Source organism: Bidens hawaiensis, unplaced genomic scaffold (assembly GCF_021521415.1).
Source record: "Bidens hawaiensis isolate Kalapana, Puna unplaced genomic scaffold, B.hawaiensis_p1.1 tig00017943_1, whole genome shotgun sequence".
NCBI lineage: Eukaryota > Viridiplantae > Streptophyta > Magnoliopsida > Asterales > Asteraceae > Bidens > Bidens hawaiensis.
The window spans coordinates 151,991-222,430 of NW_027492708.1; the positions used below are offsets into that span (position 1 = coordinate 151,991).

The 70,440-nt window shown below is 37.5% G+C and overlaps 7 protein-coding genes and 2 pseudogenes across 7 annotated transcripts; 1 reads left to right on the forward strand and 8 right to left on the reverse strand.

Moving 5' to 3' along the window:
* Nucleotides 1–410: 410 nt before the first annotated feature.
* On the reverse strand, nt 411–3,394 carry LOC143555011 (transcription factor bHLH62-like). Its single transcript, XM_077044653.1, has 9 exons — nt 2,713–3,394; nt 2,571–2,682; nt 2,326–2,484; nt 2,163–2,228; nt 1,987–2,055; nt 1,466–1,537; nt 945–1,148; nt 787–862; nt 411–709 (listed from the first exon to the last, which is right to left on the reverse strand). Exons 1-9 carry the CDS (start codon nt 3,234–3,236, stop codon nt 687–689), a joined length of 1,305 nt encoding a protein of 434 aa, XP_076900768.1. The 5' UTR covers nt 3,237–3,394; the 3' UTR covers nt 411–686.
* A 20,219-nt stretch (nt 3,395–23,613) lies between these two features.
* On the reverse strand, nt 23,614–25,315 carry LOC143555012 (oil body-associated protein 1A-like). Its single transcript, XM_077044654.1, has 3 exons — nt 25,179–25,315; nt 23,960–24,363; nt 23,614–23,801 (listed from the first exon to the last, which is right to left on the reverse strand). The coding sequence occupies exons 1-3, from the start codon at nt 25,313–25,315 to the stop codon at nt 23,614–23,616; spliced, it is 729 nt and encodes a 242-aa protein (XP_076900769.1).
* A 2,099-nt stretch (nt 25,316–27,414) lies between these two features.
* LOC143555013 (MACPF domain-containing protein At1g14780-like) lies at nt 27,415–31,095 on the forward strand. Its single transcript, XM_077044655.1, has 7 exons — nt 27,415–27,653; nt 28,397–28,635; nt 28,711–28,912; nt 29,000–29,077; nt 29,644–29,827; nt 29,915–30,081; nt 30,354–31,095. The coding sequence occupies exons 1-7, from the start codon at nt 27,417–27,419 to the stop codon at nt 31,080–31,082; spliced, it is 1,836 nt and encodes a 611-aa protein (XP_076900770.1). The 5' UTR covers nt 27,415–27,416; the 3' UTR covers nt 31,083–31,095.
* A 414-nt stretch (nt 31,096–31,509) lies between these two features.
* Nucleotides 31,510–33,946, reverse strand: LOC143555024 (IN2-2 protein-like). The gene is made up of 5 exons (XM_077044665.1): nt 33,727–33,946; nt 33,387–33,593; nt 32,451–32,623; nt 32,272–32,374; nt 31,510–32,008 (listed from the first exon to the last, which is right to left on the reverse strand). The coding sequence occupies exons 1-3, from the start codon at nt 33,937–33,939 to the stop codon at nt 32,483–32,485; spliced, it is 561 nt and encodes a 186-aa protein (XP_076900780.1). The 5' UTR covers nt 33,940–33,946; the 3' UTR covers nt 31,510–32,008; nt 32,272–32,374; nt 32,451–32,482.
* Nucleotides 33,947–35,098: 1,152 nt separating this feature from the next.
* On the reverse strand, nt 35,099–37,048 carry LOC143555025 (auxin-induced protein PCNT115-like). The gene is made up of 5 exons (XM_077044666.1): nt 36,831–37,048; nt 36,543–36,749; nt 35,703–35,875; nt 35,517–35,619; nt 35,099–35,434 (listed from the first exon to the last, which is right to left on the reverse strand). Exons 1-5 carry the CDS (start codon nt 37,041–37,043, stop codon nt 35,099–35,101), a joined length of 1,032 nt encoding a protein of 343 aa, XP_076900781.1. The 5' UTR covers nt 37,044–37,048.
* Nucleotides 37,049–42,850: 5,802 nt separating this feature from the next.
* Nucleotides 42,851–45,439, reverse strand: LOC143555031 (receptor-like protein EIX1; annotated as a pseudogene).
* A 2,591-nt stretch (nt 45,440–48,030) lies between these two features.
* On the reverse strand, nt 48,031–50,008 carry LOC143555023 (putative aldo-keto reductase 2). The gene is made up of 5 exons (XM_077044664.1): nt 49,766–50,008; nt 49,475–49,675; nt 49,212–49,384; nt 48,464–48,566; nt 48,031–48,365 (listed from the first exon to the last, which is right to left on the reverse strand). Exons 1-5 carry the CDS (start codon nt 49,973–49,975, stop codon nt 48,033–48,035), a joined length of 1,020 nt encoding a protein of 339 aa, XP_076900779.1. The 5' UTR covers nt 49,976–50,008; the 3' UTR covers nt 48,031–48,032.
* Nucleotides 50,009–50,190: 182 nt separating this feature from the next.
* LOC143555022 (auxin-induced protein PCNT115-like) lies at nt 50,191–52,167 on the reverse strand. Its single transcript, XM_077044663.1, has 5 exons — nt 51,926–52,167; nt 51,650–51,856; nt 50,916–51,088; nt 50,725–50,827; nt 50,191–50,649 (listed from the first exon to the last, which is right to left on the reverse strand). The coding sequence occupies exons 1-5, from the start codon at nt 52,136–52,138 to the stop codon at nt 50,314–50,316; spliced, it is 1,032 nt and encodes a 343-aa protein (XP_076900778.1). The 5' UTR covers nt 52,139–52,167; the 3' UTR covers nt 50,191–50,313.
* A 7,817-nt stretch (nt 52,168–59,984) lies between these two features.
* LOC143555033 (F-box/kelch-repeat protein At3g06240-like) lies at nt 59,985–61,043 on the reverse strand (annotated as a pseudogene).
* Nucleotides 61,044–70,440: the final 9,397 nt, after the last annotated feature.

Consider the following 70,440-nt stretch of genomic DNA (forward strand, 5'->3'; position numbering starts at 1 on the left):
GTTATATCTCTTTAAGGACGTAGGATTATGGTTAAGGATGTTTTGAGAATGGTAAATTTTAGGACTTTGCTTGTTATTTTCTTCTACTTACATTATATATTGTTGTACTAAACTTTTTGATGCATGTATTTTCTGGTGTCAAAATCTCATCGGAGGCAACCACTCTATCTATTGTTAGGATGGAGCTATGGTTTACCTACATTTCACCATCTCCAAACTTTATCAATAGCAAAGTAAATAATAACTTTGCTATGTGTAAGATTTTTATTGACATGGTTGCTGTTTCTAATATTATGTGTTGGGATACCAGAATGGTTTAGGTAATAAAGTCAAGTAGGCATAAGCAATCAAACAAAGTTCTAAAATGAATCAAGAAAATTGATAATTAAGTTTATCAGAATGGTAAGAAAAATAAGCTGAAGCATACTAAGCTTCTTTTTTAATCTTTCATCAACCCTTACAAGATTTTCCTTACCATGTTACAACCTCTTACTATTAACTAATTTTACAATGGTCCACCACCGCCTGCTGCCGCCACCGGATTCTCGAAATTAATCTAGAATTATACAATCAATTTTTGTAGAAGACATCAATGTATCTTCTATCTCTCTATACAGAATTACAGATGCCAATTTACTTTGGGCCTCATTAATAATCCATCCATCATATATGTGAAGTGATATGTTTCATAGCTCAACTTTCATTTGACCTGCAGAAAGTCCATACATAAATAAAGTTGACTTTTTAATACACATGAAGTCAAACCTTAGAAAACAGTCAACTCACCATGAAAGTCTTGTGGCTGATCCTGGCTTAATGCCATCTTTACAACACTTTGAAGGTCATTTTCCCAAAATGTTGTCTAAATAAATAAAAATTAATCTTGATAAACACCTTGCAATACAATCTTGGAATATATTTTATTGATTGAAAAATCAATTTACCTCACCAAAACCATCAATGTGAGGCGGCTTAATAACTGAGTTGCAGTGCATTACTGCCACCAATGGGTTCATAGAAAATTGATTCTCGGGTCTATCGAGAATCATACCATTTATTTGGGATTGAAATCCATAAGGGAATGACTGTACTGAGGTATTGAAAGGATTCACATTGTCTGGTACAGTAGTAACCTGAGGCCGAAACATCTGAAAATTTGCACAAAACCACACAAAATTACTCTCTAGATTTTAAATAAATACACCCATGAATACTATTTGACGCAAACCAAAATTGATATCTTTTTAAAATGACCCGTTATGACCTGAACCCATTTTGCTTATACCCGTTCTGACCCGAACAAAAATGACACCTTTTTAAAACAGCCCATTTTGACCGGAATTCATTTTTCTTATAACTCATTCTGACCTGAATCCATTTAACTGTTACGGTGTTACCCGCCCCCCCGTTTAGACACATGTTTAAACTTTACACTGATTGGTAAAGGATTCAATAAAAAGCTTACATCTTTAGATAAAAGTGCTTCCATACTTTCATCCATCTGAGGATTAACAGTCGCGAGTTTCATAGACAAGAACTGCAAACGAAGAGAGCCCGAAACAACTTTAGTAACATATCAGCGAATTTCGATTTGTACTATAATAATTAGTGCAAAAGTAAAATTGCACTAATTTTGACGTTATTTTACTAATCACGTGAAAATAACGTTAAAAGTGGCGGAAGGTTAATCAGGCATCATGTGGTGGCGTTGATAGCCGAAAGACAAGGGCACATGCACCAATCAGCCGGTGTCCCGATGATTGAGTGTTATGTGTCTTATGTCCAAGGCTTGATTCAAAACTACTATCGAGCCGGGGGTCTCACCGGAAGCAGCCTCTCTATCCCTATGGGATAGAGGTAAGGCTGTCTACATCTTACCCTCCTCAGACGCTACCATAGCATTGCTATTGGTGGGATATACTGAGTACGATGATGATGATGATGATGATGACAATAATAATTTATTATTGGATCCTTCTTAATTACCTCAACTTGTCTCTGCAGTGACTGTACATAGTTTATAATCTCATCAAGCATAACAGCTTTACCTGTAACCTATAAAATCAAAATCCCACCTCAACTTACAACCTCAAAGTCCAAAATTTTAAATTTTGAGTTCAAAATGTGAAAAAAGATGATAAAGCTTGAAACTTTATGCTTACCTTGTTACAACCAGGAACAAGATCTTGAAGAAACTTCATCCTCTCACTAATTTTCTCTCTTCTGACCTGAATTTGTCAAAAATATAAACAAATATTGTGATTTATGGTTATAAATTTATAATCTTTCTCATTAATCTTGCTAATTTTGTTAAGTATAACTTACTCTTTCAGCAAGACTATGGCTATCAGTAGCTTGACCCCTTCTGGCTCTAACATGAATGTAATCTTTTGGTGGTTCAGTTGACTTTTCATTTGATATTTTTTCTTCATTTGACTTACTTCTTTTTGCATCTGATTCCTCTTTTTCCACTTCTGCCACAAACTGCAAAACATAAAGATTTTCTTGAATCTTGAACAAAAAGCAGCTGATACTTGATACAGATAAACTGATGAAATGACTAAACTAACCTTGTCATCTTTAGTACTAGATTGTGTTTCTTTTCCCTTTCTCTTTCTTCCATTACTATTAGTATTATTAGTACCTTGTCCTTTTACTTCAGTTTCAGATACTGATGATTCCTCCATGGAATCACCCAACTTTTTATATTCTTCTGGGATTCTTGTGAATTGAGATCCAACAGTTTTAAAAGACTGATTACTTGACACCCTTGATAGCTTTCCTTCAATCTTGCCACCAAAAGCTGAAAACTTTGCTGCTCTTTCAACAAATCCAGGATCTGTAGGGAATTGAGCTAGTGGGAATTGGTGATGTTGATTATTAATCTTTGGTGGTGAATTTAAAGGAGTGTTGTAGCAAGAATTGTTGGGACTATTGTTTCCATTATTATTATTATTATTATTATTATTATTATTATTATTGTTGTTGTTGTTGCATATACTTCCTAGTCTACCAATCAATTCCCTGAGAACAATGTTCTCACCGGAACCCGAGATTCGGATTCCGGAGTGGGAATCGGCTAAAGTAGACTCAAAAAGATGTGTTTGGTCCATTGGGTTAATAGAATTTGGGTTAGGAAAACAATTGACTTCATTTTTTTGAATTCCCATTCCAAAGATGGGGTTCCAATTGAGGATTCCAGTTCCTTCATTAGCGAAAGGCTTCTCCTTTTCCATAATTGGAGTGAATTGCCAAATGGGTTGCAATCTTTTTTGCAAATGTTAAAGTGGGTGTTCTGTTTCTTGGGGAATTGAGTTAGACAGATTGAAACTTGAAGGGGATTTGGTGGTGTTCTTTGGTTATTGGAATTCACTCAAGTGTGTGAAAGGTAAAGGGGTCGTGTGTGTGAGAGATGGGGATGTTGTGACTTGTAGTTGTGAGTAGAAGATGGGTAATATAAACTATATAGCAGTATAATTATAACTAATCCTATAGAGAGGGGAGATAGGAAAGTGTAGAGGAAGCAATGATACAAAACATGAAAAATAGAAGGAATGTTCATTTGACCTCAATGGGTCTTCTTTATATGTAACTTGTGTTACATGGACTTAATTTCCATCCTACCCTTACCTTAAAAATTAAAATATAATATTCCAACCCCCCCCCCTTTTATTTTATTTTTTATCTATCTTCCTACCGAGTATAAACGCCAACATCTTTTCCGGTGTAAGGATGTTATGAACGGAATTATTTTAACGATTGATCCTGTTTGTTACTCCCGAACTATCTTTATTGGGTTGCGGATTATGTCGACGACTGTTTGAACCGACAAACTGATTTTGATGATTGAACCGGAATTTATAATGTTTACATATTCAATTCCTTATTTACCTATTTATTTATTCAAACTCTTATTTATTGATTCATTTATATATATATATATATTGTTTATATTTATGACTTCATTCGAATTTTAAAGCATGCATGTCAAGTAAACTAATAAAACTTGTTTAATAATCGAGTTGGTTACGTTAAAACAAGCTGGTAGAAATGGATCGATGAAGAAACACTAACCGGACCCCGGGGCAGATTACGGATAACCTGGGGGTTAGATAAATGTTTCCCACGAGGGGTTAGACCCGGCAAAGATGGTTCTTCTGATAACCTGCAAAACAGACACCGTGAGCTCGTCACTGAGAAGGGGGGGATTGCTCTTGAATATAAATGTATATTAAGAGATTGCTAGAGCAGATATCAGGTATAATATGTAATACGAGATAGTATATGATGATAAGATGATAAGATGATAAGATCATACCATTTGGGGTATTTATAGCCGAATGTAGGTTTCCAAGAAGGTGTAGCCGGCTGAATAGTATTCCTGTTCTACCAACTGTGGCCTACGCACGTGCCATGCTGGTAGTTGGTGGGTAGGCAGCGGCTGACAGTGACCAGGCCTGCTGTGTACTATTCCTTTTCCACCAACTGCCGGCTATGCACGTGGTATGACAGGAGTTGGTGAGTAGGCAGCGGCTAATAGTGACATACAGTACAAGAGCATGCTGCTCGCCATACTGTTGTCAATGAGCTGTCGTATCTGTGGTCAGATCTTTTGCCCATACCTCGTCAGGTACAGTACAGAAGATCTTCCCGTATCGTACGGACTGGCTTATTTGGGCGGGAGTATTCCCCCTCCCGCCTTTGTGCGGGATTGTTCCCGGCTTTGCTCATTCCTTCAGGTGACAACTGAATTATTGAGAGCTAAGTGCCTTGTGCGTGTAGCCTTGCTGCGCGGGTGGCCTTCACTGATGGCTTGTATCCGCAGCTGCGGGAACAGGCAGAGTACTTCACCATTGGGAGGCATTTCCTGCGGGAACAGCTTGCGTACTGCGCGTAAGGACGTCACGTCTCTGAGCATGGTGGGTCCTGCGGATCTAGTTGGTTTCTGCGCAGACGTCTCTCTTCAAGGTGAGTCTTGCGGGTCCAACTGGGCTCTGCTGGGACCTACCTCTTCAAGTCCCCCCAGTCCAATGTTCTTCTCATGAATGTTTAATAAAGTGAGGTGAACTTTTGGACTTAAGCAAAGGGTTTTGAAAAGGGTTTAGTTTTAAGGTTTTCCATGGGGATTCTTCCAGCGGAAGTCCTTATGTCACTTGCAGAAATTCCCGACTTTCCTGCTTGATCTTTGGGTATGATGCGGGTAGGTCTGTAACCTCCTCGCAAGTCAGGAGCGTTGAGTCCCACTTGTGTGGATTCTCCATGAGGTTTTGTTAGTTTTGAACATAGTGATCAATTATGTTAAAACCACCAATTCCATCCTGGAGCTTCAAACAATGTAGTTCTCGACGTTCCCGCTATGCGGGGATGTTATTCCCGTTTCCGCAAGCATTGCCCAGAAGATCCTTCTTGGTTTCAATTCCCTGCGGAGCGCTAGGTATGTGAAGGGTTTTGCCTTGACACTGTACCCGCACTCGTCTTACGGTTACTTTACTTCCAAGGTATTCCTGGCCTCAATTCCCTGCGGGTGCTAGGTATGTGAAGGGTTTTGCCTTGACACTGTACCCGCACCCGTCTTATAGTTACTTGGTTGCCAAGGTATTCCTGGCGTCAATTCCCTGCGGGTGCTAGGTATGTGAAGGGTTTTGCCTTAACACTGTACCCGCACCTGTCTTACAGTTACTTGGTTGCCAAAGGAAAGGGGTATTTTCCCGCTTACTTTTGAATCTTTTTGAATTTTTTGAAATTCGAAGAGTTGGTGAAAGGATAAGAACAGTCCAAACTGCTGAAACGTCGTGCGACGGTTTCTTCTGACTGTGTCAGGACGTGCAGGAAGTTATGGTGACGTGACAGTACCTGGTCATTCCAGACGCTTTTTCAGGCGCGTGGGCGCGATTTTTCGGGCGCGTGGCCGCGAAATTAATGGTACGCGTCCTTTCAACAGCTGTTGCCAGCTTGCTTTTTGCCACGTGTCATAGTTTCATTGCACCTTCGATTTCTCTCTCTTCCGCATTAAATTCATCGCATTAATTGCGATTAGTATATAAAGGGGGAGAGGGTTCTTTGTAATCCACACTTTCACTTTTCTCTTCATCTTCAAAACGATTTCCGGCGAATACTCACCTTTTCAGTCGAGCATTCTCTTGAAATCGTTCTCTTCTTTCCTACCTGCAAGATGTCTTCTCACGATCTCGAGGCTACAGCCCAGGAGGCTGGGGTATACGCCGATGACAAGAGTACTGCTGGCGAGTGCCAGTGTGCTCTGCCTGTCGATCTATATCAGTACATCGTCAGGAAGTTCATGCTCGAGTCTCTCGAGCCTGAGTTTCCTGAACCTCATCAGACGGTGTATGATGCCCCCAGAGGCAAGATCGGGGTATATGCTGCATTCTTTGTCTATGGGAATCTTAGGTTCCCATTGACAAAGTTTGTGTACCGTGTCCTAGAGAGGCACGGTGTACACCTGACCGAGGTGCACCCGATGGCGATCGCGAAGCTTCGCCACTTCGAGTGGGTGTGCCGGATTCTGGGCATTGAGCCCTTCGTCGACCGCCTGATGACCTTCTACTCTTGGAGGTGCATCCAGGGGTGGTAAACCCTGATAACCCGGATCAAGGGTTTGAAGATTTGCGCAACCGAGCGCAGTCTTCGTTCATGGAAGCGGGAGTTCTTTTTCATCTCCGCTCGCGCCATCCCCCTTGCCATGAAATTTAAGAATGGGCAAGCTCTCCCCAGCCTTCACGCCTCCAACTACCAGGAGGCGGAATGGTTTTCAAAGATTTCCCGAGTCCAATCTCCGGTTTACCGGTTTGCGGAGTCCGGGATGGTGATGCTCGGGATGAGCCGGGTGTGGAAGGATGCGGATGCGCAAAAGATCCCGATCGTCCTCGAATACGGTTTGAACTCTGTTCCTTACGGTATGCTCTGTTTACTTTGTTTATATAGGTTTGTCTTCTAACTGCTTTTCTTTTATTTCAGAGGGGAACGACTTGCAGTCGCTCCTGTATCCGCGGGAGGCTGACAGTCCCGCTCGGATGGGTACTCGTGCTCTAGTTGAGAACGAGTTGCCCATCCTTGAACAAACGGCGGATCGATTCGTGGAGGTCTACCCGCTAGGCCACGAGATTCTGAGCGCCAGGCGGCCAGGTAAGGCGTTATTCAACCCTCGGCCCCTCAATGCTGAAACCTCTGCTGGAATTCCTCTAATCTTATGTTCTGATGAGGAATCCGCAGATGGTCCTCCGTTGGTGCGGAAGAAGAAGGCTGCCGGCGGGAAGGGGAAGGAGAAGATGGCCTCCACTGCCGATCCGGTGCCTCGGTCTGACTCAGAGGCCGAGAGCGAGGAGGTGGCGGGGAACCCCGGTGGTGATAAGACCACTGCTCCGGAGGCTGCGACGACTGTCACCTCCGGAGAGCCCAGGATGACAACGGTGAGCGGCGTGAAGAGGCCGGCTCCATCGGGTTCATCCCCGCCTGTCCGCACTTTTAGGCTCAAGAAAACCAGTAAGTACAAACTTTATTTTTAACTTCATAGCTTTCCATCATTAATACTTATCTTCTTTGTGCAGGCGTGGATGTTGACGCATTCCAGGGTGGAGCGGGGAGGAGTACCTCCCCGCCCATGACGGTAGGCTTGGTCAGCCTACCTGAGGCGACGACCCAGGCGGCTGCGCCTACGCCTGCTTCCGCTGGTTCAGTTGCTCACTCCGTTGAGCCAACTGTTCCAGCTGTGATGACATCACCGCCGGCCGTCAGTGTCATATTTACCGCATCTTTCACTGAGCCGGCGGTTACTTTTGCTGCGGACTCCGCAGCGGCGACCGCGGCGGCCTTCACCATGCCTCCTCCGTCATCGGCAACGACGGCCGATCCTTCAGGTATGCATGGGGCTTCTCGCCAACCTCTGCCTCCTTCCCATCTACCTGACCTCTTGGACGGATTTCCCTTGGGTTCAGGTGATGGGTTTGGCGGCTATCGGCCTGTTATTGACCCTACAGGTGCGTAGGGTTCTTTTGGCCTATTTTTTTTTTTTTTTATACCATCTTTTCCTAACTGCTTTTTGTTTTTTGCAGTGTCGGATTCCAATGAAGTGTATGTTCCACGATGGAACATCCGCCGAGGAACAACCCTTCGCACACCTGTGGAGTGCGTGGAGTGGGCTCGTCACGCAGCTCCCAGTGGTGCGTTGGGGGAAGCCATGGCTAGCTACCAGGAGGGTAGGCTAACCAATGAGCTTCGGGTTCTCCTGGCCCGGATGCAGCCGCGCGTCGAGCTGCTTTGTCGTGAAAACGACAAGTTAAAAGCAGCTCGCATTCAAGAAGTAGCTCAGGCGCGGGCTGTCCGGGAGGAGAATAGGAGGCTCTCCGCGGCTGCTGCGGAGAAGGAGAAGGCGTTCAAGGCCCTTGAAGTTGAAGTTCAGGCCCGTCTCGAGGCCCGTTCCAAGGCTGCCCAAGCTGTTAACGAACAGCTTCGGCTGGCTAAGGAAACTGCTAGGAACGCAACTGAAAGGGCCACCAAGGCTGAAGCTGTTGCTGAGCCCCTACGCCTCGAGAATGAAGAACTTAAAGCTAAATTAGAGGCGCTCCAACAGGCTCATGATGCCTTGGCGATGGAGGACGCGAAGAAGCTCCAAAAGATCCTGGACCAGAGGGGCGTGCTTGACCACACTGAGCGGAAGCTAAAGGGCGTTGAAGAGGCTGCTGCAAAGGAAGTGTTGCTTTCCAACCTCAATAAAAGTGACGCCGAACGCGCCTGTAACCAAGCTCAAGCCGCCCTCCAAGAAGCTCTGGTTGCCAAGGAATGGCTTCTTCGAGAAGCGTTGTCTCAGGTAAGCTTTTCATGTCTTTACGCTTTTCTTTGTAAATAGAGAAGGTTTTGATACTTGTATTTTTTCTTTTTTGTAGGTTGTGCATCGGGTCTTCACGGAGACGTCTTATGACGATGCTATGAGCGCAGCCCTCAACGCTTCTCATGAGGATGGGGAAAAGGCCGGCTTCCTGCTTGGTCTAGGGTTCGTTGAGAAAGGCATCCCGCCTTCCAACTTCCCTTTATTTGATGTGGATACTGAAGCTGTATACGACCAAGCAGTGAATCAGTATGCCGCCTTCCCGCATCCGGTGGTGGAGAAGGTAAACGAAGTTGCCGCTGCTGATGATGGGCTAGCTATCCTTAAAGCTTTCCTTGAACCGCCACGCTCTACTGATGGTGCTGGTCCAAGTGGAAGTGGCCCTGAAGCTTGATCCTGAAGATCCCTTCCCACTGTTAGGATAGGTTTAGCTTGTATAGATTTATATTCTTGTAGGCGGGTAGTTACCCGGCCATTCTTGTAATGAATATTATGAAATATAAATCTTTATGCGGGTAAGACCGCTATTTTTACTGGATTCCTTGCTTTATAAACGTTATATGACTTGCATACTTTAGTTTAAATTAGCAATTTTCCAAGTGTTTAGAATAAGTTAACCTTTGAACATGGTAGATAATAGGTTGAAGTTTTGCTTCCTCTTTCGTGATTGTGCGGGTAGGACCGTCACTTGCACTTAGTAGGATGGCTAAACTTTACCTATAACCGACCTGCGTGGAGGTTTTCCTTATCTTTTTAGAAATCTTCTAAGTGTTTAGAATAAGTTAACCTTTGAACGTGGTAGATAATAGGTTGAAGTTTTGCTTCCTCTTTCGTGATTGTGCGGGTAGGACCGTCACTTGCACTTAGTAGGATGGCTAAACTTTACCTACATCTAACCTGCGTAGAGATTTTCCTCATCCTTCTGTTAGAAATTTTCTAAAGTATTTTGAATAAGTTAACCGTTCGACGCGCGGTTGTCAATAGGTTCGGTTTCCTCTCATGATTTGTGCGGTTAAGACCGGCACTTTCATTTAGTTGGATGACCAAAGTTTACCTATGACTGACCTGCGTGAAGGTTTGCCGTTTTTTGGGTTTATGCGGGTTTTGCCGCCTTCCCCACGCAACGACTTTCCATGTAATTATGCGGTGAAAACCGGCATATCAGTGTTGAATAAATTAACCGTTCGACGCGCGGTTGTTAATAGGTTAGTGTTCAGTTTCCTCTATCATGATTCGTGCGGTTAGGACCGGCACTTTCATTTAGTGGGATGACTGAACTTTACCCTTAACTGACCTGCGTGAAGGTTGCAGTTTTTTGGGTTTATGCGGGTTTTGCCGCCTTCCCCACGTAACGACTTTCACACTTATGTATGCGGTGAAAACCGGCATCAGTGTTGAAAGTTCATAAAAGTATAAATGTAAAATCATCAGCGTCGATGTTCTAAGGAGAATCATTTCCATTAGAAGTGGCTCTGGGCCTTTTCTTTACAAATTTGGAATTGATCTACATGCAAACTGTGTAATTGAGCTCCCTTCCATGTTGTTGGGATGGGAGTGCCATCGAGCCGATATGCACCTGGTTCGGGATCTCGTTGTTTACGCAGTATGTAGTCTCCAACATTGAAGCTGTAATTTTATTCGTGTTTTCCCCAACTGGGGTTCTACACGCATCAGCCTGCTCATCGTTCATTGCGCCACGAGGTGCGCGAGCGTCCCATCTCTGACAAATGCTTTGACCATGTCCTTTACGTCTGTGCATTCTTCAGTGTTGTGGCCTTTTGTCCTGTGAAAGTCACAGTATTTGCTCCGATCAGCATTGTGACGATGTCGGATTATTGGAGCCTTTAGCCATGGGAGCTCCTCAGTGGCGAATATCTCGGTGACGCTTTTGGTGGGTGGCGTCCATCTGGAGTTCTGGTTCGACTGTACGTTATCCCTTCCGCCTAACCGATGTTGCAAGCCGGATGAGGTGTCAAAGTTTACCCTTGACTGCCAAATGCCTAGCTTCCGCTTTTTGTTTAGTCGGGCGGTAAGGACGTTGTCTTCTCTTGTTTTCTGGGTGTAGAGGTTTGTGCTCTGGGGGAGATCTCTACACAGTTGCTTCTCCGTTTCCGCAAAGCGTTTAGCTGCTGTCATGATGGCATCCCATGTGGATGGCATGCCATCTTTACCCGTTAAGGTGCGGATGAGCTCTGGGTCGTTCGCGCCGTGGATGAAAGCAGCGCGAACAAGATCTTCGCTAATATTACCCAAACTTAGCTTCTTTGAGTTGAAGCGAGTGATGAAGTTTGGCAAAGATTCATCTTCCTCTCGAATGCATTTTAGGATTGTCCATTGCTCTTTGGTATACTTTCTTTGTTGGCTGAAGTGTTGGCTAAATTTTTGCGGGAAGTCTTCCCAATCGTAGATGTGGTGGACCGGTAGACGATCGAACCACGCTCTAGCTGCCCCAACAAGCGTCATTTGGAACATGTAACACCACGTAGGTTCCGTCCAACTACTGACGGTTGCCCCCGCTATGAACCTGTTCAAATGATCGTCTGGATCAGATATACCATCGTAAGTGCCGATGTTGGACATCTGTTTGGCACTTTTCGGGACGATTGCTTCCGCAATATCCCTTGCAAATTTGGACGTTCCGGCCTTTGCAGCAGTTGGTGTAAATGTTTTCGAGAAGTCACGTGGATTTCCACCTGTGTTTTTTGGTTTGAAGGTTTCTTCAAAATGCCTTCTCGGTTGGGAGTCTGTTTCCTTACGCTTCCCTTTCGCCCTATGACGAGGGTTTGCGTCACTATCGGATTCCTCCGAATCATTGTCCCAGTACTCTCCGAATTCGTCAGCCTGTTGGACGGAACGCAAGCGTTCGTCCAACTCAGCTTGGAATTCTTTTTGACGTGCTTCCGCCCACGCTTTAATTTCATCGAGTGTTTGGCGGGGGAGCCTCGTTCGTTCTCTCTCTAACCGGGTATCGGTGAATCCCAGTGAGCGATTATTTACTGCACTTGCCCCAGCTTGGGTAACTGGGGTAGTGTTCGTAAAATTTACTGCACTTGCCCCGGCTTGGGTAACTGGGGTAGTGTTCGTAAAAACTGTGTAGTCGCCGGTATTCCCCCCAGTAGCTGGGGTTGTGGTTACCGGAGTTTCTTTAACCATCTTTCCAGAAGTTTGAAAAAACTGAAAAGAAATGAAGTTCTAGCTTTTATGCACGGATGGCGCCAATGAAGAAACACTAACCGGACCCCGGGGCAGATTACGGATAACCTGGGGGTTAGATAGATGTTTCCCACGAGGGGTTAGACCCGGCAAAGATGGTTCTTCTGATAACCTGCAAAACAGACACCGTGAGCTCGTCCCTGAGAAGGGGGGGGGGGTTCCTCCTTGTGACCACCCTCCGGCGTGAGAATCAGACTAGATTGCTCTTGAATATAAATGTATATTAAGAGATTGCTAGAGCAGATATCAGGTATAATATGTAATACGAGATAGTATATGATGATAAGATGATAAGATCATACCATTTGGGGTATTTATAGCCGAAGGTAGGTTTCCAAGAAGGTGTAGCCGGCTGAATAGTATTCCTGTTCTACCAACTGTGGCTTATGCACGTGCCATGCTGGTAGTTGGTGGGTAGGCAGCGGCTGACAGTGACCAGGCCTGCTGTGTACTATTCCTTTTCCACCAACTGCCGGCTATGCACGTGGTATGACAGGAGTTGGTGAGTAGGCAGCGGCTAATAGTGACATACAGTACAAGAGCATGCTGCTCGCCATACTGTTGTCAATGAGCTGTCGTATCTGTGGTCAGATCTTTTGCCCATACCTCGTCAGGTACAGTACAGAAGATCTTCCCGTATCGTACGGACTGGCTTATTTGGGCGGGAGTATTCCCCCTCCCGCCTTTGTGCGGGATTGTTCCCGGCTTTGCTCATTCCTTCAGGTGACAACTAAATTATTGAGAGCTAAGTGCCTTGTGCGTGTAGCCTTGCTGCGCGGGTGGCCTTCCCTGATGGCTTGTATCCGCAGCTGCGGGAACAGGCAGAGTACTTCACCATTGGGAGGCATTTCCTGCGGGAACAGCTTGCGTACTGAGCGTAAGGACGTCACGTCTCTGAGCATGGTGGGTCCTGCGGATCCAGTTGGTTTCTGCGCAGACGTCTCTCTTCAAGGTGAGTCTTGCGGGTCCAACTGAGCTCTGCTGGGACCTACCTCTTCAATCGAAGAATAACATTTCACCCTTAGTCACTTACTCGCTTAATGATACGTTAAATTTGGCATCTTTTGACAAAATTTAAACGTATATAGAAAACAAAGTCAATCAATTCCCCTAATGAAAGTTGATGCCGATCATTAGATGTGCAAAGAAACTTCAAATGAGTTTTGTAGAACAATTGGAAAACTTAATTAGCATAGTGTAAAGTTACCGTTTAAAATAATAATAATAATAATAATAATAATAATAATAATAATAATAAAACGAGAAACTTACCGTAGAAATAATCATAATCAAAAAGCAAGTTAAAGAATATTTAAAAGTTGGTAAAGGAGTTAAGCGTCAACTGGCACATAACACTCTGTAATAGTACTGGCACTATTTGTCATAATACGACTCAATCATTAACCCCAGTTCCATAGGGTAAAGTGTCTGCTACTTGCAAATCACATTATTTAAAAAAAATGATTAATAGACTTAAAAGTATAATAATGTGGATTGAATAAAATATCTAATGCTGTATTTCTCTATTTTTTTTCTTGATGATTGTGCAAGAAATTTAATATTTTTAACTTTATGGGCATAAAGGGTCGTACCAACACCCAGACACCCTTTTTACGTTCTGTATAGGACTATACCGTGTGTGTGAGGGGGGGGGGGGTATGCGGGACCCTATACGTCCCATATAACCTTATACGAGGCATATTCATGGGTATTTTTAGCAAAATGGGGCCGTGCCCTTAGAATTCCCATGTATAAAACATCTTAAACCTTTAAATCCAATTTTTTTTATCCTTCTTAATAGTATTTATCCTTTTAAAATTTAGATTTTGATAAACTCAACTAGTGATATAATAAAACATTACAGTTTAGCTTATGTTTGCCAATTTTTTTATCCTGAACCATCAAAAACCTAACCGAGCCATAATTTACCTTTAAATGGGTTAACATGGTTTCGAAATTTACTTATTAAAAAGCTTCATGAGTCGTCTTTTAAATAAACAAACAAGTATCTCAGCACCTCTACCGATTCAGAGGTAACTTTCAATGGAATCATTAAGTGACTACCAAACAACCTTTACAGTCTTGCATGTATAAGTGTTTCATTCTAAATGCAAATAAAACAAAGATAGAGCATTTAAAATGAGACAAACCCGTATAGATAATATGTTTTTTAAACTTTATTTGTCTGCAAATATTTGAAATAATCATTTTATACTTTAAGATTAACAAGAATACATTATATGATACAAAAGGAATATAATTGCTTTTTGATTGTCCAGTTTAAACATACATGTTTTATGTTGAAAGCGGTGTGGGGGAATTGTAATTTTATTGTTCTCTTGTTCTTTTCTTGTTTAAAATAAGATAAAAAAAAATATTAGTGGAGATAGGAAAGATCAAAAGGGATAAAAACAAATCTAAAGGGTTCAAAAACGATAGGGAAAAGGAATCTTGGGATGGAAACTAATGTTAATTTTATATTCATTCTTTTCTTTTAGATTAGTTTAAAATAATAATTTATTTTATATTATTTAAAACTAAAAGATTTTGTTATTCTACTCACAATCAATCAAAACAAATAAAATTACATTAAATACATATTTTAAAAAGAATAAAAGCATCATCTTATTTATAAACTAGGTTAGAACCCGTGTGATACACGGGCTTGTCAAAGTTTAGATTAAATTGTAATTATCAACAAATATACAAAAACATGATCCCGTAAACCTCGAGGAAAATTAGCGAATAAAAGGAATGCAAAAAAGAAATAACATATTACAATATCCGTTCATGCATGTGTTGAACAATATTCGTCATTGAAAAAAGAATTTCTAAACACTAAAAATGGCTATTGAATTTACGTACAACAAATCGTTTACCAACAAAAGAAATTGATGAACCAACCTAATGATCCACTAGAAAAAAAATAAATGAAAGCCAGATAACATAATTATAGGGATCTCCATATAACATAATTATAGGGATCTCACGATAACATAATTATTGGAGTGTTTATCTTTATCCTAATAAAGAATTTTATAAATGATAGGATTAAGAGCATTCACATTAGCATCCGTATATTTTCTTTTAAAATTTATTTCTAATAAACTCTAAAGGAATGGGCTCGGTTCAAGGCGGGCCGGGTTAGGGCATGTTGATTTAAAAACAACAATTGAAGAGATAAAACAACAAAATAATGATTTTTTTTTTAAAAATCACACTTGAAATTCAGGTTAGAATTTTTTTTCTATCGAAGCTGAAAACCAGAACCAAATTCAAGAAGTTTAAAACTGAAACAAAAACCAAATAGAATTTGGGTTGATTAATTACGAAATCCGGATATACCATATTCTGCACAAAAATTTTTGAACCAGGAGAGCAAACATTGATTATGAAGTATAAAGATAATATAAAAAAAATATGATGTGCATAAATAACTTACAAACAATTGATTGAACCTGTATCAAATGTTAAATACTTCAAAGCCAATAAAAACACTTGAATATAATTGAGTATCCACATGATTTGAGGGAGGGGGGGGGGGGGGTTGACATTTAAGCTCAGGCTATATGGGGGTTTTTACATTTGTTATTACCCATGTTGCAATTTGTGCAAATTTAGCTTGTACCAGTTGTTGATGAGACTTACAAACAAAATGAACTAAATTTGCACAAACACTTTAGACCTTAGATATGAAAGTGACAAAGTCAATCATTATAACTTAAATTTAGGTCAAAAGGATAAGTTGACCCGAACTCATTTTTCTAAGAAATCATATTGACCCGAACCAAATTGATGTTTTTTTAAAAACGACCCATTTTGACGGTAACTCATTTTGCTAAGAATCCATATATGAAATCTGCAACTTTGACCCGTTTAGCATGTTGGTCAAACTTATTCCTTATTCTTAATGTTGACCTTCTTTAACATATATTTTTCAACATTATTAAATTATGTTATCATTGCAGCTGATAATCTGATCTGGGTTGTGATAACTTTTAAAGTAGATATCCAAACACCCGCATAGTAGGATTTATTAAATGAACGACAAAAAGTTAAATGAAAAAATAATTACCACGTTACCAGGTGCCGAGGGTCAGCAAGCATGGGGGAAAAGACCTCTAACAATAAGTGATAGGCCCTAATGAAAAATAAATAACATTAAGCTTCTAGTTCAAACCAGTTTACCTCTAAATTGTCAAATAATACATGAATTAGAAACATCATACCTAACTAAATGTCTTATGGTAGATTGTTTACAGTTCCTAGCGTCACTATGGCTACCAGAGATGGCTGAGTTAACTGGATCAGAGATCACTCTAAACATCCAACCAACAACCTATACACAAGTATCTCATAAACGATACCAATAATAAAAATTATATTTAACAACTAAGGAAATAATATTAAACAAAGTTACTATGATTCTTGGCAACACTACGATTCTTGATGACAAATTTCTTTAATTTTTACTGCTGCTACCAGAAACGATTGAGTTAACTCGAGATCAGAGATCACTCCAAGCATCCAACCAGCAGTTTCATCACCGCCTACAACCTATACAACCTATACACACATATCTGATAAGAGATAATAAAAATAATAGTGAAAACAAATAAAAAATAATGTGCATAAGGCGCATGAGTTGGATCTTAGAGATTGACAATCAAGATTCGTACCTAAGAGTGTCACACTCACTATCAACAAAACAAATCATAGTTTTTATTTCAGAAATCAAATTGTATACCTGAAAAAAAATATATATTCATAATACTTACTAATAGTGAAAACCATTTGCTATAAATCTATAGCTATACTATAAAAATTGATTAACAAATATATGTTCAATGTGGGGATGGTAAAGGTTGATGAGCAATTCCATTTCGGTTCACAATTCATCAGATTGCAAAACTCAAAGAACACTATTTAGGAAAACTGACAAACAAAACTTTCTCAAGTATAGCTGATGAACTATAAAAAATAAAATAAAGCTTCGATCAATTCAAATGGGCATAAATTAATGATCGATTAAGGGCACAAATCAAAGATCGATTGGATAATAAAACATTATTACTGCAAATGAATCTTCAAAATCAATTTCAAAGGTTTAGACTAAAGAGTACCCATACCTTAATAGTGAATCCAAGAAAGATGGTGGAACGGAGCCTGAATAATATATTGGAATCTGTAAATTGAATTGTATAGTTGTAAATAGAATTAGGGTATAAAATCATCATAGAATTAGGGTTGAATTTGTAAACAGAATCTTTGAACATAAGCATAAGTTTCGACATCAGATGAATCAAATTAGGATGCAATCGGATCACATATGAAACGGACTACCCACGAATCGATTTGTTTAACAATGACATCAGATGAATTGGATTACATATGAATAGGGATGAATATGGTTTGTACAAAGGATCCCGCGTAGTTAGTTTATATATTTATTTTGATTAATGAAAAAAAAAGGAAAGATTACATTATTAGGAAAAAATGTCATGTGACAATTTGAAGCTCTTTGATGAAAAACATGAGTTTGATGAAAAATCCATTGTTTTGTTATGTAGAGAGATTTGATTAATGAAAAAAAAAAGGAAACATTACATTATTAGGAAAAAATGTCATGTGACAATTTGAAGCTATTTGATGAAAAGTAGGAGTTTGATGAAAAATCCGTTGCTTCATTATATGATTGTACATTGTTAAAACTCTGTCTTTTTCTTTTTTATTGAGTTATTGGTGAAAAATAGAACAGAATATTATAATGTAGATAGAGTTGCTTGTTATAATTTCCCGTAGCTTGGTTTGTGTTAGCTACTTGCCTACTTCTATGTTTACACTGGGTTAATTCTCGCTTCTTGTTGGTATTAATATAATGTTGTCATTAGGAAAAAAAAAATTTTGTTTCAAGACAAATGAAGTACTTACCACATTAGCATCCATGAAGTTGAAAAAACTGTGATTGTTGATGCTCTCATTAAATATATTAGATTTTCATAAAGTGAAAAATTACAAAACAAACCTAACATAGGACAAAATCCTCTTAAAAGATAAACAAACTCTTAAAAGGAAATAGTATATATGTTGAAAAAGTTTAAGAACGAATCCTAATAATAACAATTAATAACCGTTCCTTTTGTTAAATATAACAAATGGAGTGTGATATTTTCCTAATTAATTGCTAATGCAATGCTTATATAAACCTCTTTTAATGAAATGTGAGAAACTTGATGAGCATTATGCTATAAATGAAGATATGTATCTTCAAATTTTAACATAAAATGAAAATGTGAAACAAATATTAATAACTTTGAAAATGTGATTTATATCGGAAATAGTTCATGTAATTTAAAGTTATATATTTGAAAACGGAAAACATATAGAAATTAGAATATAATCTCTATCTCTACTATATATAATGAAGGATTGAAGGACCTCTTAAATTTTAATTTAAGAGGTCCAAACAATTATTCAATATGTACAACTTTAGAATGCATATATTTTTAAAATTTGGGGACATTAATGTCTTACTCAACACTTATTAACCGTAACTTTTAATTCTCATTTTATAATTACAATAATTATCCTTTGATAGTTACAATACTCTTTAACTTTGGATAACTTTTGTAATATCTAAAAATAGTTATACATTAACCCCCTCATCTTTATCCAAAAACTTGACAAATTTATTTATTTTTTTTGTTTCCATCTATATCTTTAAATATATCATGTTTCTAAGAAAATACGAGCCTACCATTACGACGTTCTTATTTTTGTCGACGCTTAGATATAAAAATTTTTCAAAACCGATGTGTAGATTATAATGTACAAGTCAATGAAGCATTAAAATACAACTTAGATATGCAACTATAAACCCAAAAATATTTTTTCATTCTTTTTCTATAGTTACAATAATTACCCTTAAACTTTATATAACTTTTGTAATATCTAGAAATGGTTACACATGCAACCCCTCATCTTTATCCAAAAATTTGACAATTTTTTTTTGGTTTACCTTTATATCTTTAAATAAATTATGTTTAAAAAAAATAAAACCTACCATTACAACGTTTATATATAAAAAATTTTCAAAACCGATGCGTAGGTTATAATGTATAAGTCAATAATTCATAAAATACAACTTAGATATGCATTATAAACATATAAAGTGTTTAAACGCATATGCCCAGGTTCTGTTTTACTTTATCAAATTTAAATTTATAAAACCACTCATCCCATTTATGCAATTCAAATTACAAAATCAAAAGAATAAAATCAACTCCAACCAATGTTTTAAAAACCAGTTTTTTACTCATACCAGATTGAGCAAAAAAATTGTACGACCTATTGAATCGGGTTATATTGGGAGGTTCAACCGGTTGAATAGTTTATCTTATAATTACCTATAAATGCAACTTGAACTCTAAAAATAAACCAAAATTAAATGATCCCATAATAAAAAATAATTCAAAATTAAGTTAATCCATATTAAAAATAATAATAATACAAAAGCACTAACTTTTAAAAAAATAGTTCTAAATTTATACGTTTAAATGCTAATTGTTGGGTTAAAAATAATTTTGAAAAAATATGGGCCGAAAATATCAAAAATTTCTCAGACTTAAAACCGGTTTGCCGGTAAAAACGAGTATTTTAGAAAAACCGCCGGTTCGATATTCGAGCAAATCAGCCAAAAATATCGGGCTTTAAATTCCGGCTTGTTGTGCGAAATCCTGGTCTTTGTAAATAATGGTCCTACCAATTAAATCAAAGTAAGATCTTAGAGCATTCCCGATAGCTTCTTTATCTAAATCTCTATAATTACACTAAAAAACACTATATTTTATCTCATATACAATTAAAAAATAAATATTTTTACATCTTTATCATTATCTTTTTTCTTTACTCTACTCATAATCATTTTCAAATATATTAAAAAATAACTAGAGGGTGAATAATATTCCTCCAAATTTACTTATCTCTTTATAATTTTCTCTCTTCTCCACTCACAACCACTTACAACTCTTTAAAAGAATTTAGAGAACTCTCTCAAATAATCATATAAAGGAGCTATTGTGAATGCTCTTATGGCTAAGTTCAAAGTAATGAAAAAGGCCAAAAACATCTCAAAAGAAAAGGGTTCAAGCCATTTCGAGTTAATCTGAGCTGACTTGATTTTGAATGAGCCAAGCTCAAGCTCCCATGTTCAGCTCGCTTAAAATTTCGATCTTGAGCCGAGCTAGCTCGACATGTATTCGAGTTGAGCTCAAGATTGGCCTAGCTCGTTTCGGCTCATTTACAAACCTATATACACGTATCAACCGAACCAATTAAACAATTAACATAATAAACTTTTGTAAAATATTACACGATTAAGAAAACTAACATAAGTATAATTGCTATACACTATATCACGAGAGGATTGATAAACTAACATAAACAAGTGTCGCATTGCAAATCGTTGTCGCCGCAGTATCGCGCGGGTTTCATACTAGCAATAATAAATAAGAAGCATATAGATCTAAAGGTGGCGTTAAGCCGTTAATCATTGAAGTATACCCTAATAATGTTTTGACCCAATAATTAACCCCCTTAAACACAATTTAATATTATTACAATTATAATTTTTTATTAGACGAACACGAATTACTATGCTTGTCGCCGATAAAATAATGATTTGTATCTAACAGTATTTGAATAAAATAATGATACGATTTAAATAGATTATGTTTCTATGTGGCTAATTATAATGAGTTTTAATAATAATGTACTTTTAATGATCTGTTTATGTGATTACATTTAATTTTTCCAGCTAAGGTTTCTTTAGAACATCCAAGATGTTATAAAAGAAAAAAAAACTAGTAAGATAGCCAAAATTACACATTACAAAATACAAGAAATAATAAATAAAGAGGACGGGGTGATCAACGAGGTCACCTCCACCTTGCTCAACCGATTTACATGCGAAAATATCACCTTTAGCCTAGTCAAAACTGGTTCGTTAAATCTTTTTTCAAAAAACTCATAAGCCACGTCTTTCAAGATGATCGGACACGAGACCCACATCCCGTAAATCATCAATCCATGTAGATGATATTACTTAAGTTTGCATTTAGAATACCTAACGTCTCTGATTTAATCTTAAGAGAAAATTACTGTTTGCGTCCATGTGGTTTTAAGGCGGAGGTATGAGTCCTCGAAAATTTTTTTGAACTGGTTGAGTCCCCATAGTTTCAGAAACGAACCATTTGAGTCCATGCCGTTACTTAACTTTCAGGGTAAACTTTAATTTTACTGAAATCACAGGGACTCAAATTGTTCGTTCTGAAACCACAGGGACTCAAATTGTTTGTTTCTGAAACCATGGAAACTCAACCAGTTCAAAAAAATTTTCGAGGACTCATTGCGTCTCCGTCCTAAAACCACAGGGACACAAACAGTAATTTTCTCTAATCTTAATTCTTAACCAAACAAATAAATAAACACTAGTAAATAAACAAACATGTTATCTTATTCTTGTGCATTTATCAAGAAAAAAAGTGTTTTCCTTTTTGTTTACTTTCGTTCTTTAGTATTCTAAACGAGCATAACAAAATTAGAGTATGAATTCAACTCGTGCATGTGAAGAGGTGAAGTACATGAGCCTAGAGCCTCATAAAATTAACTTGAGACGCCTGATAAGCTAAAGCTTTTTGGACTATCTCTAGTTGAAATCGTTTGGTTGCTTTCGAAATAGTTTGTACCCGCTTTACTAGTACGTACTATCAATGTAATTCATCTTCATGACATGTAAATGAATAGAAACTAACCAACCATAAGGGACAGATGTATACGAATATCAATCAGTGAACTACACGTGTAGTCATAAACATCAATGATGAGCAAAAATAACCATCAGTTTATATTTGTTGATTTAACTATATGAACAGCATATTTTGGTCATGCACGTTTATTTATTAAATAAAAAAACCTCAACGAGTTTTTCATCGACGGTTTAATAAATGTTTTGTTACTTTATGATTCTAGGTGTTCGTATGTTTGGGCATCATTAACCATGTACAACCATCATTATCGGTCTTTATGATACCTCAAAACATTTATACTTAAAAATTACACAAAACAAAAACTGATTAAAAGATCTTATAAGCATCCTTGACACATTTCAATAGTTTGCTACTAAATATAAAAAAGAAAGCAATGTGAAATGAAAATGATGAGAGTACTTGAAGCATTGAATTTCGCATTACTTCCATGCGAATCAAAGAAAGATAGAAATGAGTGGAAAGGGACATGATAGGTCGTCCTTAAAATGCTTGTCGGAATATACAATCAATCATATTGAAGTATTGAAGTGAACTTTCCGATGTGTCCCATCGTACCAAATCACAAGTACATTAACATCAACATCGGTATCATTGTTAGGAAGTAGAACGGTATATCATACTGAACAAACTTGAAATCAGTATTTGGTATTTGACTTATAGATTTGTATTTGATTGGTGTTTCCTTGAATGTTTTCTTTTGCAATTCAAGTCTACATAACCAAAGCTTAGATTGCGCATAAAATATCTAAAGCATATACTAAAACAAGATTTTCCGTGGTTTTATTCTTATAATCAACAAACATTACATGTAAGTGTAAACGACTAAACGAGTCAAACATTGAGCTTAGCTCGCGTGCCTAGTAAGTTTTATATTAGAGTGTAAACGAGTCAAGGTCTTTTTCTAAACCTCGTGAACGAGTCAAACAATGATCTAAGCTCACGTGACAAGCTGTATCAGGGGTGTAAGCGAGTCAACTAGTCGAGCTCTATTTTTATTTTTAAACCTTGAGCTTAGCGAGCGAGTACAAGCGAGTCAACTAGTCGAGCTCTATTTTTATTTTTAAACCTCGAGCGAGTACGCATCTATTATCTACCAACTATATATTATTGCATGTGAATATACGACACTTACTATATTATTATGTAGTGCATTATATAAAAATCGCTTAACACGATACAATTAGACTAAGAAGATTCACGAACCCCTTTCAGCCCAAAGCTATTTTCTGAAATAATTAAATGGATCTGGTAAATGATGAACCCTTTTGGGCTAACCAACCCATTTAGATATGAAGCCATTAGCTAGAAAGTATTGCTTACGTTTCGGCTTTATTTTAGACCCGTTTTTCCCTCAATTTACCCGGCTTTATTTTAGACCCGTTTTCCCCTCCATTTACCCGTTTCTAGCCGAAAATTTGAGCCCCGTCCCGTCTATGCTAATTTTTGTTAATACTTATTTTCGTCCACCCGTCGACGTTTATGGACGTTTATGTCGAGAGCGTTTTGTCCAAGTTTCGCCACATGTGATTATAGTGTGTTTGGAGGCTTGCATGAATTGATTCACTTCCAAGTTCTTGATATACGTGAATTATTACACTTTCCTACTTATTCTACAGAAATCAGAAACCACATTAAACCTACGCATACTGATCTGATGTATGGTAATCTTGATAGATTCATAGCATCAGCATCTTTATTCTAAAACTGAAAAGACTTGGAAAGGGGCCAACTTCAAACAAAAACCCTAGGAACAGATGGCGGTGGGTTGGACGAAGGCTTGCAGTCAACCTCCCGTAACACAGTTTTGAGCCCGACCCCAGCTGCGTTCGCTTTCGGGTGGATTCCGTGGGCTAAACCCTCCATGTATGCCCTGTTCTCCCTTTCCTTCTGGAAGGACACACCATACTTAGACTCCACATCTGCAATCAATCACATCTGCAATCAATCAATATAATTAGTATCAATTCAAGTAGCTTTTACATTTGGATTTTCATAAGCTAAACCATAACTATTTAACCGATAGTAATGGGTGACGACAATGTAAGCAACACCAATTCATATTGTTAGGAAACAATACCTTTAGCAAGGTTAGGGTAGAGTTGTCCATCTCGCGTTAACGCCATCATCACCTGCGGTAACCCAAGTGGCAATTCATCGCCTCTATCCACCTGCCAAAAATGAGTCGTCTTGCCGTACGTTTTCGCCACTTTCTCCAAGTCCTTTCGTTCAACCGGACCAGGAACACCAGGAAGGAAAAGCACACCACTCTTCACCTCATACTCATGGCTATGCCACAGCGGTTTCTCCTCATCAGGCAGAGTTAAAAACAATTCTTCCGTCACTAGATACTCCACCCCGATCAACCGTGCATCGGCATCGGGACGGTCGTAGATCAAACACTGCCTCACTTCATCGTTCAGATGACCGCAGTAGTGATGCGCTTCCACTTGTCGAGTCATGTCATCCGCGTAAAAATGAAACCTAAACCAGAATCAATCAATGGAATCAAGAATTATTAAATTCATAATTTTAAAGAGTAGCGTTTATGCCAAACATATATAAAAATAAACATACAACAAGCTGTGTCGCTAACATTTTTCTTTTGATAGCAACACAAAAGTTCTTTAGAAACTACTTTCATAAATCTTATGGTCACGCATGGTTGTAAAAATCGTGCGTAGCATCGATTAACAGTTAGTCGGTACCCAACTAGACTGCTAACCTATTAGGATTATAGTCACTATTTGATCAAAATCAGTCAAAAATCAAATATCAAATATTTTATATATAAAAATCGGTATATAGATGTATTTTTAAAAAATACATATAAATGATTAATTACTATTAATCCTACGCTCTATTCCACCACTCGATTGGTGTCTAGCGAGTTCTATAACACTTAAGAGACACGATTAATAATACGTAAGGATGTCTTTGAAAAGAGAGGGGGAGGGGACGTTCCCGGCCAGGTCACCCAAGTTGGCTCGAAATTTTTAAAAACCATATACGTATATATGAACAATTCTTAAATTTAATTCCATTGTAATAAAAAAAAATGTGTGCAAAGCTCAAATCATAACCTACTATGCTCATTTAAAATTTTAATTGTTTAAACTCAATAAAAAGAACTTTCGTATAAGGCCCAAACTTTTTTTGTTTCTTGGGGACGACCCAAATAATACGATTGATAATGTAAATTCGGACATACGTACTTTTTGAATAAGTATATAGTTTTTTAAAAGGTATACTTTATAGATCTTGGGATCACACTATTAATAATGTAGATTTGGACTTACGCGCATAGGTGTTGGTGGATCTGTTTGGTTGGTCCGAAGGATTGGATGGTGGCCGCAGCGGTGTCGACGATGGAGGTGCCGATTTTGGTCTTTTCTCCGGGGACGTCGTTGTGGACGGATGCCTGAACGGGGTCCATTTTTTCAGTCGAATGATAAGTGAGGTTGATGGATGGGCTCTTACTTCTTAAAGCTCGAAGAGTGTAAATGACTAACTGACGTTTGTAGTTTTGGTTTCACAGGTGGCGTGTTGTGTTCGCCACGTGGTACGGGACGTGTCTAGTGTTACCTTAAATAGTAAAGCGGTCAAACAACTGTGTTTTGCTGACTCTTTCCTCGGGAATTGTCGGGAGAGATAGACACGTGGAAAGAATGTGACACGTGGAGACCGGTTTACATGGACAAGTTGTTCGAATCTCATGGAAGTAAGGGCAGTGCACTAGTGCAGTTAAGTATCCAATAATTGTTATTTACATAACCGAGAATGTTACTCTTACTCTATTTAAGTATTTTTCATTCATTCACCTTCTCCACTTACCTAGTACTTGTAGGGTATATAAAATAAACAACTTTAAACACCATTATTACATTATTATCATCATCTAAGGATTTCACTAATTCAAGATCGAGTTATTAACAACGGAGTTAGATCTATACAATATACTTACTTTATCATAATATTCTTTTAAATATGTTTAATCTTAGGATTTGTGAAGTTTTGGGTTTGGGCTTAAATACGCAATAAAGAGAACAAGGGCTTGGGCTCATATTTGTTGATTGTTCGCTAAAGTAGTGATTCATGGATTGATTCGTTTATCTTAATACATTTTTTAAAGTATGTTTTATGTCATAAATTAAAATGAATGAGTTTTTTATGACATGTTTTAAAAAGCAAACCAACATTAAATTTGTAGTTATGTGTTTTTTTTGTTATAAATTTAAAATTTTAGATTATAAAATTAAAAAAAAATCATTAATGAATAATAAAAATAATTGGAAACCATGAAACATAGCATGTTTATGTAAACACGTGAAAACTCGTGTGTGTTCTAGTTTATATATTTGTCAGTGACACGATTTGGGTTGGTGTCGTGTTCAAACTCGTGTTGATGACTTGAAAACCTTATATGTTACAATTAACAAAAGTAATAAGCATATGCACTTATATGATTTTAATAATAGTTTATTAAACTGGTTCGTATTAGAGGGTCACTTCAGTCTTCTTTGGAGTCACAAGCGCATAATAAAAATTATCAACCTCAGTGAAAATTAATTTTGAAACGAGTTAAAATAAAAAAGTTGAAAGGGCTAAGTGAAATAATTAATTTAATTAATAATCTGAATATTTAGAGTTATCAATTAGTAAGGTTGTTTATCTTATTAGTTTTTTATTCTAAAAATCAGGAGTTCGAGCCGTAGTATGTTTAGGAAGTTAACTAGTATAAATAGATGGTTAGAGTTTGAAATAACTGTGTCAAAAACTATAATAAAAAGAATAGTCGATATTGAGATCAAATTATATTCGTGTTCTTGGATTGATTTCAAATAGTCCTATTCACAAGAAAAACAGATGATTTTGATCCTGTGACTCCTTAGGTGTGCATCGAATGTTATAACAAAAACCCTATCGTCAAACAATCTCAAAACCAAATTACGTCCTTTCGTATTAAGTTGCCTTACATTGACGTAAAACAAAAGTGATAATAAACGACAAAGTTTAATAATAGGCAACCTACCTTTCCAAAAATTTTATAAACAACCCTTTTGATCTTACTGCAAACGACAACAATAAAAATAATATAAAGTTGACCATAAGTCACAAAATATACAATTTAATATTACTTAAAATAATAACACACATTGACTATTCTGCTTGGCCGGTCCTGGTCGGTAGGCGGTGATAGCGAAAAAGTCTTCACAGCGCCGTGCAGTTACAACAGTCGCTATATCCACTCTTTCGTCGCAATAATAATAAAATAATAAAAAATATAAAAACGTCTAACCTACCTCCAATTTCTGCTTCATTTCATTTCATTTCATTCTATTTAATCAGCTTATACGTCCTTATCATCACCATAATCAACCCATTCACACTCCATTAATATTATTATTATACACACCAATTCAACAGTCAACACTTTCTTTCTTCACCGGTTTATGGCTGTTAATCCTGTTCACTTATCATTTACCCTAACATCCTAATCTGACGTTAACAATATGGCGGATTATTGTAACCAGCCGATGGAGGTTAGGGCTTTGGAGTCGCTAGGGTTAGGGTTTGACCTCGCCAGTGATTTCCGATTGAAGTTTGCCAAACGCTGTCCTGACGGCGGCCGCCTGGTGGAGCTGGATGAGTCCAGGAAGAGAGACATTGTGTTTCCGGGAGGTGGCCCCACTGTTTCCGGTGTCTGTGAGGATATTCGGTGTGATAAAGGCGATCGGATTCGGTTCAAATCGGATGTTTTGGAGTTTAATAAGGTGATGATGAATCAACCGTTTCGTTAAGCAATTGAGTTTGCTTTGTATAGTTAGGGTTTACTTTTTGATATATTATGATCAGTTGTGTTTTTTGGAATCTTGTGAAGTGTTATAATTATAAAGCAAGGCAAGTTGCACCATGACTTACTCAACTGTTGATGAACTTTAACTTTCCACAAAAAAAAAAGAGCTTATACTTTTGGTTCATAATACTACTCAGACAAGTTTGGTTCATAGTGCCTTTAATTTCTAGTGTATTTTTTTATTATGGTTCGGTTACTGTGTTTGTAGCTCAATTATGAAGTTTTGAAGCTGAAATATGCCGGCAATAGCTCGGTGATGGTAATTGGTGTCCCAAGCTCAGTTATAGACACTTGCAGGATGAATTTAAATGTTTGAATCTAGAAACGTAGGTATAAAAAGATGGAAATAAAGGTATTAAATTTGAAATAACACAAACACACAAAGTTCGGTTTGGTTTTGGTTAAAGTCGGTTAACGAAGACACATTAACCGTAGCCATAATCAAATGGTTAGTTAACAAGATTCACTTGGCCATAACCGGTTGGTTTTGTCGATTATGATTAATTTTTGGTTAATGGTTCGGTTTTCGGTTATGGTTCGGTTTTTGCTCACCTGTAATACTAGTTCTACTTGTACCTTCTATGATCATGTTGATCATCAAACTTTCGTATTTTGTTTTTATCATGATCACTATAGTAATTGCTGATGTTTATCTTTCAGATGTCAGAGTTACTCAATCAAAAATCATTAATACAAGGAAAAGTGCCATCAGGATACTTCAATGCATTATTTGATCTAAGTGGATCATGGTTGAATGATGCAACCGATGCCAAGTATCTTGCTTTTGATGGCTATTTTATCTCTCTGTATTACTTGCACCTAACATCTTCACCACTAGTACTTCAAGAAAGTGTGAAGAACGCTGTTCCAACTACTTGGAACCCGTTTCTACTCGCTAGGTAAATATGTTTTACATTTTGAGTCTGAATTAAAATAGCCCGTTTCACTGACCCGTAACCTATCTGTTTATTCAGGTTTATTCAGACTTATGGCACACACATTATCGTGGGGATGGCTGTTGGTGGTCAAGATTTAATATGTGTTAAACAGAAACCATCGTCCACTATTTCTTCTGCAGACCTTAGAGGATATCTGGATGATATTGGAGATACTTTGTTTTCAGATGGGAGGAGTCCTTCTCTAATCGATATGAAAACAAGAGATGGCAAACAAAACGTAATTACATCTTTAATTTTATAGTTTTTTTATAATATGTAGAACTATCTTCTAAGTTTTATATTGATATCTTCGGCTCTTTTTTAGGTGCCAGAAGTTTTCAGTCGTATGTTGCAGCCACACACCAAGCAGTTCACCAACATTACAGAAACTTCAAGCAAGGATGTAAGTTAGAAAATGTAGATGGTTTTTTTTAGAGTTAATTAGTCAAATGGTGCCGGTGGTTTGCCAAACGTTTTAGGTTTGGGGCCTAACTTTGAGAAGTAACAAGTTTGAGATTTATGGTTTCAGTTTTGTAACATTTATAGGTACTAAGTACTAACAATAGCATTTATATTATTTATGAGGGTTGATCGAGATAGTTGTGAGATAAATTGTTTGAGATAAGTGGTATTATAATAAATGCCTTTTTATTTATCTTGTCTTAATTTTTTTAATGATTAAAAAAATGAATAGGAATAGTGTTAAGAATGACTAAAATACCCTCATGTACAAGGGTCTTTTCTTTTAAAAATAAACACAAGTTAGTGTTACAAAACTAAAACCAAAAAGTGTTACAAAACTAAAATCGCAGTTCCCATTACTTGTTACTTTTCAAAGAGTCAAAGGTCAGCGCCAAACTTGTTACTTTTGGCAAAGCACCGGGACCATTTGCATAATTAACTCTTTTTTTAAAAGGAACAGTTTTGACCCGTTTATGGACCCGTGATGCTTGGTTTATTTGAAAACAGGGCATTACAGTTATTGAGTGTAAAAGAGGCGGTGATGTATTTTCAGACAGTTATTCAAAGTGGCTTCAAACAGTTGGTACTAATCCTGAAGCGATGCTTTTCAAGTTTGTTCCAATTACTTCTCTTCTTAACGGGGTTCGTGGAAGCGGTTATCTCAGCCATGCTATTAACTTGTATTTGCGGTGTAAGTTATTTAAATAATAATTTTGTCGGTTCAAGTTTATAATTTATACTGACGTAACCTTTTAATCTTTTGTTGTTAATCATGCAGACAAGCCTGCTTTAGAAGACTTGCAGTATTTCTTGGAGTTTCAAGTTCCTAGACAGTGGGCCCCTTTGTTTTGTGAATTAAACCTTAGGCATCAAAGGAAAAAAACCTCGTGTCCTCGGCTTCAGTTTAGTTTCTTGGGCCCCAAGATATACGTTAGCACGACCCAGGTATGCCATATGCAAACGAATCGAATGATTTATATTGATTATTGTGTCAAGTAAGTTGAAAGTGATTCTGTATTTCGTATATTATATTAAAGTTATGTTAATAATAGGCTCAGGAGCCTGGTCAAGCTTGATATGTGAAGCTTGGGCTCGAGCTTGTTTTAGGTTTGCCCGAGTCGATATTTTAGCGAGTCGATCTCTAGTAGCTCGGAGTAACTTGGCTTGTTTATACACTTAACTTTGGCCCAAACTTGTTAACATGCATTTTTTTCCAGGTTTTATGTGACGAAAAACCAGTGATCGGTCTCCGTTTATTTTTGGAAGGGAAAAAAAGCAATCGATTAGCAATGCATTTACAACATCTCTCTAGTCTTCCAGATACCATAGCACACGCCCTTTCAGAATCCACCACAACCCGTAGACCGTCTCAATGGCGGGGTTCTGATGAATACGAGCCTCGGGCCCAAATTCTTGAACCAGTCAGATGGAAACGATACTCAAGTGTGTGCTCATCGGTAGTCAAACATGACCCAAACTGGTTAAAACAAGAGCCAACCAGAGGCGTGTATATTGTAACTGGTGCCCAGCTTGTCATCAAAGGAAAGTGGCCTAAAACCGTACTACACCTTCGGTTACTATACACCCACCTGCCTAACTGCACCATTCGTAAAACTGAATGGGCCAGTGCACCAGCGGTGGCTCGGAAATCTAGTATATTTACCAATCTAAGCTCGACTTTTAGTTTCACACAGCGGTCTGTTGCTAATGCACAGAAGCAACAGAAGCAGTCCCCAACAGTTAACTCGGGTGTGTTTACTGATAGCCCACCAGTGCCGGTCCGGTCCACCAAACTGTGCAAGTTTGTGGACATGGATGAGGTGGCGCGGGGCCCACATGACTTGCCAGGCCATTGGTTGGTTGTTGCGGGTAAGTTGGTTATCGATGGTGGTAAGATTGGGTTGCATGTCAAGTTCGCGTTATTAGATTTTGCTCAAGAATCGTAAGCGCGGTTTTGGTATATAGTGTTGGAGTTTGCCATTCTTGTTATTTTGTGCACTGCTTTAATGCAAAACGAGCTAGACTGGTTAATTTAATAGGTGGCTGATGGTTTGGTGTAGATAAACGACCTCCAATTTTGGTTTCCTGATTGATTGTGAATGTGCAATTGGTTTGTGTATTCCGTCTGTCTTCCACCAGTATGGATTCGGTTTGCGTATTGATTAGGTGCAAGCGAAAAATCTCGGGTACTTGGCCATACAATGGGAGTGAGCTAAAGTTGGGCTCGAGATCCAAGAACCCAATAATGTTGATACTATCTAATGAAATATACCGATACAATGTTTGTTATATTAAACGTGGGTACAAAATTAGTTTGAGAATTCAAAGTCAAGTTCTTATAACTTCTAACAAGTCAAAGATAACAATATTCATCATAGTCTTAATGAACTAAAGATAACAAAGTTCATCACAACACCACAAGAAACAACATTATTCAGCTCCATGCAATGACACAGAATTCTAACAAACGAAAGATAGCAGAGTCCATCATAACATAACACAGAAACAACATTATTAAACTTAAAACACCATGCGATAACTCCGGTTTCCATGAGGACAAAGGTGGACTTTCGATGCTCTTGTAGCAACTATCCAAAATCTGTTTGCACATTCTAGGACCCTTGAATGAAGCCAAGGATTCAAGCTCAGCCATCTCATCAGCCGTGAGTTTAACCGAAAGGGCCCCAATGTTCTGGTTGAGGTTTTCGATCTTGGTTGTGCCAGGGATTGGGCATACATCATCCCCATGGTGTAGGACCCAAGCCAGTGCCAGTTGAGCCAGGGTGTACCCCTTTCTTTCGGCCATTTCACTAACTCGCTCAAATACACGTATGTTGTGGTCAAAGTTCTCTCCTTGTAGCCTTGGTAGAGTCTTAAGAAACAAAAAAAACTTAAATAGTTAACTTTTTACGTCCGTTACACATGTGTAAAAAGTTGACTCGGTGCATAAAAAATTCTGTAACTTTTTTACGTGTATGTAACCTACATATATTACGCATGTGTAAAAAAAATTCGAAAAAAAAAATCGTTACACTGAGTTCTTTCGAGTTCTTAAAACTCAAAGGGGTTCTCATTTGAAATCTCCCTTTTATATATATATATATATATATATATATATTAATTAATTAAGCTAGCCTTTCTATAGTCACCATCTGTCAAATTGTTCATCACCTTTGGACCAGATCCAAGAAACCCACTACCCAGTGGAGCAAACGGTACTATCCCAATTCCTAATTCTCTTAAAAAAACAAAATGAAGAGAGTAATTAACACAGTGTTATTTCTTAATAATATTAGTTACTAAGTAAAACTTACTTGCAAGTAGGAATGACCTCTTCTTCAACATCTCAAGTCCACAAAGACCACTCCAGCTGTACAGCTGAGATTGGATGAACAGCATGTGCTCTTCTAATGCTTGCTGGACTAGCTTCTGATAAGCCAATGTACTTTATTTTACCTTCTTCAACTAGTTTCTTCAGCTCTCCCATCTATCAAACAAAATTGTATTTGAAAATTGAAGGACATACAAGATGGAATGTTGCAGTTTGTAATTTTGTATGCTTTTAAAAATTCAATTTTGTTAAAATTTCTGACCGTGCACGCGTAACGGGCATTTAAACACGCGTAACCGACGCTAAACGTGCAAAATTTTGAATAAATATTATTGTATGCAAAACTATGATAAAAATTATTAATAATTTATGTTATATTAAATGTCAAATTAAAATATTATTTTGAAATATAAACGTCACCTTGAAAACTTGTACATATGTAAATTAAATGCTACTTGAGGTCCAAATTTTATTAATATATTCATATCATGTATATTTATATAACAATTGCTATATATACAACTATGATAGAATATATTATTAAAAATAATATATGTTATAACATACATAAAAAAATATATAAATTATAAACTAAATAATCGATATATAATAAACGAGCCAAGGCCAACTCGAGGTCGAGCTTGAAAAACTATTTATGAACCTAGCTCAAGCTTTGGAAATAAAACGTACTCTGGCTAAGCAAACCGATTGAGCTTCAGCCAGAGCTCTGTTAAAGTTAATTAATGTTATACTTAAACGACACAACCTAACATACAATCAATGTGTTTGGGTTTAATCTAAACAAGTTCGGGTTAGTTAAAAAGGTCGAGATCTTGCGATGACGTATCAAGATACAACTATGAAACAATGTACAACATTTCATGTTAATAAAACAAGTAAAGAGAAGAGAAACACGAACCGTGACTTCTATGGGGACTTTTGGATCAATGCGATGAGCATAGTAGAGATCAATGCAATCAACACCAAGCCGCTTCAAGCTCGCTTCACACGAAGCCCTCACGAACTCCGGTTCCCCACAGACTATCACTTCATTAAAACCATCCTTTAACCGAAGCCCAAATTTCGTAGCTATCTCAACTTTCTCTCTCGGTATTCCCTTCAATGCCTGCTTGTGCCGATCATATATTTGAGTCAATGACCAAAATAATCTTTTTGAACGGAAATGACAAAATTGACCAACCCACAGGACCAAAATGATAGTTTAATCAACATGAAATTACGACGATTAATTAACTTACCTTCCCGATGAGGATTTCGTTGGTGAAAGGTCCGTAGACATCTGAGGTGTTAAGGAGAGTGACACCGGAGTTAATGGCGTGGTGGATGAGGTGGATCATATCTGCTTCGGGTTTGGGAGGTCCGTAAGCGAAAGACATGCCCATGCATCCTAACCCGAGAGCGGATACCTCGAGTCCCTGTGATCCCAGCTTGATTCGCTTCACATTTGACATGTTTGCTTTGTGTTTAGAAAATAGTTTTGATTGAATTAATCAAAGAAGATGTTGAGTTCGAAGTTTTTATAGGACAAATTAATTATATATCCAATTTAATGCAAAATGTATTAGAAGATATCATAGGACAAAAAACGACGTCGTTGATCATGCAAAAGTGGAAGCCAAGTGGAAGCAACGAATTCTTCACTAGTAACGGTGGAAGGAAGACGGAGGTCACGTGTAGCAACAAACCTTCCAAACATTATATACGTCTTAAATTGGTAACGTTTGATATTGTGCCATATTTGTAGTGTAGGATATGTAGGAGGAAATGTCGAATGTGCAGTTGAGTGTAGATAAATGTGTATGTGTCGGTGTTGTGAAACAAAACTTAAATTTAGTTATGTGTGTAGTATAATATGTATTTATGTTTTTTTTGTTTATTAATTAAATTTTTTTTTTTCATTTTTCTTATATGAATTGTTGAATGTGTTAACATACCTTAAATATAGGGAAAAAAAAAACTATTACATAACCGTGTAACACCAAAATATAAAACGTGATCATACTTTTGATATAGTTGAATATTTAACTCAAATATTAATTTTTGTTTTAATCGATATATGAATGTAGGATGGAAAGAACCTGTGTTTGAATGAAGATTAATCATTAATGAAAGAAAAAAAAAACAATTACAATATTATAACTGTAATCGGATATGGAATCATGATTCATCATAATGTTTTTTAACTTTTAAAATAACATATAAATAAAATAATTGTTTAGAAAAAAATAAAACATTTAAAAATAACATTAATAGTTACCATATAAAACATTTAAGATGTTTATCATTATACCCCTACATTTAATTAAAAAAGAAATAGAAAGAAAACAATCTGATTGGTTGGAATTATTTCTCGCACTTTTCGTACTAAGATGGTTTCTCGCATGAACTTAAGCCATATATAATATATGTTTACTAGTGAAAGTTAGATGAATATTTTAACTAGTTTTAAAAGTTTCTTTAAAGATCATTATAAAGGTAACATAAAATTTCAACTCAAATCTCCAAATTAAAGGAAGTTAACACAACAGGTCTCATCAATAAGATTGAAAGTTCAAGTTCTAACAAAAGATAACATACTCCATCATACATAAATTATCAAACTCCATGCGATTACTCAGGTTTCCATGAGGACAGAGGTGGAGTATCCGCATTCTTGTAACAATGGGCCAAAATCTGTTCGGCCATTCTGAGACCCTTGAATGAAGCTACTGATTCAATCTCAGCCATGTCATGAGCCGTGAGTTTAACCGACAGGGCTCCAAGGTTCTGGTTCAGGTTTTCAATCTTGGTTGTGCCAGGGATTGGGCATACATCATCTCCTTGGTGTAGGACCCAAGCTAGTGCCAGTTGAGCCAGGGTGCAACCCTTTCTTTCGGCCATTTCATTAACTCGCTCAAATACGCGTTTGTTGTGTTCAAAGTTCTCTCCTTGTAGCCTTGGTAGAATCTAAGAAAGATGCAACCTAAATTGTTAAATTCAAAAGCAATTATATTATTATTACTATCAACATCTTATATAATCTTAATACCTTTCTTAGATCATCATCTGCCAAATTGTCCATCACCTTTGGCCCTGATGCGAAGAACCCGCTACCCAGTGGTGCAAAAGGCATGATTCCGATTCCTAATTCTCTGTAAATGTTACAGTTTTATTAACATTACACTAACCATTTTATTTTCTTTTCTAAATACTTAATTAACTCAATGGAGCTTACCTGCAAGTAGGAATAACCTCTTCTTCTGCATCTCTTGTCCACAAAGACCACTCCAGTTGTACGACTGTGATCGGATGAACGGCATGTGCTCTTCTAATGGTTGATGGACTAGCCTCTGATAAACCAATGTACTTTATTTTACCTTCTTCAACTAGTTTCTTCAACTCTCCCATCTATCAAGAACATAACTCTTAATAAATGTCACCTTATATATAATCTCGTATGTTCATTACTTCGTTTTTAGTTTAAATGCTACTTATTCATGAAAACCAAATTTTTTCTATGCAGGCAGGAATATAATTATTGGGCTCTTGATCACCACATAAGAGGGGACACGTTAAAAACAATTACAATTTTCCAATAATACCAAACATTTTCTACTGTGGATCCAAGTTTGACCGGGTGACGTTAAGGCTGTGAAATTTAAGTATGACACGTATAAAACCTACGCTTGTCAATCGAGTAGGTGATTTTGGATTAGCCCATGAGATTTGGGGAGAATTTGTTGAGTATATTGAATTTATTCAATGAACTTATACAAAAATCTTTTCTTATCCTATAGGCACATTGTTTGAATCAATCGAGAACCTTTTCCTACTATTTCAGATTTAAAAGAAGCTAACCAACAAAATTTGTAACAAAACAGTAAAAACTATATCATGATTATGAGTAATCTATAAAAACATAACAATACAACAATTTAGCTAAAAGATCTTGACATGCACATCAAGATCTCAGGACAACAAGTCATGATAGAACCATAAACACTTGTTTAAAATAGTTATCTGGAAGATTCTACTTAATTTGAACATATTAAGAGAAGTGAAGTGAAAGACACACCGTGATTTCGATAGGGACTTTCGTGTCGATGCGATGAACATAGTAAAGATCAACGTAATCAACACCAAGCCGCTTCAAGCTCGCTTCACAACACGCCCTCACATACTCGGGTTCACCATGGATTTCCATCTGACTCAGACTCTCCCCAACTTTGATCCCAAATTTCGTAGCCAATTGAACATCTTCTCTCTTCACTCCCTTCAATGCCTGAATTCACACACAAATTAAATCAGTCACATGAAAGCTACAAATCACGTACATTAAATTAAATAACGAAAAATAAGTAACCTTGCCGATGAGAATTTCATTGGTGTGAGGTCCGTAGACGTCGGATGTATCGAGGTGAGTGACACCGGAGTTAATGGCGTGGTGGATGAGTTGGATCATATCTGCTTCGGGTTTTGCGGGTCCATATGCGTAAGACATGCCCATGCATCCTAACCCGAGAGCGGACACCTCGAGTCCTTGTGATCCCAGCTTAATCCGCTTCACATGTGACATGTTTGCTTTGTACGTCTTTAGAACAATAAGTAGTTTTGATTTAGTCGATCAAAGTTGATATGTTGAGTTTGAAGAATTTATGGGACAAACAAATATATTAATCCAATTTAATGCGAAGATATCATAGGACACAACATGCAAAAGTGGAAGCCAAGTGGCAGCAACGAATTCTTCACTACATGCGGTGGACACGAGTAGCAAGAAGCCAAGAACCTTTTCGGAATATGAAGTCAATTGGCCTTATTTTCTTAAATACTTTTTTTTCAAACAGTTAATTTTTTTTTTTTGACAAAATAGCAAAAGTCGTCCTTTATGTTTGAACGTTTTTTTGATAGATGTCCTTTAGCAAAACAAATGGCAAAAGACATACATTAAGTTTCAAATTCCTTTTATGTTACGTCCTTTGACACTAACCCAGTTAATTTTTTTCGTTAAATATAGTCATGTGCAAGACACATGAGAGTAAACTTGTCTTTCTACTCCTTAAGGGACTATTTGTGTAGATTAATTAAAGTTTTGAGCCATGATGAAAATACTTAAAAAAATAAAGATAAATAAATATTTAATATATATGGGTTAGGTTCAAATAAAAATTTTGATTTTTCTAAAAAGACTAGAAAGGAGGGTATTTTAGTCTTAACACTTTAAAATCAAAACTCACTTACTTTAATCACAAAACATACTTAAATTAATTTCAAAAATTCACTTACATAAAACTCCTACAAAAACTTTCTTCACTCATCTCCTACAACCACCACCACTCCAACGCCACCACAACCGTCACCCACCGCCACTACCTCGCCGGAAAAGTCTATGGAAATTTTACCGGAAAAGTCGTCGTCACCGGAAAACAATCCCTGAGAAATTTCGCCGGAAAAATCGCCGAAAAATTCACTGAAAAGTCGCCGAAAAAAAGTCACCGGAAAACGGCCGCCGAAGAAAACACAATGGAAAATACTATGAAAAACACAATTTAAAAACACAATCGAAAAAAACACTATGAAAAAAAAACACAATGATAAAAACACAATAAAAAACACAATTGTATGACACAATGTAAAAACACAATAGAAAAAAACACTATTAGAAAAAAAAAACACAATGATAAATTCAATTGTATAACACAATTTCGTAAAACACAATTTTGGTAAAACCAATACGTAAAAAACCCACTAATTTTTTTTTAATTTTTATTTAACAACATGGTACTCATATAAAAGATAAAAAGACACTCGTTATTATGGTGAATTTATTTTTCAATAAACACGTCGTAAAAAAAACAAGTTATGGACGTTTTAAAATGATGGGGGAATTTGGCATGTGCCTTGCATGTGGAGAGAGAAAGTCAACAAATGTGTTTTTCCTTTTATGCTCTTCCTTTTATTTTCACATATGATTTCCGCCTAAACTAATCTCAACCCTTCATGTTCAAAATTAATAAATAAGATTATTTCATATCCTTCCTACAAAAACTATATTTCATATCCATATTATAACCTGACCTATATATATATATATATATATATATATATATATATATATATATATATATATATATATATATATATCACTCTCTCCTCCCAACGCCGGCCGGCATTGTAAAAGAGGATTTGGGTCTGAGTCTGTTTTGGCCGCCTCCTCTGGTTCCTCCGGATTGGCTGTTGTTCTGTTGTTCCAGTCGACAAAAGACCCGAATCCGAGAAGTGGGGCGGGTGTCTCTTTGTCTACTAAAATCAACTTGGTTTCTGTCTCCGACTAGGGTCAATGGCTCCATCTTCATGTTCTCCATTACTAGCCATCATCTTCAAATCATTCGAGTTCTAGTTTGATTGGAGCAAAGAGAAAGTAAGATGAGAGATAGGAACCTCAAACCCCCGATAAATTAGTCATAATATGAGATTTGGGGTTCTCTTTAGAGAGAGAAATACCTACAATTGGGGGGGGGGGGGGGTGTAACACCCTGGCTTAAGCGGAAACGCCCGAGTGTGACGTACAGATTGCTCAAACACACGTGGCACTATTAAGTGACCATAATAACATTAATTCATTTAATAAGCCAAGTAACACAAGTTCGAAAGTAACAATACAAGTTCAAACCAAAACATAATCATAACAATAGTTCTTTTATTGAAATACCCTAAGTAATCTAAGTGTCTTCAACACTTCAACCTCTAATCACGGTACCTGTAACATATGTATAAAATATGGTCAGCTATAAATATAGCTGGTGAGTTTCCACAGTTTAAATACGTACATAAAAACCATACAATTCATAGACATGTGATAAACGAGCAAGAAAGTCCTTTCCAGTTGGTACAACCAACGTACTTGGATAATCGCACAAGTAAGGTCATTTCCAATTGGTAACAACCAACATACTTGGATAATGAGGCCCTTTTCCACTCGATACAAACGGACCAGAGTGCAAGGGGGGGGGGGGCGTATGATCATACTTAATGAGGCTTCCCAATCGTGCAAGTAATATTCGTGCAAGTAATACAAGTAACACACAAGTTCATATACGAATTGTAGTTTTGTAATAGAAGAAACAATGCTTGAATTTTTATAAGGATACATATGCTACCCCAAAACATTAAAACATTAAAAAGGGGTGGTGAAAAACTCACCTTAGTAATTGAAGTGAAAAAGGAATAGGAATAACTTGGAGGCGTCAAAGGAACCGAAGCAATCAATCCGTACGAACTATAAATAAGAATAAACATGACTTTTAACGGCTATTCCATCGGGATTTTAAGGTTGTTTAATTGTATGATAGTTTTAGAAGATAGTTATTATTTTATTACGAATCTTATGGCTCTTAGATTATTATATTATTATTTATGTTTTAAAGACAACTTGGTTATTAGTACAATTTAAGCACTTTAATGGAGAGAAAACAAAGTTTATATGTTCGAAAAGCTTGAACTATTGTTTACAAGTCGAAAATATAATTGTTGCTTTAACAAAACGATTTTTAGAGAATTAAAGTTTACTTTGCGATTATTACACGATTTTTAATAACGACTTATGAAAACGAGAAACTTGATATTTATATGTAAAATGGTGAGATATATTTTATAGTTAATTTACATAATTTTTATTTAATTTAAAAAGGTTTTTATAAATTTATTATGATTATTAATTGATTAAAATGATTTATTAATTAATATTAACCGGAAAAATGTTTAATAAAAAAAATATGCGATTGACCCGGGTTTCGAACCCGGGTCTTGGTGGTATAAGTTCTGGGTATTATCCAACTGCTCTGGTGACAATATTCGTTTATAGTATGGTTTTTAATACTTAAATATACCATTAGCTTTGAAATGGATTTTAATAATAATAATAATAACAATACAGTTTATAAACCAAAAAATGAGCATGACCCGGGTTTCGAACCCGGGTCTCATGGTTGCGAGGAGTTGAGTTTAACCAGTTGAACTAGAAGGATATTCGTTTAAGAGTTAAGAATCATTATATATATATAATACTTCAGGTTCATCTTCTTCACATGAAGAACATAAACCCTAATAATTCAATCTCAGTTTCTGTTTCATGTGTGTTTAAATTAGTATAGGGTTTTTGTTTATTGGATCAAAACTAATCAAAAACATGTTACAATTACCTCAAAAGGTGTTGATTTGGTGAAGAACAAGAACTCGCCGGAGCCGAAGCTTTGCCGGATTATTACGACTATTGTAGAGAGAATTAGAGGGAAAGAATGTTATGAGCGAGTTGTAACAAGGCTTAGGTCCCTATTTATACAACTAATCGGAGCGTCTAAGCGTTAAATGCCTTGATTTGATTACCCGGATTTTCCGGCAACGATTACGGGGTGATTTACGGATGTTAAACGCAATTAAATAGTTAGTTATTGTTTAGTGTTGACGGCAAATCGTTTTTATATATTTAATTTGGAAAAAAAATGTGTTTTAAGGGGGTGGCGGCCACCTCCGGCGCCGGATTCCGGTGGCCGGAGGCCCCGCCGGAAAAACGAACAAGGAAGGGGGGGGGGGGCGGCGGCTAGGGTTGGGTATATTAATAATATAATTTGAATTATTTTCATTTCTGGTCCCTCAAGTTTTAATAACCATTTAAAAGATAATTTAAGTTCTTTTAAGTTTTAAATAAGTATTTGAAGTTTACATTTTTAACCCAAACTTTATAATTAAATTATGAAGTTTTCGGTTTTGGATTATTTACGCGTTTTACTCGCGCGGCTCGATTAACGCTAAGGTTCGGAAATTTATAAACAACGAACAACGAATAATGAACATTAAATGTCGGGAATCACTTTATTAAAATATATTTAATACATCGAAACGACCTAACGGGTCGGGTTTACAATATGAACACGAATCGAAAATTAACGAATGTCACAGGGGGTTTAGAGTGAGAGGGAGAGAAGCATATGTGATTTGTGGTGGTGGTTGCCGCTGGAGGTAGGGGTGGGGATATACGGGAACAATGGTGGTGTCGGGGAATACGAAAACGATGGTGGCGGTGGTACAGTTTCAAAATGGGGTGTAGGCGGTGATTACGGTGATGCTTCTTTGCTTAACCTTGTTCTCTATGTGAGGCGGTGGTTACGGGAGTGTAGGGAGGAGAGAGAGAGAAATATATATATTAAATATTTATTTATCTTTATTTTATTTAAGTATTTTCAGTATGGCTCAAAACTTTGAGTAATCTACACAAATAGCCACTTAAGGAGTAGAAAGACAAATTTACCCTCATGTGCAACATGACTATATTTAACGAAAAAGTTTAACTCGGTTAGTGTCAAAGGATGTAACGTGAAAGGAATTTGAAACATAATGCATGTCTTTTGCCATTTCTTTTGTTAAAGGACGTCAATTGAAAAAACGTTAAAAAATAAAGGACGTCTTTTGCTTTTTTGTCTTTTTTTTTTCACACAAGAATCCATAACCATTTTGATTATAAAATATACACTTTTTCACTAGACTAAGCTAATACTTTTGGTATTGTGTGTATTTTTAATTTATATACATCACGTTTCTTTTGTATTTTATTTACAAAAAATGGAAAATCGTTTCCTGTTTTTTATCCATAAAAATATATTTAACATTTTTCCTTGGTTGTTTTTTTTAAAACAACAATTCTAATTTTTTAACGCCTTGGTTGTTTTTTTTAAAACAACAATTCTAATTTTTTAACGTTATGGGAGAAGTAACACGTATCTTACATATGAAGAGAGAAAATATGTATTATTACTTCTATACCCTTTTTTCTTTGGGCGATCCCTACTTACACATGTCAATTAATTATAGCTTCTTATACGTTTTATTTTTGTTGATCTTTGTAAAATAACTCAACCCATTGATTAATAGAGAAGCCGAACAATATTTATAGAATGAGCCAAGAAAGCTAACTCAATTAACATTCTTACATACACAATACCTCCTTTTATTTAAAATGATTTTTTATTTTATTGAATGTAGATGATGTATTTTATTATGAAAGTCATATTTTATTTTATTTATCTGACATGACCCGACTCATACGAGCCCAAAAACTTTGACGCCTGAAAAAATTAACCACTCTATGTATTTATAGTTTAATTTGGTTCATCTTTCTATTATGTGACTCGGCAAATTTCTTTCTTCTATATATGATGATAGACAGCTGACCCCTCAAAACTTCCAACATGATGAAAAAATTCCACGGGTTCACCAGTATCGTTAACAACGTGAAAATTCAGTTTGCTGGTAATTGATTTCATCCTAACGAAACACTCAAAAAATATTGAACGTTCATGAGAAAAAAATGGATGATCTAAAATACAATTATGGATTTGTAGTCCTTTGTAATTTTGTAATGAATACTCTCACCTTTACATAAATCCAATTTTCTAATCTATTTATAGCTTGAAAGAAAGCATGTCTCTCACGACGGTTAAAAAGTAACCAACTACACACCGTCCAAAATCCGATAACAAAACCAGTTGTCCCACCGATATAAAACCATCTTTGAAATTCATCTATGTCTTCATCTTCAGCCTCACTTTGACCATTATGAGGTGGAACATCTAACTCTTTATCTCCATGGCAATATTTGGTTAGTGGAGGTCCACACAGTCCTTCATTTCTAGTGTAACTTGAAGGCTCAAAGGATTGGAGTTGAGTGCTAGATGGAATTCTTCCTGATAAGTTATTATACGACACGTCTAGATAATTTAATAAAGTCATCTCAGACATGCTCAATGGTAATCCTCCTGTAAGATTGTTTTTAGACAAATCTAAAATTTGAAGTTCTTTCATTAAACCAATTTTAGATGGAATCTCTCCACAGAGATTGTTCATTGACAAATTTAGTGCAATAACTTTATGAAGATCGGATATTTCATCTGGGATTTTTCCAGCTAGATTGTTTATGGATAAACCGATAATCTTCACTAATCCTAGATTGCTGCTAAATACGCGTACATTTCCTTGCTAGTGGATCATCACACGGTCAACAATCTTTTCACTAAAGTCAAACCTTTTATAAGTAGAATAACGCAAAATCTTGTGAGTCGAGAAACCATCTTGAACCATGGTAGTGAGATTACTAAGACATGCAGGGATTGTTCCATAAAGGTTGTTCATTGACAAATCTAGAACTTGTAGCTTTGCTAATTGACATAATTGTAAAGGGATGGTTCCAGAGAATTCGTTTGATGCTAGGCGAAGAGCATATAATGATGATAACTTTTCCCCGATCCAAAAAGGCACATTACCTGAAAACCTATTAGCACCCAAATCCAAAAAGGTTAAGTTACTGCAATTCTTTAGTGACAAAGACAGTTCTCTAGAGAAGTTGTTATTGTTTAAATACAACGCCTCAAGAGAAACTAAAGATCCAGCAAAGGCCGGAAGCCTAGATAATTTGTTGTACCCTAGATTAAGAACTTGTAGATTTCTAAAATGCCACAAGCAATTTGGAATTTGTCCTGACAACGAGTTGTTTGATAGATCAAGAAAAAGTAAAGCACCATCAGCAATATGGCACAAAAAGGATAATCTTCCATAGAAATTGTTTTTGGAAAGGTCTAACCATTTCACAGTGGGTGGAGAATCCGGTATATGACGATAAAATTTGTTGGAACTCAAGTCAATCATCTCTACGCCGGACATGTTTGACAAGTGACCTTTGGAAATAACTCCTTCGAGTGAATTGTTTGAAAGATCTATAATCTCAATATTTGATTTTCCTATGTTTTCAGAGATTGCACCTTTAAGAGAATTGGATTGAAGGAAAAGAAAACGAAGATTGAGTAACTCCCATACTTTTTCACTTACATTGCCATTTAACTGATTATTGGAAAGTTGCAAGTATTGCAAGGACGAAAGGTTTTCAATATCATCTGACAATGACCCTGTAAATTGGTCACGTGAAGCACCCAACTCTTTTAATGTAACATATGTGCATCCAGATATGTTATTCAAGAAATCAGGAAATCTGACAGGCATGGAGTTTCTACCAATAAATAAAGAGGTCAAACTACAAAGATTTCCAAGGTATATGGGAATCCAATTCAACTTGTTGCTATAGATAAAAAGAAGTTCAAGTCTATTGCTAGTTAATGGGAACAACCAATGATACATATACGAGTTGAGATGGTTTACCTCGAGATAAAGGGTAACAATAGATGAAGAAGAGTTGATAGGAGAATACGAATATGGATGCATGACCTGTGAAAGGCCACATCCCCCTAAACGTAAAGATGACAACTTTTGAAGAGATAAAATCACATTTACCCAATTATCTGCTTGGCCCAGATAAGTCCATGATATCAAGATCTTCCAATTGAGATAAATGAGATAACCAATCTAGGTTTTTAGTTGTACAACTACTCAAGTAGTCAAGTGAAAGCAAATGCAAATTTGTGAGGTTTCCAAGTTCTGGAGGAATCATTCCAGTAAAATCATTCATACCAAAAGAGACCTTAACTGAGTCATGGAACCAATGAATCTGGGAATGCTTCCCCTAAAAGAGTTTCTATAAAGATCAAGATGGTTCAGATAGCTTAAGTTAAGTAAAGAATGGCTAATCTTACCTTCAAGATTTCCAGAGCGCAATTTAAGGGTTGTAACATGACCTGTTTGGTTATTGCAGGTGACCCCACTCCATTTACAACAATCATTTGTTTCTTCTTTGTCATTTGCCCATGTAGAGAGAAGGCCATGGGGATCTTTATGAATGTATGCTTTGAAATTAAGAAGAGCATCTCTCTCCTTATCAAAGCACTTATAATTACCATATCGTTCTCCTCCCGTGGCTGCTACCAGTTGATGGCCAAGGGGAGTGGAAGATGTAATTTTTAACCAGACCAATAGAAGTGACAAGACAGAAGGAACAAGGTGTAGAAATTTGTTGCAAATATTATATCTCATGATGTGCTTTCAAATTGTGATACTATCTTTTATGTGGTAATAAGATAGCATATATACATACACACATGTGTGGCCTTATATAGACTTTAAGTTGAAGCAAACGTCCTCAAATTGGATGCCTCAACTAAATCATATCTTGGTCAATTTGTATACATCAGGTAGGCTTCCTATCTCATGATGAACGGTTGTGATCATTTTAAATGGTATCAAACAAGTAGAACTTCCATGAAATATATGAATTACTATCCCAATATGAACTGACAATTGAGTTATTGGGGGGCCCTTAAAGAAAAAAAAACAACCCATTACCTAGAAGTATCACTGTGATGCATTAAATTTACATTTTCTTGAAAACCTTTTGTCAAATAATTACCCAATTTCAAACGTGTAGAGTAATTACCTTTGAATTCATTTGAAAAACTAATAAACAAAAAGAAAAGTTGGTTACTAGTTAGACGCCAAAGACCAAGTCTTCAAATTGTTGGTTGCTGCATCATATAGAGAATAGAAGTTCCCATCAAAAGTTATTCAAGTTTCCATATTACATATTTATATATTTACATTTTCGTCTGAACTCAAATATCAAGAGTTGTACATGGTGCATCTTTTCTTTCACCACCGTCCATGGCTTTTAATGGGACTACTTTTTCCACTAAGGGTCTCTTTTACTGGTTTACATACAAATATCAACCAAATACCAATCCATACAAAGATGAGCCCTTTTGGCTCCAAAAAAGTAACCATTTATTGTTAATGCCTGGTTTACATCAATGAGTTATCATCATAGGGGAAAAAAGGATGCTTATATATGCAACATTCTCATAATTTTGGTCCAAATTTAACAAATTTATAAAGATTAAGGACCAAAAATATTCATAAGATAAGTAATGGGATATGAGATAAACATCTTATGCTAAGAAGATAAGAAAGTCCATCCCACATAAAAGGAAGGAAGAAATTAAAAGCATTCCATATGATTATAAATAGGAAAGAGAGATTTCCTCCTACATTAGAACTATAAAACCTGGAAGCTTTTTATAAGATAAATAATTTCCGTAGTAATATTCTTATGTTGCTAACCACTCTCAATAGTCTTAGTGGAGGGTGCAAAGCACCTAACGCGCACGGCCGAAGAGCGTAATGTGACGCTTTGATGACGCACTTTGCAAGTCGCTTGAGAGAGCTGCCTTAGTATTTTTGGATGATGGAAGTTTGATCAATACATGACGAGCTACCAAAGTCCAGAGACTAAAAATGAAAATTTTGAAATTTTTATGCCTACGCGTGAAACGAAGGAATTGGACTCAAACACTTCGTTCTACGCGAAGTAGCCACGAAGTAACCGTGTCCTTGAACAACACGTGGCAACACATCTGTTAGTGCATGGATTTGGTGTACGCAGCTGTTCAAATAGACTAAGAGTAGTTTAGTCTTTATATTTTATAAAGGCACATTCACTAAGGGTGTTTAGAGAATGGGTCTCATTCGTTAAAGACTAGGCTTATTCGTTAATGTAAGAGCCCATTCGTTACTACAGTGTAACCAATGAAGGCTCATCCGTTAAATTATACCCATTCGCTAAGGTTGTTTAGCGATGGGAGGTCATTCGCTATGGAAAGACCTCATTCGTTAGTATAGTTAACGAATGAGTGGGCTATATAGTGAAATGCATAGAGACCTGCCTATATATAGAGGCCTTTCATAGTGAAATGCATAGAGATCTGTGCCATAATTTATCTTTGTAATGTTATCATGCCGGATTTGCTCCAGAGCTTAATGTGTTAATCTCCATTAACGTATTGATTAACACGAATTAACGTACCGGTATTGCGACTAGATCCATAGGCTCTATGGCGTTTTACAACGTCATAGGACACGTGCCACCACGTGGTGACATGTGGCAAGCCTAATGGTCAACTCACCCAACCTATTGGTCTACTTCGCGCAACGCAAAGGGATCATTCGCGCTACGTGAAGGACAAAAGAAACCTGAGGCGGTTAATTAACCGTTCGCGCTACGCGAACGAACAAAAAGAAATTCCTTCGCGCTACGCGAAGGAACACGTTTTATGCTTATAAATAGGTGGCCATGGGATGAATTCTCATTCATCCAATCACACCCGATCACATATATTACCTCGAAGTTCGTGCCACGACCTCAACGTATTGACACGTTTGTTAACTTGTTATGATACAAGTTCTATTTCGATTTTCACTTAAATATAGTAGATTGGTTAGGTAATATCATCAGGACCAAGCTTGCATTACAACTAAACACAAAACAAGTGCTTCAATTGATGTTTTGGGATATAATTGTGTTTTATGGATTTAATACTTTTAACACTAATTATTTATTACAAAGAGCTAAAGAAATGGCGGAAAGTGTTCTCGGATAAGCATAATCTGACCTCAAGCATTACAGAAAACCTACCCATTTTGACATATGCATTTGCCATCCAAACAAAGAATTTGGAAGTTGTTAAGACTGATGAACACATGAAAAAGATCCATAAAAATCAGTCTTTAAAGCGTGTTATTAAATTCTAATACATGTAACCAAGTATATGACTCGTATTAGCCAACTTATTTCAATTTAAATACCTTTCCAAGATGACAATGAAGGAGTATCTGAATTTATCCAGGTATACTGCAGGTATGCATATCTTTCCCCCTTCACTACATCACTTGAACCAAACGATTCAAGTTCCACCATCTCCGCTCGTGTCAACTTTACAGACAAAGCTTCAACATTTTGGTTCAAGTTTTCAAGCTTAGTAGTCCCTGGAATTGGAACCACATCTGTTCCTTGATGGTGCACCCACGCCAACACTAGTTGAGCCGCAGTGCAGCCTTTCCTTGTAGCCATCTCATTCACTCGCTCGAATACAACCTTATTGTGCTCAGCATTTTGAAACCTTGGATGAAGCTGCACAAGTTTTAATACAACTTAAAGGTATGTAGAAAGTTTGTTTAACATCAAAGAGTATAATAACCGACAACTTTTGGATAATGCACGTATCATACCATTCTTAAATCGCCCTTAGTCAAGCTTTCCACCAATTTAGGACCACTTGCCAGGAATCCCCTGCCAATAGGACTGTAAGAAACAATCCCTATACAAAGTTCTCTGCAAAACAGACCATCAAAATTAGCAGCAAAGTGTGGATTTTGATTTTGTCACACTCATGTTTCTCTAAAGTACATAAAAACTCTTAAAAATAATTTTTTTTTTAATGATTTTTGTTAATGGTAACTCACGTACTCTATAACTCTACTACTAATTTAAACCTTTTTTTTGCAGGGGCTTGTACCCACACCTCCTTGAATACTGCTACGCCAAAGGCCCTTTGGTTTTGTTTTAGGAGATTGAAAAGCGTTTATAGGTGGTTTTTTAAACATTTTTGGTTTGAAGGTAATCTTCTAACCAGGGTAGCAGACTTTGAAAAAAAGTCCATGTTTGTTTATTCAACCAACAGACTTGAGTTCGTTTCTTCTTTTTATTCAATATTTTGTTTGATTTTCCTTCAATAACTTGTGCTGGTTATTTTTGTTTAAAACGTAAATACAAAGTTTGGTTTAGTTTTTTTGTTTGACATTTCGATATAAGTCTTAAAGTAAAACTGAGTTATATTCTATATAAAGTATTTTTTTAGTCTGGTAAATTAATAAAAAAAAACTGTATTCTGAAATAACTCGGTTTTTGATAAAATGTACATCAACTAAGCCAAAAAAAGCACCTAAAAATAAAAAAAGTTCAACCCATAATGATCACCTGCAAGTAGGCACAATTTCATCCTCCAAATCTCGCGCCCATATAGACCACTCGGCCTGTATTGCTGTTATTGGATGAACAGCATGAGCCCTTCTAATTGTTGAAGCACACGCTTCTGATAATCCTATGTACTTCACTTTACCTTCCTCTACCAATTTCTTCAGTTCTCCCATCTTTTCATTTCAGTTTGTCACATATAAATTGTTACTAAGAAACACCATTTGTAAAATAATATAAAACAGTTGAGAATAACAAAGACAGACCGTGACTTCGATTGGGATACGAGTGTCAATCCTATGAGCATAGTACAGATCAATACAGTCAACATCGAGTCTTTTCAAGCTACCTTCACAAGCTGACCGGACATATGCTGGATCGCCACAAACGTCCGGCTTTCCATCGATCCATCGTATGCCAAATTTGGTAGCAATTTGTACTTTCTCTCTATATCCTCCTTTCAAAGCCTGTAAAAGATAAATTATTCCTTAAAATTGAACTAAAAATAAGCAACAATAGCAACTGTACAATACTATAACTAGAACTTGGTTGTGGACCTTGCCAATGAGGATTTCATTGGTGTGAGGGCCGTAGGAGTCGGAGGTGTCAAGGAAAGTGACACCAGAGTCAATGGCACGGTGGATGAGGTTGATCATCTCGGGTTCAGGTTTTGGTGATCCGTAGTTGGCGGACAAGCCCATACAGCCCAGCCCTTGTGCTGAAACAACCAGACCTTGTGAACCTAGTTTCAGCTGTGGTACTTCCATTGTTGTTTCCAGTGAGTCATTTGCTGTGACTTTTATATTGAAACAATGAAGAACTCACTAACGGCAATCGTTGCCGTACAGAGAATATTCTATTAACATAGCTATCATGAAACATATTTAAATTGACTATAATACAAAATAAATTTAAAAATGCTGACTGCACAAAATATGATGAGTTATATATATATATATATATATATATATATATATATAAACACAGGAGACTTATCATATTACATGACAACAAAAACACTCAAAAAAACAACATTATTAAAGGCATGCCTTTACTAGGATCATGGCCAACAAAAAGTGAATACAAAAAAAGCCAGCTGATGCTCTTATTTGGATTTCCACAAGGATAAGAGTGGAGTGTCCGAGTTCTTGTAACTATGCACCAAAATTTGTTCGGGCATTCTGGCACCTTTGAACGAAGCCATAGATTCAAGCTCGGCCATGTCCTGAGCCGTGAGCTTAACACCTAATGCTCCAAGGTTCTGGTTCAGGTTTTCAATCTTGGTGGTACCAGGGATCGGGCCTACATCATCCCCTTGGTGCAGGACCCAAGCCAGTGCCAACTGCGATGGGGTGCACCCCTTTCTTTGTGCCATTTCACTCGCTCGCTCGTATGCAAGTTTATTGTGGTCAAAGTTCTCGCCTTGTAGCCTTGGTATTATCTTCAAAATAAGAAAAATAAAATGATTATGATGAACAAAGCTTATTGAGTATAATAGCTAATAACTAATATGTACCTTTCTTAAATCATTATCCGCCAAATTGTCCATCAACTTCGGACCTGATGCAAAGAACCCGCTACCCAACGGAGCAAAAGGTACGATTCCAATTCCTAATTCCCTGTAAATGATGTATACATATTTTATTAACATTACAATAGCTAGCTTCTTGTTTTCTAATTACTTTATTAACTCAATGGCGCTTTTACCTGCAAGTAGGAATAACCTCTTCTTCTGCATCTCTTGTCCACAAAGACCATTCCAGCTGTACGGCTGTGATCGGATGAACAGCATGTGCTCTTCTAATGGTTGCTGGACCAGCCTCAGATAAACCAATGTACTTTATCTTACCTTCTTCAACAAGCTTCTTCAGCTCTCCCATCTATCAAACAAAATTGTGAAAATTGAAGGGCATACAAGTGGAAATTGTTGCAAACATATTCATTTCAAAATCCATTTATTTTCATCCTAAATAATCGAAATTTGGAATCATAAAAATCCAATTCTTAAAATAACCGGCTCTGCACATGTAACCGTCCCCTGAACCCACGTAACCGACATTAAACAGGCATTACCAATGCCGGTTGCTCGTGCAGAGTGTTGGACGCACGATTTCAAACCCTAGTATGGGTAACTGGCATCAGAATGCGCGTATCCGGCTTTTAAATACATGTAACCTATGTTGCGCATAACCGACACCTAAAGAAAACCAGAAGCAAGGCTGAAATGTATCGTAATTTAAAAAATAAAACATTTTTTTGACCCGAAACCCGTTTTGACTTGTCCCCTTCTAACCTGAAGCCTGTTCTGGCCCACCAACCCGTTTCAATTGGCATTAACCCAATTAACCTTTTTTTAAATCAACCCATTCTGACCCAAACTTGCCCGATCCGCTTTCCAGTCCTAATAAAAAGGATCAAGTGAAACAATAGAATAGACTAACGGTGATTTCAATGGGGTTTTTTGTGTCGATGCGATGAACATAGTAAAGATCAATATAATCAACACCAAGCCGCTTTAAGCTGGCCTCACAACACGCCCTCACATACTCGGGTTCACCATGGATTTCCACCTGACCAAAACTCTCCCCAAACTTGATCCCAAATTTCGTAGCCAACTGAACATCTTCTCTCTTCACTCCCTTCAATGCCTGAATTCACACACAATTAAAATCAGTCACATGAAGTTACAAATCACATTCAACTAATTAACAACTAACCTTTCCGACGAGGATTTCATTGGTGTGAGGTCCGTAGACGTCAGAGGTATCGAAGTGAGTGACGCCGGAGTTAACGGCGTGGTGGATGAGTTGGATCATGTCCTCTTCAGGTTTTGCTGGGCCGTAGCCTCCAGACATGCCCATGCATCCTAGTCCGATAGCGGATACCTCTAGTCCTTGTGATCCCAGCTTAATCCGCTTCACATGTGACATGTTTGGTTTGGTTTGCTGTTTGCTTGTTTACTTAAACGCTAGCTAGAGAATGTTTGATTCTTTGGATTTCAGAGAAAGTGAATTGAGCACTTATTAATTATTTGATTCATTGCATGTCAACGGTCGTCGTTGAAAAGCAGAATAATATATTATATTATATTCTTCAATATATGCGGCCGACCACGACAGACACTTGCTTTTTCTTTTTCTTTTTAAAATTCCATTTCTCATGTCCTAGAAAAAAAATGGTATAATTACTTTTTTAAGTACATTAGAACATCACCGATAGATGGTGTTCATATGGGTGTTTTTGAGTGATTACATGACACTTGGCCCCAAAAAACATTATCTTTTTCTTTACAAACACATTCTTTATGCATTCTTCCATAAGAATCTTTCATTACCACCTTTCCTTCACATCATACGATCTCTTCTTCACATCACCATTTTCTTCTAAAAACACCCCAAGAATTCTCTATTATGGATACTCCACGGATGGTTATTTGGTTTGTGCCAAATTTTGAATATCATGTTTAAAAGTTGCATGTTTAGTCACGCTTACGACAAACTGCAAAGCTATATATATGACCCAGAACGAAACCCATTGTTTAAATGGATTTTAACCTGGAACTTGACCCAATTAGATCCAAGAGAACGATGAAGACCAACTGATTAGGAAAAGACCTGTTGTCCATATAATTGGCCCCAGAGAAGGCAAACTTGCTCATCTTTTTTACCGAGCTATAACTAAGATGAATACGGATTAACTCTTTTGAAACGAGATCTTATTGTCTCGAAACTGTTTACTTGATTTTAAAAGAGTTCGGTTGTATGGTAGTCTAACAAGAAAACACTCAGGCTATAAGTGCACGTAAACCAGATCGGTAATTTGCACGACAGGGCTAGTCCTATGTAGAGATGTTCAAAACGGTTTGGGACTAGGAACCGGAACCGGTTCCTATATTCAAAACCCCCTTTTAAACTGGTTCCAGGCTCGAACCGGTTAGGGAACCGAACCGGTTCTCCTACCCTCGGACCCCTAACCTATCTAACCGGTTCTTACCGGTTCCTGTACCGTAACCGGTCAAAAACAGCTATTTTTGACCCCAACGGTCAAAAGACGGCCAAAAAAACGGTTAGGAACCGGTTCCGGTTCCTACCCGCCCCCACTCAGAAATGCAAGAACCGGTCACGGATCATCGGGTTGAATCAGATAGGGTCCGGTTCCTACAAAAAACGGGTAGGAACCGGTTCGGGTCCACCGGTTCAATTCCAGGAACCGGTTTCGTTGAACATCTCTAGTCCTATGGGTGATATGACTGACTAGTGTGTATCATATTTGGTTACTCATGGGCAATCTATAGTTTCACCGTTCATTACTTCATTTAAACTATTTTTCGAAATAGCCTGATTCATAACTATGATCACCATTTTATTAAAGGATATATTTATATTAGGATTATATTTGATATAAAATACATCTTTAGAAGATTTTTAGAGATTTGATATTATTTGTAATTATCTCTTTGTATTTCTTCCTCTATATAATGGGGTTTGGCTTTCATTAATCAATATCAAATATTTGAATATCATGAACACTTTTATGGTATTCAATTAGCTAAACCCTAACCCTTACTCTTTTCGATTTTCTTTCTTTCGTTCCTGTCATGGCAACACAATAAACACCACCACCATATATATACAAAAGGGTCATCTTTTTTGTCTTTTGTCTCCTTCTCCACCATATACATACAAAAGAGTCATCCTTTTTTTGTCTTTTATTTTTCTCAGCACATCGTAAACCATCACCATATATACACAAGAAGTTTTTTTTTTTTTTCCGTCTTTTGTTTCTTCTTTTTGGTATCTATACAAATAGTTTCAATCGTTCATCATGGGAGACGACGCAGAATCTTCAAACTCCACCAAGAATAAGTCTCTCCACCCGGCATACTCTGTAACAAACATTCAGACCAAGATCCGTACTCTTGACGGAAAAACCGTTTTATACGGTTCCTGGACCAAGCTATTCAAGCTTCACGCCAAGGCTTACAAGGTTTCTCAACACATAGATGGTACCGATCCTCCAGCAAATATAGTTTTTAAAAGATTGGGTTTTGCGATTCAAAAAGGGGTAGCGGCCCCGCTTGCCTTCTGTTTCGATGTAATCCAATAAACAATTAATACGACTTTAGATTGAAATGTTCTACAATGGATATATAGCACTATATCCGATAAACTCTTGGACCGCGTAATCGAAAACGATGCCACTGCTTATTCCGTATGGTTGAAACTTGAAACTATCTTCCTCAACAACAAACGGGCTCGGGCCACTGCTCTCCAACAACAATTTACCAACTTATTGCTCACCTCTTGTTCATCCATGGAAGACTACTGTCAGAAGTTAAAGAATTTAGCCGATCAACTTGCGGATCTTGACCATCCTGTTGGCGAAGGAAACCTTGTTCTTCAATTAGTTCGGGGTCTTCCAAAGGAGTATGACGTAGTTGGAGCAATTATTAATCAAGGCACGCCTACATGGGACGAGGCTCTTACTCAAATCGACCTCGAACAACAACGTCTTGCCGCTCAAAAACAAAATACCCAAGCCGTACTTGCCGCGACAAGTGATGAACCAAGCAATGGACGAGGTTCTGGTAATAATTTTCACGGCAGCCAAGGATACACGAGCACCGGGTCTAACTCGTATCGAGGTCGGGGTCAACTTACGCGGGGCAGAGGTCGTAATCAACGTGGACGTGGTCGTTGGTTTGGTCAAAATTACGGAGGTCCATGGCCATCTTATTGGCAGCCGGGATGGTCTCCACCACCCTACCCAACCCCACCTCGGCCGAGGGTGGTCTGGATTCACTCCAACACAAGCCACGGCCCAACAAATTCATGCTACCAATCTTGCTGCAGCCCAAGCCCAGCAACTACACACTGCCAATCTTGCAGCCCAATATGCAACAAATTTCAGCAGCCCACTTCCCTCTGCCCCACCTACTGCAGGCCCAAGTGGCAGCTCAGGTCCAAACCCAACTAGTCAATTTGCTGGCTTTTCTGACTTCAGCCCATCTGATTTGGCAAGTGTAATGCAACAAGCCCATATAAATGGAACTGACCCATGGATAATGGATTCGGGAGCAACATCACATCTTACCAAAGACCCAGGTAAAATTTCAACACATTTATCGTCCTTTCCTATACAAATCTATATTCGTTGGTAATGGTAATCATATGCCAATACATGGGTCTGGTCACGCTGTTCACCCCACTCCTAACCGAGCCTATACCCTAAACAATATTCTTTACACACCTGAAATAATTAAAAATCTATTATCTGTTCGTAAATTCACAATTGACAATTAGACATTTGTTGAATTTGACCCATTTGGTTTTACTGTGAAGAATTTCCAGAATGAAGCCCCGCTTTCCCGCCACAATATCATGGGTGATCTCTATCCCTTCACTGAACCAGCATCTGCATCAACATTCCTTGCTTCTACACCTAACCAATGGCACAACCGCCTCGGCCATCCAGGCGAATCTATCTTGCATTTATTAAATTCCCGTTTTTCTATTTCTTGTAATAAACGTGTTACTTTACCTTTACCTTTAAGTCATTCGTGTCAGTTATCTAAAAATAAATGACTACCATTTTATGATTCTATGTCTATTACTTATGCTCCCTTTGACGTTATACACTGCGACCTTTGGACGTCACCAGTTCCTAGTAAATCGGGTTTTAAATATTATATGGTCCTAATTGACAACTGTACCCATTTTGTTTGGGTCTACCCACTAAAATTCAAATCCGAAACCTTTACCAATTTCCAAATTCCATCAACTTATTTTCACACAATTTAATTGTAAAATTAAAGCTTTTCAATGTGATTTAGGTGGTGAATTTGATAACCATGAATTCAAATCTTTTGCAAATACACACGGGTTCGTGTTTCGTTTCTCATGTCCCCAAACCTCTCAACAAAATGGTCGGTCGGAATGAATGATTCGTCGCTTAAACGATATTGTCTGCACTCTTCTTACCCATGCACACCTCCCCCCCTCCTTTTGGGTTGAAGCCTTACACACCGCCGTATACTTACATAATATCCTTCCTACCAAACGTTTAAACTTCTCCACTCCTCACTTTGCCCTATATCTTCGCCACCCCTCCTATGATCACCTTCGGGTTTTTGGATGTGCGTGCTACCCAAACACTTCCGCCACCATGCCCCACAAACTCTCCCCACGATCCGTTCGGTGCAGACCATCGTGGCTATCGTTGCTACGACCCTCAAACCAATAAAGTTTTAGTATCCCGCCACGTCATCTTTGATGAAAACTCCTTCCCATTTCATGATTCACCATCTATTGAGTCTTATTCCTTCCTGGATGATCAACCACCCCATCTTTTTCACCCGATATATACCTCTCCCTCTCCTACACCAAAGCCAAACACCCCCGCTTCTATTTCCCCCGTCCAACCTACCTATCAGCCCGGCCCGCACCACCAACTCCTCCCTCTACCAGACCTACTCCTGCTTTTGCACAATCCATGCCACCCATCCCTCGTCATATCCAATGACCACCTGCGCAAAATTGTATCTCTCGGCTTAACCTTAACGTTACTACTACACCACCTATCTCACCTATTCCTACTACCCATACCCAGGCTCTATCAGACCCATATTGGTGTGATGCAATGAACAACGAATATAAGGCGTTAATGGAAAGCGATACGTGGGAGCTTGTTCCACGACCAGCCGATCATCCGTTGTATGTGGTTATTTCGACATAAGTTTAAATCTGACGGATCATTGGAGAGATACAGGGCCTGATTAGTAGCGAATGGTAAGTCACAAACAGTGGGTATTGATTGTGATGATACATTTAGCGCGGTTGTTAAACCGGCAACGATTAGGACGGTTCTTAGCATTGCTGTATCTCGGTCATGGCCGATCAGTCAGCTCGATGTTAAAAACGCATTTCTTCATGGTGATTTGCAGGAAACGGTTTATATGTATCAACCACCGGGGTTTGTTAATCCGAATGCTCCCAAATATGTATGCAAATTAAAGCAATCCTTATATGGCCTCAAACAGGCACCACGCGCCTGGTATACGCGCTTTTCGGAGTATATCACTTCGCACGGCTTCCGTTGTAGTGCATGTGATACATCTCTTTTTATTTACCAGCATGGGAATAAACAAGCTTATCTGTTACTTTATGTCGATGATATAATTCTAACCGCCTCAGACAATTCTCTGCTTCAAACCATCACACTACTCTTTCGAGGGAATTTGCAATGACAGATTTGGGAGCTTTGCAACATTTTTTGGGCATAACTGCAACACGAGATTCATCGGGGTTATTTTTCATCTCAATCGGTTTATACTCGTGATATTTTAGAGCGGGCCGGAATGACAAATTGCAAGCCATGTGCCACGCCGGTCGACACGTCTGCTAAGTTGAGTGCCACGACTGGAGAGCTACTTTCAGATGGAACTGTCTATTGTACTTTGGCCGGCGCTCTTCAATATCTAACATTCACTCGTCCCGATATCACATATGCCGTACAACAAGTCTGTCTATTCATGCATGCTCCACGGGATTCTCACTTCGCTTTTATGAAGAGAATTCTTCGTTATCTTAGTAGCACGATTGACTATGGTATTCGTCTTGTACCGACTATTACTGATTCTCTTACGGCTTATTCAGATGTTGATTGGGGTGGGTGTCCTGATACTAGACGTTCTACGTCAGGTTATTGTGTGTTTATGGGCCATAATTTGCTTTCATGGTCATCCAAACGTCAACCGACAGTCTTTCATTTGAGTGCCGAGGCGAAATACAAGGGAGTTGCTAATGCTGTTAATGAAACAACATGGTTACGTAATTTACTGGTGGAACTTAATGTGCCTTTACGGAAAGCAACTATTGTGTATTGCAATAATGTCTTTGCTGTTTATCTGTCCCACAATCCTGTTCATCATCAACGCACAAAGCATGTGGTAATAGATATTCACTTTGTTCGGGAAAAAGTCCGGCTTGGACATGTTCGGGTTCTTCATGTTCCGTCTTCAATTCAGTATGCAGATATCTTCACAAAGGGTTTGTCTCGATAGTTGTTCCATGAATTTCGTAATAGTTTGAGTGTTCGTCCCCAACACGCTCAAACTATGGGGGACTATTAAAGGATATATTTATATTAGGATTATATTTGATATAAAATACATCTTTAGAAGATTTTTAGAGATTTGATATTATTTGTAATTATCTCTTTGTATTTCTTCCCCTATATAATGGGGTTCGGCTTTCATTAACCAATATCAAATATTTGAATATCATGAACACTTATACATTTTTGCTAGTGTATTCTTTTCAAAGATTCTCCACAGGTGGTCATAAGGATGGAAAGGATTGGGTTTGTGGGCTTAAGGATAGTCCATTAGAGTGAGCATACACTTTTAGACACCTAATCCTTGCAGTCGGATAATTTTGTGAAACAATAGTTGGTTTTTGTGTGAAATGTTAAACAAGTTATATATGAAACAAAAGTTTGGTTTTAATTTTTGTTGCGTATATTGTGTTCGATGTCAAGCTCACCTCACGCCCGTCCCTTTAGTGGTGTGACACTAACCATCTTTAGATGTTGGATCGGGCGCTCGCTGTTGTATAAACGGATGGCAGAAAACCAGAAGAATAAAGTATAGTTGAATATGTAGAGACGATTAGGCAATAGGCATGATCAAGAATAAATCACCTCAATTCTTGAATATGAGTAAAATTTAACTTGAGGTTCACAAATTATTAGAGTTTATCTGGATCAATCTCATGTTAGAAAACTGATTCAAGATGTCTGGATCAATCTTACAAATTAAAGGTAAAGTCATCAGCTCTGTAAAGAGACCCAATAGCAGCATAAAACCTCAAAATTCAATGACTTGTAATTAATTAAACCCAATTCAAAAATTTGCATTCATTTGCTCACACTTTATCTTTCTATACACGTAGAGATGGCCAACCAAAAGGCCTTTGGCCTAGCGATACTAAGAAGTTGGATAAAATTTTCCTTTCTAAGAGGACATGGGTTCAAGTCCCGTGGTAATGAAAAAAAGATATAATTGAGGTAGTTTTAGAGAGTTTGTGAGTTGTTAAAAATAAAAATATAATAGAGATCCCCAAGTTGTGTAATAGAATGATGAAGCAAACTACGAACCTAAGGTTCATGGGGCCAACCAATAGTTCTAATTTTTAGACATAAATAAATATAATCAGTTTTGAAAGACCTTAAAGCTGACTGACAAACCCTAAAGTTATAAATTATAAGCCTTAATTACTATCAACATACATAAACTCCGTAACTTAACACTAGAAAATTAGTGAAACTTCATTTTAAACAGGTTTCATAACACAATACAAACAAGAATAACACAATACACACTAAGAATAAAGCTTAAACAAATTAGAAGTGCAATATGCATAGCAACTTTATAGACGATCATATTGATAAAGGCGATTAAGGTGTTGCATGAACTATTGGTCTGGTGTCCCCCCTCGCAAATGTGAGGTTGCGAGTTCAAGTCCTTACATATGCAAGGTAAAGGTAGAAAATTTTGTTGTTCAGGAAAAAAAAAAGTTGCTCCATGTAAAATTTAATAAGCATCGATAAATTATCATAAACTGAAAGTGGTGAAAACTAAGAACTAATTATTTAAAACTATTAAACAATACTGATTCCATCAAGACAATTACTAGAAAGTTAAAAAAATAAACTAAATAATCAGTAAAAAATGTTGACAGCATCAAAATGGTCCTCTTGGATTTCAATCCTCCCTCATTAACTGAAAAAAAAAATTGCAAGTGAATGTCAATATATTATGGAACAAGTGAAAAGATCACTGTTAAGATAATATACTAGAAACTGCAGGAAGATAGATTCATACCAACCTGACATAGGGAGATACAAGGCTCTGCACAAACATAAGGTAGTCATAATTATCAATCTTGAGACGATAATCCGAAGCATCGGAAAACCATGATTCATTTTGTTTGAAGAAACCTTCATCCTTGGGTAAGCTCAAGCAGTGTACAGTATCACGATTATGATTATTAATATGACCATGATCACGTGGTAACATTTCCCATGACTGTTGTACATTGTACTTTTTCATTAACCATGCATCGGAACATTTAGATCCGCCAAATACGCACAAACATTCTTTCATAACTGACAGACGCCTATAAGAATAGTCCATACACTTTCTATATCTTGCATCATCGGGTTATGGGATTTCTCTAAATTCTTCTTTAGCTAAATCATAACAAATAATTAATTTCTTATTGTTTTTATTATCGTTCATAATCCAGTGAAGTGCACCATTGCATAAGATACCAACCCAAGTACTAAGTGTGTATTTCACTTCTCCGATAACTCTCCAAGCATTTGATTTCAAACTCCACACTTGAAATCATGTTTTATAAGCGCCCTCCTGGCCCCCTACGATGACCTCGTAATCATCTGTGGATGAATCATAACCAAAACCCCAACATAATGATCTACCTATCCAATAAGGAAGTCTGCATTGTCTTGCCTCTCGGCTCAACGGATTGCCTACTACAACTTTACAACTATCTCTAGAGTAGATGCCATTGGAAGAACCAACAAGACAATGATGAAAATTGGAGCTACCACAACATGTCAATGAAGTAATTATCCTACTGCCAAGATTATTGCTGTGGCGATCTTTGTTACAACTACGGGTCAGATGACTTTTAATGAAACCAGAACTTGTGATTAAAGAATACCATGACAAACGCTCTTGCAACGGATCAAATCCTTCACGTCTTATTCGATCAGTATCTGCTCAACCACAACGTCATGAACAGCATCTGCCATTGAAACTTGAAACCCTAATTAAAGATCGAATTGGAAAAGAGAGTAATATTTATTCCCATGGTTAAATGGGGTAAAGTAACATATTTGATCCACTATCAAAATTTTTTATAGATTTAGTCCATCGTTATGACTTGATATACATGTTGCATCTCTCTTTCAAACTAAGAGATTGCGTTTTAGGGCATTTTTTACGACGAATCTAATTTTACTAACCTTTTTAATTAGATGTAACGAGAACTGTTGGCGGACCTAAGTGTAGTGGACGGGTTTGGCCTTACCCTATAGAAAAACAAAAACCCTAGTATTATATGTGTTAAATCCTGACCGATCTCATGAAATTGTAACAACGATCCATTTGAAAAAAAATATTTTGGGTCCGCCATTAATGAGGACTAGAGAAGAAATTTTTGGACTGGAAAAAATCACAAATACTATTTCTTTACAATTTAATTACGCTTTTGTTTCGAAGTGGTATATCAAAAATGGCATTTATAGTAAAAAAGAAACACTTAAACTGGATTATTAGAAGAAATAAAGATTATGACACATAATTGCTTATGGGAAAATGTTATTAAAGATTTACAAAAATTGTAGTTCATGTGACAGATACAACAATTCATACTTTGTTCAATGCTAGAAAAATAGTATAATTGACTTAAATAAACCGATGGATTACATCTCAGAATTTCCATTCGTCAAAGCTCTATTCATGCAAGTCCATAAGAAATTGTTAGGCCCCGTTTTGTATATTTAGTCTTTTATATTGATTCAGTTATGTATTTAGACCGATAGGTCATTTTGTATGTAGTTGGGCCACGGTCCATTGTAAAGAAGCCCATTGGGCATTAAATTTGTTTTACTTCTCATGCATGCTTCCCTATAAATAGGAAGCATGCCATGAGAAGTAAGGGGTTGATTATTCAATAGAAAACCTTTTGACAAAAACTCTATCGTTCTTTCTCTTCTCATCTCTCTCGGCTATCTCTCTCTCACTAACCTTTCACTAACCGAAAATAAACTCAAGATCCGAGACCTCTTGGTTGCTTAGTGTGATTTCCGCTAGCACTAAGTAAGGTTGATCCAAAGACGTTGTTAGATCCACCCGGATCGGGACCTACAATTGGTATCAGAGCTTCGGCTCACTAGTTGAAGGTTTTTGGATCACAACCTTGGGTTTTGATCTTGAAAAGAAGAAATAAGTGTTCAAGTGTTATTGACAAGAAAAATATCAAAAATACAAAAAGAATTGGCAAAAATTTCATAAAATGTCTTAGAAAGTGTTCTTGGTGGAAGTTTTAAGTTTTAAGTGTGGTGTTTACGGGTTTCAAGTTTGTTGGTTTGATAAGTTATAATTTCGCTTCGCTCAAGCATTGTACCAAACCTCGTACTTGTACTGACAAAGTGGGTGAAACAGATCCTAAGGAAGATTTGCTTTCAGAAAGATAAATTCTTTCGCTTCGCTTAGGATCCTTTCACTTCGCTTAGGATCCTTTCGCTTCGCTTGAAGTTGTTTGTGCGAAAAAGTTGACTGTTTTGAAGATTAAGTTTTGTTGAAGGCTTGTAACTACCTAGACCATGGCTAGCACTGATTCAGAACTATTGAAGGGTTATTTGCTGTTGGAAAACCAAGTAGGAACCCCCACAAAGCCTCCAAAATATATGACCTAAGACGATAACTTTGCAGATTTTTCAAATGGAGATTTATGAATTATATCTCTTTGACTGAGACTGACTTGTTGAGATGCTTTGAACAAGGTCCTCATGTTCCAGTAACTCGCACTGATGCTGGGGAACAACTTAAGGCTCCAGAAAACTATGATCAAGCAGACTGGGACCTGTTGGCTCAAGACAAGAAGGCCTATCTAATACTGACCGTTTGTCTTTCAAACGAAATCTCTGAAACTCTTCGTGAACACACAAGTGCCAAGGGTCTGTGGGAAGCACTTGTTGAAAAGGTTGAGGGCAATGCCGAAATCAGAGAAAACAAAAAGGCCCTGTTAAAAGAAGAGTTCAACATGTTTAATCATCGTCAAGGAGAAGCTGTTTTGGAGTTGGTAAAAATATTTGAGAAGTTGATGGTAAGAATTAGGGCTGCAAATGTCAACATTGCAAATGCCGAGATTAACCACAAGTTGATGAACTCTTTGCCATACAGCTGGAGTACCAATACGGTCACGATCAAGAGAACTACCAATCTAAACATGATGAAAAACACTGACTTGATATCCACTATCAAGTCATTTGAAATGGATGAGCAGATGAGAATGAACAATCATCTCAGTTCACTGAATCAAGCTGGAGTGAGTACTGCCACCTCGATGCAAACTGCTTTTATAAGCATAGCTCAACCGAACATGTATCCCGTGACCACTCCCAAGTACTCCTCATGTGTTCCTTCACAACCAACAGCATTCATCTCAACAACAAATCAATAAGATTCTTTAAATACAAGCTCATTCCAAAAGGCGGTCGACAGTGCAGTTGCCCAAGCCCTAAAAGCTTAAGGGATTTCATCATCTTCAAAACCTCAACCAAGCAAGCCTTCAAGTTTCTGTGAAGCATTACCTATGCTAAATGACTCCAACATCGCAATAGTTCATGCTTTTCTTTCAAGCCATGAAGAGTTGATGAAAGGAAATCTATTGCCACCTCAGTTTGAAGCTAGAGACTTGAGGGATATCAATCAGAAAGATCTTGAGAAAATGGATATCAAATATCATATGGCAATGGCGGTGCAAAGGGCTACTAACTTCATGAAAACGTACGGGAAGGGTAGCTTTAATGATTCAGACAGGAAAAGGATCGGGTTTGACAAGTCAAAGCTGCGTTGCTACAACTATGGTGAGATGGGTCACTTTTCCCGAGAATGCACGAATCCTTCAAAACCTGCCAATGATATTCGTGTGACTGAGGTGACAGAAGAGGAGAATGGCAAGGCTGCAGGAAAAAGGCATGAGATGCAGAAACAAAGCAGCTTTTCACAAAGAATTGGAGGTCATCCACACAAGGGCAACTCAAGCTCAAACTCAAAAGCCCTTGTCTTCCAATCGGAGGTCCAAGTTGGTGTGGATTGGGATGATCAATTCCAAGAGCTGCATAATCCACTTAACATGGCAGGTATGGCTATCGCAGACAATGAAGCTTCCTCATCGGCTGCTGCAAGTTCTGATGCGTCACCATCAGACGAGGTAAAAAGAAATCTATGCACTGAAGCTTGCGTAAATAAAGTTACATATTATAGATATCTTCAGGATGAAGTTTTGAAAGAAAATGCAAAACTCCGTCAGTTAAATGCTGAATATGTAAAGGCTGACAAGATATATGTTGAAAAGATTAAAACACATCACGATGATGTTGCAAATCTTAAACTTAAAATCTTTCAAGGAGAGCACAATGTCATCTATTACAAAGACATTGTAAATAAATTAAAAGATGAAATTGAAAAGTTGAAACTTGATCTTTCTGATAAACGGGAAAAAGAAAAACAAATTAAAAGATTTGAGGCATCATCTGAACAATTGGATGATCTTATCAAAGCTCAGAGAAGTACTAAAGTTAAAACGGGACTAGGATGTGATTACTCAGCGGTGCCCCCACCATTGAATGATAATTACACTCGCCTACCCCATTTTAGCTATTCTTCTGATGAAGAGATGGCATATGGTATTGGTAAAATACTAAAACCAGTGAAATTCGTTCCAGCCGCCTCTCCATCAACAGCTCAAAATTCGTCATCTGATAATTCTAACGTCAACATATCTTGTGTAGCAGGTGATGTAAGTGGTGGAATGGTTAATAAGGATTGTAAATCAAACAGAGAGTTAGAACCACATTTTGAATCCTGTGTGGATCTAACAAAAACCATTAACAATCCTATTTGTAACAAAGTGTGTGAATCATTGATAGGAAGTTTAATGTCTAGATCAAATGGTGTATTTTGTGAATCATCAAGTGGTGATAGTTGTATAAATGTTTGCAATGAAAGTGAATGTTCCTCTTCTGATTCAGAGTGTGAAACTATATTTGATGAAACTGTCAAAGTCAAGGTTAATAGACAGACTGGTCAAAGCTGCTCATCAATTGATAATAAAATTGAGAACTTAATAAAAGAGAAAGTTAGCTTTGAAAATGAAAAACCGAGCACTTCATGTAAATATGTGCCACCCAAGAAAACTTCATTTTCTCAAAATTTAAATTATGATAATAGTTCTCAATTTTATGATCAGTGTGATAGTACCTTTTATTACTCTCGACAGAAACCTACGCAATCAAATCATTTTGCATCTCATAATTCAAATGCTTTCAATTATAAGTCAGATAGATGTCACCAACATGTTAACCAAACAACATCACCTCATCCCTCATATCTCAGCGAGCAAGATGTCTATAAATGGAACCAAAGAAAATGTTGCTTTATTTGTGGAAATCCGTCTCATCTTGCAAGACATTGCAAGAACTGGCACAAACAACAAAGAGACGTCAACAGTAAGTTTGGTAAGACATTTCCTGGGGATAATGCTCATACCAAGAAAATGTCTCACCAAACTTACTCTTCAGCCAGTGAGACAAATTTGAGATCTAGGAGAACCGAAAAACCCAAGAAACCATTTTGGCTAACCCAAAGAGAAAGAAGGCGGTTAGCTAAGGGTTCTGAAGCTGAAAAGCCCAAGAGTCCTTCAAAGGTTTTCTCAAAGGCTGATCAAGAAGATTTTGTGGTTAAGCCTAAACCAAAATGAAGGCAATCCAGAAAACTTATCAAAAACCGAGGAAATCTTAATTCAAGTTCCTCGAGGGATTGTTCTTCAGATTCTGATTCACCAAAGGATTACATTTTCAGAAATCATAAAATTAAACTGGGTGATTTTATGTTTAACCTTCCCGAGACAAGAGTGTCTCGGGAAACCCTCCACTGACTGGTTCTTCGTGTGTAAGGTCAGCCTAGACGGCCTGTCAACAGCATTTGGTACTTGGACAGTGGCTGCACCCGACACATGACAGGAGACGAATCGCTGTTGTTCGACATCAAACCATTCAACGGTGGTCATGTTTCCTTTGCCGGTGATATTGGAGGAGAGATAACGAAACAAGGGAAGGTCTCGAATGGCACATTGACATTTGATGAAATCAATCTGGCAGAACAGCTCAACCACAACCTGCTAAGCGTCTCTCAGATCTGTCATAAGAAATTTTCAACCCTATTTACTGAAAATGAATGTCTCATTCTGAAACCAGGTTTTAAAGTCCCTGAAGAATGGATTATGATGCGTACTCCGAGGCACAACGATGCCTACATTTTGGACATGAGAAGCAATTATTCCATGCGGTCTGCTTCCTGCTTGATGTCCAAGGCCTCGTAGAACGATTCATCTTTATGGCATCGACGGTTGGGTCACGTCAACTTTAAGAACTTGAACAAGTTGGTTAGAGGTGACCATGTGAGGGGTTTACCAATAAAATCATTTCACTGTGCTGAAAAATGTTTATCTTGCTCTAAATGCAAACAGCACAAACTCCCTCATAGGCCCAAGCTTGTCAATTCCATCAATTCCACTCTTCAGTTGTTGCACATGGGATCTTTTTGGTCCAATTCAACCTATGGAAATAGGTCGAAAAGCCTATTGTCTGGTTATTACTGATGACTTTTCTCGTTTCAGTTGGACATTTTTGTTAGGGCACAAGGACGAGACGTCACATTTTCTGCTCAGGTTTATTGTGTTGGTTGAGAATCAAACTGATAAGAAGGTGAAATGTATCAGAAGTGAAAACGGCACAAAATTTTGCAATAAGGTGGTGAATGAGTTCTGTCAAAACAAGGGAATTGTTCATCAACTCAGCGCACCTTACACTCCCGAGCAAAATGGGGTGGCTGAGAGAAAAAACCGTACTTTGGTGGAAGCCGCTAGAACAATGCTCTCATATTCAAAACTACCATTGATTTTCTGGGGAAAAGCCATCAACGCCGCCTGCTTTACCCAAAATCGTGTGCTGCTGAACAAAAAACTGAACAAAACTCCTTATGAAGTCTTCTATGGATCGACGCCAAGGGTAAACTTCTTTAGAACGTTTGGATGTCCCTGTACCATTCTCTAAACGAATGTTGGAACGACTTCCAAGTTTACTGAAAAGGCGGATGAGTGCTACTTTGTTGGTTATTCTGCTGACAAAAGTGCTTATCGTGTGTACAACAAGAAATCAAGAGTAATCTTGGAATCCTTCAACATTGATTGGCAAGAGTTAAACCCTACTGATGCACACAGTGGTCCAGAGTGGATGTTTGATTATGAAGGACTGTTCAAGCAGTTTCGTGGAATGTATATGACACCAGCCGTACCAATGGTTTCACCTGTTGCTTCTCCGCTTGCTCAACCAGATAATGATCAGTCTATCCTGATGCATGCTGTGTTGAAAGATCTTGGACATGTTGACATAGCTTCTGCTGCATCCATACTGAATGTACAACCAATGGCTAACCACCAAGTCTTGATTGGTGATAAGCAGCCCTCTGCCGACACCACTGAAGTGCAAGCTGTTGATGACATGATTGATTCAGATTCTAACTCACACATGTCAGCTGACAACAACCAAAATGTTCAAGTCGATCAAGCAGATCTGCCTCCTGCAGAAATAAGTGTGGTGGAATCTGTCCCTACACCTCCCTCAGAAGAAGACAATCAAGGTCCTGCAATGGAGACTGATGTATCATGTGGGCAGGTGGAATACCTTCAGAATGAAACTTCTAATAACACCAACACAACTTATGTTCCAACTGTTGTTGTTCCATTCTATGACAACCTATGGGAAGGCGCCATCGCTCAAGAACATTTGGTTGATCAAGAAGAAGATGCATGCGATCCCCAACCAAATGCTGTTGTGGATGTGACCGCAGTCTTTCATTCCATAGAGAGCTTGACCATTGAGCTTGAGGCAACACCAGTCGAGAGTGTCGAACAAATTCCACAGTTACCAATTTATCGCCGACATCCGACTGAGAACATCATTGGAGATCCGACCGCTGGCATCCAAACACGCAGCACCTCTGGTAACATTAACAGATGTCTTTTTGCTTGTTTTATTTCACAGGTAGAGCCCAAGGACTACAAAGTTGCGTTGAAGGAGAACTCTTGGGTTGAAGCAATGCAAGAAGAGCTGTTGCAGTTCAAGAAGCTGAACGTTTGGAGGCTAGTGAGGAAACCAGATCACAAGAAGCCGATCGGAACAAAATGGGTGTTCCGTAATAAGAAAGACGACAAGGGAGTGATTATTAGAAATAAAGCCCGGTTAGTTGTGCAAGGTTTTTGGCAACGAGAAGGACTTGATTACGATGAAGTTTATGTACCGGTGGCCAAATTGGAAGCAATTCGTATCTTTTTGGCCTATGCCTCGTACATGAATTTCAAAGTATATCAGATGGATGTGAAGACTGCTTTCTTGTACGAGAAAGTAAAAGTAGAAATTTATGTGAGCCAACCACCAGGTTTTGAAGACCCAAATTATCCTGACCACGTTTACTGACTTGGCAAAGCACTTTATGGTCTTCACCAAGCTCCTCGGGCTTGGTATGCCACACTGGCTGATCATTTAGTGAAGAATGGATACAAGAGAGGCATTGTTGATCAAACTCTCTTTGTCAAGAAAGTGAAGGATGATTTAATTCTCGTTCAAGTATATGTTGACGACATTATCTTCGGGTCCACGAATGAGACTCTGTGCAAGGAGTTTTTTGAGATCATGCAAAATCGATTTGAAATGAGTTCCTTAGGGGAGATGACTTTCTTCCTGGGCTTACAAGTTGAGCAAAAGAAGGACGGGACTTTAATTCATCAAGAAAAGTACGTTCATGACATTGTTCAGAGATTTGGATTCAAGGACTCAACAGCCTTCATGACACCAATCGCTACGCGTCCTGTTCTCGCTCCTGATCCATCAGGAAAACCAGTCGATCAACACCTTTATAGGTCAATGATTGGTTCCTTGATGTATCTCACTGCAAGCAGACCGGACATCATGTTCCCTGTTTTTCAATGTGCCAGATATCAGTCTGACCCAAGAGAATCCCACATGACTGCTGTCAAGCGTATCTTCAGATACTTAAAAGGGAGACCACGTTTGGGTCTTTGGTACCCAAAGGATTCTCCCTTGGAACTTCATGCCTACACTGACAGTGATTATGGGGGTTGCAACTTGGACAGAAAATCCACATCTGTTGGATTTCAATTCCTGGGAGATCGGTTGATCTCATGACAGTGAAAGAAACAAGTCATTGTGTCTACATCCACAGCCGAAGCCGAGTACATCGCCGCATCCAGCTACTGCTCTCAAGTGATATGGATCCAGCATCAGCTGCTGGATTGCGGTTTGAATTTCTATGGATCAACGATCAAATGTGATAATGAGGCGGCCGTTGCTATTGTCAAAAACCCGGTCCAGCACTCAAAGACTAAGCACATTGACATCCGGATACATTCTATTCGTGATTGTTATGATCGCAAACTTGTCGACATAAAACGGGTCCATACTGATTTTAACTTTGCAGAACTCTTTACAAAAGCTTTCAGTCGTGCCCGATTTTTGTTTCTCGTTGAGTCATTGGGCATGATTTCCTTTCAGTAAATTTTATCGTTTATCTTTTAATTTAAAACTGTAAATATTTTTCAAATATATCACAATTTTAGAGAGAGAAAATGAGTTAACTTTAACTCACCAAAAAGTTTTTAAATTTACTTTCAGTAAAACAAAAATCGAGTCACTTGACTTAACAAAAAGATTTTATTTTAATATATAATATTGATTTCACCTTTACTCCTATTAAAGCGAATTCCAAAAAAAAAATTCAAAAAGAACTGCCCCGTTTAGAGGGAGCTCCTGCTTAGAGGGAGTCGGATAGTTAAAATTTTCAATTTTTCAATCAAGAATTTGATCCGACTTCATGAAAAGTGATAGTACATTGGTTTGTAATAATTCTAGCGCGTTAAAAGAATAGAACAAAAGGCTACAAGGTCATACACTGATGTGTAGGTAGGCTTGAAAAACAAGTAAGTGTCGAGTGATATAAACTTAAACTAATGCCGGTACTAGTGGATATACAATTATGAAGAGGTTGCGTGATTCCGTAAAGTCATATTCATGAAGGCAAAAATATAACTATACATGTCACACCCAAGCCTCTCTTTACCTGATCACAGTCGACTTATGAAAGTCAGTGTCAATTTTAATTTTCAAAGAGTCAAGTAAAAGAGTTAGAAAAACAAAAGAAAAGAAGTCAGAAAAAGAGTCAGTCATAGGAATTTTAACTTCTGCTTTATTTCTTCATTTATTTTCGACTCAAGGGCCTTGGACTTTCTACGTTTGTAGTCATACAAGATCTGATTGTTAAGGCCCTGAGTCTTCTGCTTTGTTT

Excerpts from the sequence above, each read along its gene's own strand:
- LOC143555013 (XM_077044655.1), top strand. The coding sequence starts at position 27,417 with ATGGAGGTTAGGGCTTTGGAGTCGCTAGGGTTAGGGTTTGACCTCGCC. Across the intron at positions 28,636-28,710 it reads AACCCGTTTCTACTCGCTAG|GTTTATTCAGACTTATGGCA; the intron begins GTAAATATGTTT and ends CTGTTTATTCAG. Across the intron at positions 29,078-29,643 it reads CAGAAACTTCAAGCAAGGAT|GGCATTACAGTTATTGAGTG; the intron begins GTAAGTTAGAAA and ends ATTTGAAAACAG.
- LOC143555025 (XM_077044666.1), bottom strand. The coding sequence starts at position 37,043 with ATGTCACATGTGAAGCGGATTAAGCTGGGATCACAAGGACTCGAGGTG. Across the intron at positions 36,750-36,830 it reads ATGAAATTCTCATCGGCAAG|GCATTGAAGGGAGTGAAGAG; the intron begins GTTACTTATTTT and ends GTGTGAATTCAG. Across the intron at positions 35,876-36,542 it reads AAGTCCCTATCGAAATCACG|ATGGGAGAGTTGAAGAAACT; the intron begins GTGTGTCTTTCA and ends TGTTCTTGATAG.
- LOC143555023 (XM_077044664.1), bottom strand. The coding sequence starts at position 49,975 with ATGGAAGTACCACAGCTGAAACTAGGTTCACAAGGTCTGGTTGTTTCA. Across the intron at positions 49,676-49,765 it reads ATGAAATCCTCATTGGCAAG|GCTTTGAAAGGAGGATATAG; the intron begins GTCCACAACCAA and ends TATCTTTTACAG. Across the intron at positions 48,366-48,463 it reads CTAAGGGCGATTTAAGAATG|CTTCATCCAAGGTTTCAAAA; the intron begins GTATGATACGTG and ends AAACTTGTGCAG.
- LOC143555012 (XM_077044654.1), bottom strand. The coding sequence starts at position 25,315 with ATGGACCCCGTTCAGGCATCCGTCCACAACGACGTCCCCGGAGAAAAG. Across the intron at positions 24,364-25,178 it reads ATCCACCAACACCTATGCGC|GTTTCATTTTTACGCGGATG; the intron begins GTAAGTCCAAAT and ends ATTCTGGTTTAG. Across the intron at positions 23,802-23,959 it reads CTACCCTAACCTTGCTAAAG|ATGTGGAGTCTAAGTATGGT; the intron begins GTATTGTTTCCT and ends GATTGATTGCAG.
- LOC143555024 (XM_077044665.1), bottom strand. The coding sequence starts at position 33,939 with ATGTCAAATGTGAAGCGAATCAAGCTGGGATCACAGGGACTCGAGGTA. Across the intron at positions 33,594-33,726 it reads ACGAAATCCTCATCGGGAAG|GCATTGAAGGGAATACCGAG; the intron begins GTAAGTTAATTA and ends CGGCACAAGCAG. Across the intron at positions 32,624-33,386 it reads AAGTCCCCATAGAAGTCACG|ATGGGAGAGCTGAAGAAACT; the intron begins GTTCGTGTTTCT and ends TTTGTTTGATAG.
- LOC143555022 (XM_077044663.1), bottom strand. The coding sequence starts at position 52,138 with ATGTCACATGTGAAGCGGATTAAGCTGGGATCACAAGGACTAGAGGTA. Across the intron at positions 51,857-51,925 it reads ATGAAATCCTCGTCGGAAAG|GCATTGAAGGGAGTGAAGAG; the intron begins GTTAGTTGTTAA and ends GTGTGAATTCAG. Across the intron at positions 50,828-50,915 it reads GAGGTTATTCCTACTTGCAG|GGAATTAGGAATTGGAATCG; the intron begins GTAAAAGCGCCA and ends CATCATTTACAG.
- LOC143555011 (XM_077044653.1), bottom strand. The coding sequence starts at position 3,236 with ATGGAAAAGGAGAAGCCTTTCGCTAATGAAGGAACTGGAATCCTCAAT. Across the intron at positions 2,683-2,712 it reads CAATTCACAAGAATCCCAGA|GGAATCATCAGTATCTGAAA; the intron begins AGAATATAAAAA and ends TGATTCCATGGA. Across the intron at positions 2,485-2,570 it reads CTAGTACTAAAGATGACAAG|TTTGTGGCAGAAGTGGAAAA; the intron begins GTTAGTTTAGTC and ends TATGTTTTGCAG.